The 60,948-nt window shown below is 40.3% G+C and overlaps 1 protein-coding gene and 1 long non-coding RNA gene across 5 annotated transcripts; one reads left to right on the top strand and one right to left on the bottom strand.

Annotated features, from left to right (window-relative positions):
* The first annotated feature begins 8,029 nt into the window (after positions 1–8,029).
* Positions 8,030–35,444, top strand: LOC134532183 (transcription factor HES-4-like). Of its 4 annotated transcripts, none has more exons than XM_063368587.1 (5): positions 8,030–8,174; positions 17,962–18,057; positions 26,247–26,381; positions 28,247–28,567; positions 31,833–35,444. In XM_063368587.1, exons 1-5 carry the CDS (start codon positions 8,097–8,099, stop codon positions 32,157–32,159), a joined length of 957 nt encoding a protein of 318 aa, XP_063224657.1. In that variant the 5' UTR covers positions 8,030–8,096; the 3' UTR covers positions 32,160–35,444. The 4 variants fall into 4 exon arrangements, with proteins under 4 accessions (XP_063224657.1, XP_063224659.1, XP_063224658.1 ...); XM_063368589.1 differs by having other exon boundaries at positions 31,836–35,444; XM_063368588.1 differs by having other exon boundaries at positions 8,043–8,174; positions 26,250–26,381.
* Positions 35,445–42,190: 6,746 nt separating this feature from the next.
* LOC134532185 (uncharacterized) lies at positions 42,191–59,467 on the bottom strand. Its single transcript, XR_010075131.1, has 3 exons — positions 59,202–59,467; positions 47,267–47,604; positions 42,191–42,394 (listed from the first exon to the last, which is right to left on the bottom strand). It is a non-coding gene; the product is annotated as an uncharacterized LOC134532185 (long non-coding RNA).
* Positions 59,468–60,948: the final 1,481 nt, after the last annotated feature.

The raw sequence follows: 60,948 nt of genomic DNA on the forward strand, positions 1-60,948 counted from the left end.
ATTCTTGAAATGGCGAAGGCAGACACAGACTTCGAACAGAACTACACATGATATGAATACGCATGTTGTTATCCGCCTGCATTTCATTGCTTGGCGCACACATTATGAGAAATGGCGAAGGCATGAATGGGCTGCTCGCATTTAGGATTGCAGAATACAAAATTAGTTTGTAGCCATTTCTTAACGAGAATGTTTTGTAAACAAATGACGCCATCTTGGTTGCAACAGTTTTTAGCCCATTGCTATTTCCTGTCTTTTAAATATGATATTTGAGCTTCGTTAAAGCATAGTATATAGTTAAGAGCAATTCCTGAAGTTAAAAGTGATGGCTGTCACACATATTCTCCCTGTAAAGTAATTGGCAATTGCATTTAATTATTTTTTTTTGCAAATAACTACTAATGTAATAATTCTGTCAATATACACTATATTGTGGTTTTACCTCTGCATTAAAGAAAGCAATATTTCAATGTTAAATTTTAAAAAGGTTAATACCGGTTTCTCCCTAAAAGCTGCTTGCAAGCTCGAGGCATTCAGAGGCGCGATGGCGAGAAGGGCGACAGTTGCCTGCAGTTCGCATGCCGAGTCACCTCTGCACGCAAGACACAGAACTGGTGGTTGTCTTTCCATCGTCCGTACATGTGGGATGTTCAGGGTCAATCCTCTATTTTCTTTGGAGTTTCATTTCAATGGTCACCAATACTTGTAATTTGAATTTAAATGGGTGATTTTCATTTTATGATATTTAAATTTAAACGGTAAGTGGGTTACAATAATTCATTATCGCCATCGAACTGCTGAAAGTCCCAGGGAGGCTAATAGTGAAAGGGATGGGAAAATCAATTTTTGACATGGCCGCATATATATATATATATATATATATATATATATATATATATATATAAATTGAAGCAAATGAACCAGTTGATAAACAAGCCTCTACAGACCTCTACAGACCTCAGAAGAAATATCGCTGCGCCTCGGAATGAAGTCAGCGACGGGCTCTGCAGCTCGTAAGGGCGACGAGGCGTCTGCAGCGCGGGCGGATGTCACCCTTATGCACATGATCAAGGCATGTTTCACTGTAGACACAGTGTCTTCATAGCAAATCGTAAATGGCAATTTGTTAGTATTAATTAAATTTAAAATAAAACAAAACTATAATAGTGATTATATAAACATACTATTACTGTCAGTAAAGATTTTACTTAATAGAGTTGTTGTATTTTCCAATGATATAAGCAGCTGTTTGCCGTAAGACAGGCTGTAGCAAGACAGCGCTTCTCAGCGGCGCACGAGGGCAGATGACTATTGCGGGCATCGACACAGTCTGTGCCCGACGACCGTGTGTAGCCTCGCTGCCCGCAGGGACAGGAGCTTGTCTAGCTCCCCACTCACCGCGAGGTTTGTTGCCTCGTGTCTGTGTCTGTGAGGTGGGTTGTGACAGCAATTTTCGGTATCTGTTCCAACCTGATACTGATACAGCATTGTACCATGTTACAAGTCTCTGATACTTCTGTATCAGACGGTCCCAGGAGGCAACAAAGCTCCGCGTACGCAGACCGTGCGACCGGAAGGAGAATCTGATACATTATTTATCACGCCTGGTAATTCTCTACCTCTGATACTCTCATGCCCGCCTGATACAACCAGTATCAATCAGTTCAACATTCACTGCAGTTCGTCCTGGCCGTGTATCACCATGTTGCGGGCTGTCATGCTTTGTAGTTAGTATCTTTATAGTGAAATAAGGAATGGATAAGTGCACGAAAAAGACTTCATTTGTGTGAAATTTTTTCACGGAAAATAATGAGTTTGCTAATTGTAATTTGTGTAAACAAAAACTGAGTTATAAATCATCGACTAATCTGAAGAAACATTTGAAAAAACATTGATATAGTATGCTCACTAATGTACCTATCTGTTTTTTTATTTTTTATTTTTGATAAAATCGTGAATTTTTAATGTATAAAAACACTAGTTACTAATTGTTTTCGAAAAAAAAATCCATATGTTGATTACATCTGTTATTAGTGTCAACTGAGAATTTATTTGCATTTTCATAGCTGTTAGGTGCACAAATATAAATATTATATATTGTATTAATGTACTTTTTAATATTAAAATTTCATTAGTTTTATTATTGAACGAGACGGTGCACGCACTGCGCACTGAGCGTACTTTGAAGTAGGACAATAAACAAAACGACTTGTAACCAGGGCTGCCACTCTGATATTCATGAAAAACCTAGATAACCTACAAAAAAAACCCAGACACATGGGTAAAAAACCCAGATGCGTCTAAAATGCTATCGTTGAAAATGTTTGCGTACTAATTCAAAAATATAAACATAACTGGTTTTAATATAAAACAATTAATTACCTTACAAGACTGAAAATGGTTAAATACAACCAATACAAGAAAATTACACTGCAGCAAAATGGCTGTATAAGTAAATATTGGACCAGCACATATCATAAAAAAACCTACAAATATATACATGACAAAACAAACACCATCACTGCATTCTTTAAACCGGTAATTGTTTTTATAAAACTGCATCATGTACGTTAGTCTTTATTCAGAGTCTGATTCTACAAGATTGGTTTGAAGGTTAATTGTTGCATTGGTTTTGTGTTCTGCAAGCCTCTTTGAAGAATGTGTCTAATTTAATATTCGACTTAGCTTCTTGAAAACTAGTTTTGTGTTATATGTATTTTTGTGTGTGAAACACATAGACTTGTTTGCATTTATCAAACAGATATTGCAACAGATACAGTAGCTACTACCTTTATTATTGTTTTAGGTATAAAATAATCAAAATTATAAAAAACCTAGAATTGTTGGAATTCATTATTTAAAAACACAGAAACCCAAACACCATTGGAAAAACCCAGATCTGGGTGGAAAAACCCATGAGTGGCAGCCCTGCTTGTAACAATATCGCTTTGCGCCTCTCCTTCAAGGCTTCAACGCCTTCCCCTGCGCTTCCTCCCCTACATTCTTTCCCTTCTTTATCCCTTATTCGTCGTTCCTGCTCCCTCCCCTTTCACAAGCTCTGCGATCGGGTACTGCGCTCATTGGCCGTGGTGTTGTTCCAGGTGAATTCTGAACTGATACTAAAGTCTCTGATACTTTTCAAGTGTACTCGTTTGCCGTTCCTGATACAGGCGCGTATCAGTGACAAAGTATCAGGTTGATACTTTTCGACCCACCTCTAGTCTGTGATCACCCATGGCAGGAAGCAGAGCACAGACTAGCTGACAGGACGTGTGGCTGTGCATAGGCCCTGAAGGACTGCCTCCCTGCACATAGCCTTCTGTAGCGTCTTCCTACACAGACTACACAGACTACACAGACTACATAACTACTTTCTATATAAAGTTAATTAATCGAATGAATTATTGTCTACTGTAATAAAAATATAGGAAGAATATTGCTTGACAATAAATGTCAATATAATCCTAAATATCTCTTCATCTTATGGACTCTGTTTTGTTGTATGCAGGTATAAAAATACCTTGTAGTCGGGTTACAAAAATGATTAATGAATGTTATGGAACGTGGTTATTTTTTTTTTTTTTGGGAAAGAAGGAAGTCATTCAAAAATTAGACGAATTATAGGTATTTAAAATTTAAAATGTCAGTTAAATAATTTGAATAGTTGTGGCCTCAGCATCTAGCTATATGATAAATAGCATTTTTACACGGTAAGAAGTGAAATGTTTGGATGTTAGAAAATGAGAAAGATCTCATTGATTGCTTTTGAACTGAACAAATTATCCCTGAGTTTGGCCATTAAGAAATTATGACACTTGTGTGTATGTATGTATTTGTATACATCTTGAAGTTGAATATAATATATTCGATTACTTCTTTAGTTTTTTGAACAAAAGGAGCACAAATGCACAGACTGATATTGGCGTGAAATGGAGATTTGAGCTAGCTTCTTCCACACGTATGCGCCATACGCGAAGATTTGAATGGCAGCAAGTAACATCCGTGTGTTTTCCTTTAGAAGTGCTGCATGCGGTAAGCGTATGTTAGTCCAGATTAAAATAGAATTACAGAATTATATATTAAATATTACTGACGAATATTCATTAAGATTATCTTTGCTGTGTTTTTTTATAAAAATGCAACTAGTAAATACATAATTTATTATTATATGAGTGGCTCCGGGGCCAGTACTAATAACATTTGTTAATTTCAGGGCAAGTTCAGATCTGGGTGCGGGTTGCTCGCTGAATATAGTGACATCACGCACACAGACATTGCCGACACTGAAGCCAGGACACAGCTCTGACGCCCCAAGTTGAAGTGGTTATATAATTGTCCTCTACCTCGCGTTTGCCGCCCAGTGCTCTCCTGGGGGAGGGTGGCAGTTGTGTCGTTGTTGCAGGGAGACCACATGACCTTGTGTTCGCGTGCCGCCCCCCCCCCCCCCCTCCAGAGCGGTGACGCCTCGCTGACTCACACTGCACTCCAGTTCTCCAGGACACTGCCTGCTGACAGACTCGAACACTTCTGGAGTCGTTGGGCGGCACACACATAGATCTGCTGCGCGTGGATGATTGGACAACAGTGTCACTGACACGCCCTGATGACCCTGAGCCAGTTATAAACAAGGAGAAGAAGTGGTTAACACGTAACCCGCTAAATTTGACATTGTGACATTTTTATCGACCAATGAACGCTCAAAAAGACTTCGATATGTAGCCTACGTATAGGCAAGTCCAGTATTTGAATTGTAGCATATCATGAATCTGCTAATACGATATGCTCACAAAAGAATGTACCAGTTATAGATTTTAATAGTATTACCTAATTGTAAGCATTGTAGAGTTTTGGTTCAAGGTCACAAGAGTAACGATAACGGTTTTAGATAAGCGCATGCGCGAGAACTGCTTTGTTGTTTTCTCGCTTGCAGCGCCAGCCTACACAAAATGGCGATTAGCAGAGGGCGAACCTGTAAACTTTATTTGCCGCTCCCAGAGTTGAGGCACAGAATTCAAGAGGCTATTGCTTTCATTACTCATGACGTGTTAACCCAACTGTGGGAAGAATTGGACTTCAGGTTGGACGTGTGGTGTATAACTAAAGTGGCAAATATTGAACATTTGAACATTTGTAAGAAAAACTAGGTCATTTTACCATTAATTTAATTTATGAGTTGTTGTAAATAGTCTAAATTAAACTATTATTATATACCATTGAACCGTATCCGGCCTCTTACTTGTTGCTAGATTCTGTTGCTTCCACTGCTTCTTACACTTGGTGTTCGCAATGCTCCTTTGTTTATTTGATGAGAAGAAGACGGGTTGTTGAGTGGTCGACCACTCGCTGAGGAACATGGCTGCATCCTGACCCACCCATGAGCATAGCGGCGTGCTCTCTGTCAGAAGTGACGAGCTAGAGACAGGAGCCCGTCCTAGCACATCGGTGTTTCTTGCCCCTTTACTCCACCCCCTTCACTATTCGGTTCAAAGTCATCATCGTGATTACACGTACTTGCAAAGTTTGAACCCGATACGACAATTAGAAGTAAGTTCAAATCGACTTACAATATTTTTTTGCATAGTTACAAGTGAAGCTAATAAAAGCGTGTTAAACATGGAACAAACACACGTGGTTGTTTGGGGTACTAAGCTCCCAAGAGCGTACGAGAGAAGAGTTTCAAGCGCTTTTTGGAAGTCGATGCAGAACGTTCTTTAGAGGTCCGTTGTGGACGAACGGTAACAAGTATGAAAACACGGATTGAACCGTCGTATCAGATTTGGTGGGATATAACATTTCGTACTCGTGACTTATCATATCTACGTAGGTAATACCTTAGTTATAGGCAAATTCTTATAGACAGGATAAATATTCTAATTTTTGCACGAACGTTTCAAAATTTTCTATGATTAACTTACGGTCTCCCTAACGAATTTAACGGAATTTATAATTTCTGTCACATTGCAATTTTTGTATAACTATAAATTCCATCGGTTATATAGATTTTGTGTTTTTCATACATTTTTAATTTTTTCCCTAGCTTATGCGACACCTAAAAACATCACATTTATAATTTTTTAGGCATTTGGAAGTGCGTATTGGCCTTTTTCCTTGACAAATATGACGACATATGTAGGACAAATTTGTAAATAAATAATTTTTATTTTAATAAAAAATGCAAAACACGCAAAAAATGTATTTTTCCAATGAATAAGCACCACAGACCCACGTGGGAGCTTGGGAACTAACTACCCGTCCCCCCCTCCATCGCAACGAGCGAAGGCGAGTTTAATAAACACACATGAAGATTTGAATATCAAATTCAAGTTTAATATTTGGCTTGGGATCCAATAGAGATCATGACACGTGTAACTGAATTATCTCTACTACTTCTGAAAGAATATATTACTTAAAGTAATAAAAAAAATAATTTCATTCGTAAGCCAATAAGTTAATCGAAAAAAATAATAAAATAACTGGAGAAATATTATAAATGCGTTAGGTAAAGTATAAATTCAATCAAATTAAATAAATTAATTAAATATTCAGTATGAAATATTAATATAAACAGATGTATAAAATTACTGATTTAATTTAGTAAAATATTCGAGATAATTTTTCATTAATTATGAAAATTAGTAAATATATTAATGGTTTAATATAATATATTTTATTATTTATTAAATAATAATGGTAGTAATTTATAGTGCAAATAAATTATACGTATGGGTACATAACCGTCACACTCATAAAAACGGCCAGGAGACTGCTAAACCTTCCAGAGACACTCCTTGCCAACAGTAACTTAAACTTACAAGCAACCTGACATCATTATACATAAGAAAACACAAACTCACTTATATAAATACAATTGTAAATTTAAAAAATAATAATTTCTTTCACTAATATTCACAAAACTAAACGTTTTTAATTATATGGACCAGTATTCAATACCAACAACTAAAGTATAAGATTTAAAAGCACGTATGTAATTTTTATTTGTATGTAGTCTCTTTTGACGTGTTTCCGACAGCAATATGTCTTTAATCTCTAGCTGGGCGTCACTTCGGCTGAGGATTCACACGCTCAAGACTCGTGAACTATGGATGCTACAGAGTTGAAGTAAATATATCTTAGCAGAGCAGACTTTGCTGGTGGTCGTTACGTGTGACTCACCCGGCCAACATTTGCAGTGATGACGTGATGAGCGTTGGTAGGAAGCTTCGAATTGAAGTCAGTGATAGCTGTCACTCCGAGAGTAATAGACCGATTAGTATGATTTACACTTTAAGTGTCTCGTGAGTGAGCGCTGAGTGGTGCTTGTTGAGTGGAATAACTATAACGTTACGAACTTTGTTTTCGGGAGCTATAAATCGCAAAATGCTCTATGCGAAAACAGGTTATGTTCGAGGAAAGAAAGAAAACAAGCGAAATCGCCCGAGCAGAAGCAATTAAAAATGCAGAGAAGTGTGGTAGGTGTCGAATGAGGCAAAAAGCAGCCGAGAGAAACGAGTCCCTGGAAGAAGGCGCGAAGCCTCGGCCGTCTGCCTCGCGACAAGCAGGCAGTTGTCTGCTGATGGCCGTGGGTGTGCTCTCTGATGACTCTGGTGCTGACGTGGAGTCAGTGTAGCCGGCGGTGAGCGATTGGCCGAGTGTGTCGCGGTTAGGCGTGGCCGCCCGACCGTCAGGTATGCCGTTAATCGAATTCACGTAAAGAAAAAAAAAGTTGTCTGTAAAGTCGGTTTACGGACGATAATTTTTTACGTGATAACGTCATCATTAGAAAACATTGATGAAAAATTGCATACTTTTTTAATTTTCAAACATGATTTACAATTTTTTTTTGCAAATTTAATTTTAAATAATTTGTTTAAAATATAATCACGAACAATTAGAGTTGAAAAGCCTGCTTGGTATGACGGAAGTGGTGGTTGGCCGGCACGAGCGCGCCCGGCCGGAGGGGGGGGGGGAGGGGGGGGGAGGGGGGGGGGAGGGGGTGGAGAGGGGGAAGCGGTGGAGGGGGCGGCGCGCCAGTCGCAGCCTGTCCGCCGGGGAGGCAGCACGGGCCGCAGCAGGCATGAGCGCGTCTGGCGCCGACCATGACGGCTCGCCTGGCCCCTAGCAGGCACGCGCCCAAGAGGAAGGCCTCCGCCCCCGCGCGCCCCGACGGCCGCCGGGTGAGTCGCGGCTCGCTCAACACCTACAATCATTATATTCGTGTCTCGGACAATTTTCATTTCAAAATATCAAAATATCAAAATGTTCATTAGCACAGTTAGAAACATAACACGGCAGCAGCTTAACGAATAAACAAATTTTAAAAAGAAAAAAACTTTTAAATTAAAGACAATGCCTTTTTTCAGACGTTTTCGATAGTCCCTCCGTCGCAATTCCAAAGCTTGGCGAGGTTCTGACGGACGGACGGATGGATGGAACTTTTCGGGCCATCTGATTGGCTGCATGTCACGTGATTGACGCTCGGACGGATAACAAAAAAAAAAAAATGTTGCACTATCCTAAAAGAGAAGTGGTTTTTGGGGGGGGGGGGGGGGGGGGTCGTTCCAGTTTTGACCAAAATTATTAACTTAAACTGCACACAACTGCTTATCTGCATGAAAGATTGTGTGAGCAATATTATAATTGTATTTGTATAAAATAACGATAAAATACCTTAATAGTAAACCAATAGGTACTGTTAATGTAACTTTGTTTTATCGTTATAAATCTTTTGTAAATCCAAACCTCTAGTGCTACATATGTTCCAGTAAACGTAATAAATGTTTGTAGCTAGATAATAATATACATATTTTTACTATGAACTAATAAAGCTCTTTTGAAGTGTCACTAGAGATGTCGGCAAGTGGATTCTAGTGTATTTACTCTCACGATAGTCTACACATGACCAGTGCCAACTGTCAACACAATTAGGGCAGCAGGTGTCCCGGTCGTACCGCCTCCTTGACGGCACGAACATTGGCAAGAACTCTAAAGTGTGGAGAACATCTGGAATGAACTGCAAATTATTTTTCTCCAAGTCAATAAGACCCAAAAACACTAAATTGTTTGCTCTGACTTGTTGCCGGGAAACGATAAGCTTATAATACAAGTCACGTGGTTTTGCACAGAGCCTAATTATAATGAGCTCCGAAAAACGTGGCCATCTAATATGTGTTCGTAATTTGTTTTTGATATGCTGGGGCAGGGAGCCCGTGGGGGTGGGGGGGGGGGGGGGAGTTAGCATGTACCCTGTGTTCCTTGTCACGCTGCCTTGACTCAGCACACAGTCCGTGTCAAGGGGCTTGTTCCAGGCAGATGGCATGAAGCTGTCGACTGGAGAAGCGACAGTCCTGTGCGCTGTGGCGTAGCCAGGAGTTTGTGAAGGAGGGGAAACTGTCTAACCATCATCACTCACGATTATAATTGGATTTAAAGAAAATGGTGGTCACAGTTATTATATTTTATGGAATAGAAGATTTTTTGAAACCCGTCGTTTACACATAGACATTTAATAATTCACTTTTCTTCAGAAAAAAAAAAATCAAAATTTTTTGTTTTTGTTTTTATTTAAAAGTTTTTATACCTTGGTCGTAAGACAATTGATAGTTTCATTAAAACAAATCTAAATATACAGGATGAGTCTGAACTCGTGTCTGAACTTCATACCGAGAACATACACGACTTGCGGTACAAGTCCTTCCCAAGGCTGGTATTTGTCTTAGAACCACATTGTGGTAGAATAATAGAAAATAAACTCTTTAAGATGGAACACAGAACGTCTGCATTATGTTTAATTGAATGAAGTTCTACAACCACTACAAATTTTGTCGCTGTTGCAAAATTATTTCATTGTAATAATTGGTGGTAACACCTACTTTTGTGACGTGTTACTACCCCCAATTATTTTATGGAATAATTTTGCCTCAACTACCAAATTTGTAACGGTTATAAAACTTCATTTAATTAAACATAATCCAGAAGCTTAGTGTTTAAACTTAAATGCTTTGTCTATCATTTATAATTAAATTGTGGTTCTGTCCCAACTACAAAGATGTTGATAAATCCGTAGCCGACGTTTATCGACAGAAATCAGGCTCATTCTGTACACATTTTAATTTCTGTAACACATGAATCTAACATTTCAGTTTTGTATGAAAGACACGAGAGGTGTGCAAACCGCCATCAGCTCGAGAAGTCACTAAGCCGAGAGCCAGTCACCCCCAGGCATAACCAAGGGCGTATCTACGTGTCTTGGGGAGGCGCATGCAGTAATAAACAATTACAAAAGGAAGAACATAATTTATTTTAAAAAATTGATTAATTAGTTTGTAAGGATTAGTTAGTATAGCTCTGTTATATATATATATATATATATATATATATATATATATATATATATATATATATATATTATTTTTCTGACTTTGAAAATATAAGGGGAGTGTATACCTCCTTGTGCCTCCCTGGATACGTCGTTGCACTCTATGCTACAAGCTCACGTGCTGGTTCCCCCTCCCTAGTTTCTCGTGCAACTGTATGCTTTCAAGTGGCGACTACACTAGTTTACTGTTCATAAATGTTTACAAGCTTCAACTTTGGGCACAGTAGCAACCTGAGACTTTATTATTTCACTAGCTGGAGTGCCTTAGCTTTCTGAATCACCCTGCAGCGCAGTGAAAACAACTATTAACTGAGACCTGTTATAACAGTGCTCTATATCAAACAAACAAAAAAATGAAAACAAAATTTTCAACGAAACTTAGTAACTTTATCTACGAAATTATAAACACGACTCACAATCAAAGCTGCTTGCTTTATAGTGTACGTTAGCCTGGCCAAAAACCTAATAATTTAACTGTATAGTTGTAATTATATTTTAGTCATTTTAAAATAAAAGTATTCGAGAAACAGGTCTAAATATAAGCCCTTTATTAAAGTAAAACACTTTTTTTCATTCTGAGTTGCGATGACTCATCCTCCTGGTGAGGTGACGGTACCAGCAGCTGTCCCGGGGACCTGGGGCGTGGTCTCACGAAGACAGACCAGCAGGTTGTACTCCATCGTGCTACCCCAGGAGGGGTAGTCCCTCTGTGGAGGCAGCGCCAGTGTGCTGGTACTCGTCCATGCACACTGTGCAGCGAGGAACACGTTCCGTTTCCTTTACGAGCACGACGTTCTGCAAGTGTATTCGCTCTTACCTGCACTAAAGAACAATATTTCAATACTATACATATTGTTACCAACTATGGAAAAAAAAAAGGTTAGAAATGGCAGGCCAATTAGTAAACTATCTATTTATTTGTTGCACTAATGTTATATGAATGTCTGCCTGCCAGATGATTGGAACTTGACTGATGAGATAGATGCACAAGCCGCTCATCATTGTCCACACACTCGATCACAGCTCTTAGGAGCGCGGTATCCACAGTCGCTCGTGGCGTGGCTGTCGCCACATCTCGCCCCGACTCGCCCGGACTCGCCCTGACTCGCCCTGACTCGCCCCGCGTGTTGTTGGAGACGTTGCTCCTTACGCACTGGGAGATAGGGTGGCCAGGCTTACGTCAAACCGAGGACAGTTGATAGGCCAATTAATTATGGTTGTGAATCAAAAAAAAACTATATTAGTTTTTCTTCGTGGTTACGAGTAAATCGCCACACTTGACCAAATTATAGGAAACCGATACTACAATTTTTTTTACTAAATCATGAACAACCCTCCTATTGAAAACAACTTGATTAATGTGAGAAGAAAACTGGGTACGTAAGGTACTAGCGCCTACACGATAAATTTAATTAATGCACTTAAGATTTCTGTCCACTACAATTGGTCTTACACGGGTCATTGAAACATCAACACCTTCCACTGGAGCTTGGCTCGACAGTGGCTCGCTCTTCTGTCCGCTTCCTTCACCTTGCCGCAGTACAGTCATCCACTATCACTCGTCGCCAGGCCTTCACTCAGGTGTCGCCTCCCGATAGGCCCGGCCACTGCCCTCTTCACACGGGTGTCGCCAGTATCACTCCCCGAGGGGAGGCCGGCGTCGCTGCTTTTATACCCTGGGCAGACACTCTGGAGTCGACTGGGGCGTTGGAGGTGTCGCGTCACCTTGGGCCGACACGACGCCCGAAAAGTCCAGAGAGCCGGTGTTTATTCGCGCCACTCCACGTGGCAACCTCGGGAAACACCCAGAATACCCAGAATCCCAGGCCGCTAAAAGTGTCATTGGCAATGGCCTGAGGCGGGGTGGTGCGCGGGAGGGGGCAGGGAGGACCCTTGTAATCCGGCCAGACACGCGTGGCATGCCTCACGTCAGTGGACGGCGCGTGACGTCAGAGGCCGTGCGGGGCCGCCAGCCAGCTCCGAGCCTGGCGCGCGTCGCGGTCCTGTCTGCGTTCGCAACAATATAATGAGATTCACCATGCAAATCCTTTTTAGTTCAAATTACCGTATTTTTGTTGCCAAATTAAATAAAGCAACCATTTGAATAAAAACTTCAATAATTAATTAGAAAATTAAGTTTTGATTAAAAAATATATTACTGTCCAGTGATAATAATATTTTTCTCTTCAGGTAATTATAACTGAAGTACTGAAGTGTATCTTCCATTCACTGATACAAGAAAAAATTATAGCGAGTGTGGCAATTTTTTTTTGCCGAAGTAGGGACACCCCTGTTTGGAGGGCGGCTTGGCGCGCGTGCCCAGCAAGTGCGCACACAGCGTCCGCGCCGCGAACAGGGGTGTACAGATCGCGATGGTTCGCGCGTGAAGAAGTATCATTTGCTGAAACACATTCAACTGCACGATGTTTGGCTTCGTGTTGTTCCTATAGCAGTAATACTGCTATAGGAAATGGCGCAAATGATAATGCGGATTCAGATATCTATTTTATTTGTGGATAACGAACATTAATATGACATTCCATGAGATGAAAAGTTTTTGGACATATTCGATTTAGTCAATTATCGTTTACGTTTGAGAATAACTGTAGAAGCATATCTCGTCAAATAATTATTATGCTTAGTTGAATTATTAATTTTTATTGACTTGTACATAAATGAATAAATACAAAATTAATCCAATAGTTATTTTTAAGACATGTCGTGCAATAGGCCAAGTTTAGGAAGTACAACTATCAAGTGTTTTTAGTCGACCCAAAACGAAAAACAAATACTCCAAGTTTTTTAATGACAGGTCTTGGAAAATTGAGTAAAAAAAATCTTGAATAAACTATTATTTTCTTCATAAGAAAAAATGATTTACACTAATCCAATTATAACAATAAATATTTGAATTTTTTGCATAGTTCTTTAATGAATAAATAACTTTGCTTTGGTGTATAAACATAATGTATAAATCTTTATATTTTTATATTCGTTTCCCCCATTTCTATGTGAATCAATAAAGGAATGTTAAGCAGTGGCATACTCAAAGCATATCGTTATACCAGATTAGCGTAGCTTGACCATCCGTGGAGCATACCAAGGCGAAGTGGGAAGTAAAATTATTATATTTGAAAAACCATATTTGTCAGGAATAACACGAAATATTGTTGTTTTTCTGCAAACATGAAATTTTTTATCATTTTGTTCGGTGCTTATGATTTAACTGAGGATAACTGAATTTCGGTACTTGTATCAACATGTATGAAAATATAACTAAAATGTTTTTGAGACCATTTCAAGAAATTACAGAAACTAAATTCCTACCATTCTTTGCACAGTGCATACTAACTGGATTAAACATCCACTTATTTTTGTTATGCACCATTATATTTCGTCTATTTGTAACATTTAGACAAAAATATAAGTAGAAATTATGTAGTTTTATTTAAAGCTTAGGCAGTGTAGCATCTCTTGAAAAAATCATAACAGCACACAATTTACAATTGAAAGTTGCTATGAATTTCTTATGATCGTCTGTGATACAAGGCAGACTTCTTTAAATGTTTTGACATGAAACACCCTACCCTGATTTGGTACTAACAAAAAATATGTTTTCTGAGCCAAATATATTGAGAGAAAAAAGGGGGGTTTTTTGTAAAGTCGGTTAATGGTCGATAATTTTACGTGAGAACGTCATAAGAAAACATTGATGAAAAATTGCATACTTTTTAATTTTCAAATATTATTTTTTTTTTAGTTTTTGCAAATTTTATTTAAATAATTGTCTAAATATAATCACGAACAATTAGTTTAAAAGCCCGCCTTAACCTGTTTGATATTATAGAAGATTTTCTCGCACGGTGGTTGGCCGGTTCTTGCACGTTCGGCTCAGGCTGAACGTGACAATGAGTTAGGCTTTTTCGTGCGTGCAGCCGACGTTCATCGATTTATAAGACGTAATCACGTCAAAAAATTAGGTATAGCACATTTACTTTTGTCTCGTTTCTGTTGTAAAAATTAAAAAAAAAAAACTGTGTTTGCAACAAACATGTGAAATGCTGAACATTGTAATATTCGGAGAGCCCTGCGGTCGTGGCTTGCTGCAGAAGCCTCGTGAGTGGCGCGCCGAGCGGTAACATCCCTCGCGCCAGAGCGAAGTGCAGGGTGTGAGGCCTCCTTCACGCTGGCCTGGACACCCCTGTTCCCGCGCGAGTCCCCTCCCCACCCCTCCGCGCCCCCTGCCTCTTGAGGGGGGGGGGGGGGGTGACGGGCGCGGGCGAGGGAGGGGCGGAACTGTCTGCTGGAGGGGGGATCTGGACCATGCACACTGGACCGCGTTTGGGAAACTGCAGTATTTATGAAAATTAAAAAAAAAAAACTCGGTAGCGTTTTAAATTCGTAACTTTAATTGAGAATTATTATTATTGTTGTAAATTGGCTCGATGTAGTGACTAAACTGTATGCAATTTTATGTTTATATCATAAAACAACCTACATTAAATGAGACCCAAGTCCCTTACATCCTTTTTATTAAATAATACAAGTTTTCAAAATAGTCAAAAATTTGCACAGAATATTTTGTATACGTACTTAGATAATTTTGCTGTGATATTTGCAAATAAAGTATAGAAGGTAAAATAACAAAAATCGATTCCCAGGTTACACAATTTTAGATTCCAATGCGAAAATGTTAGTGTCCTTTCAGTATTTGATCAGATTATAGCAATGTGTTTATTTCTACTCATATATAAGGCAACTATGAAGGCTGTTTTTATGTTGGCACATTATGTATTGTGTGTGAATAAACGAATTCATTCTTCTCTACTGATATACAAACTGTCATGCTCACTTTTATATCCATGGGCACGACAGAAGCTATGGCATAAATTAAACATCGTGAAAGACGGGCTTAATCGCAACCTAAAGTATCCCTTATAGTCGATACATTACAGAATTTATTTTTTATCAGTCATCAGATTTGTGTGCTTTGAAGTGAAACAGTTTATGTTACTGTTACTGTCTCGCGGTCGCCCGTAATAATTTCGAACGATGTGGTGTCACGGACAAAGTGTGCAGTCGTTTATTACGAATGGATTTCGATAACGCTGAATTTATTATTAATGATTTGCTATGAGTAAAAAGGTGAAGTATTCTCAGAAGTACATACGTGAGTGGGAAAACGAAGAGTTGTTTAAGGGTTGGTTACAGTCTAGCAAGAAAGGATGCGGTTTTGCATATTGCAAGTCACGTAACTGTGATATTAGCATTGCTTCTGGAGGTAAAGGTACATTAATTATACATGTAGAGTCTGATAAACATGTGCAATGTGGGAATGAACTTGTTGGTCAAAAAACGTTAACTTCATTTACATCTCAAGCAACCAATTTAAGTAGGCCTAATCAAGCCAAAGAAGCTGAAATTCGTCTTTCTGCATTTGTAGCAGAACACAAAATTTCATTGAATATAATTAGTCACTTGACACCCCTTATTAGATCAGTTTGCCCTGATTCTGAAATTAAAAAAAAAAAAATCATGTGTGGCCGAACTAAAGCAACTGCCATTGTTAAACATGTTTTAGGGCAGGAAAGTAAGGAATTACTTTGCAATTTATTGAGGGCAAATAAATTCTCGGTGATTGTTGATGAATCAACTGACACAAGTTCTACCAAACATTTATGTGCAGTCGTACGAGTGCATTCTGGAGAAGGGGTTGTACTGGACGCATTTTACGATCTCATTCCTGTGAGTGAAGCAAATGCTGTTAACTTGCATAACAGCTTGGTACAGTCATTTGAGAAGGAAAATATTCCTTACAAAGAAAACCTAATCGGTTTCGCTGCTGATAACGCTAGTGTAATGATGGGTAAAAGTAATTCATTATCTATTCTTTTGAAAAACGACATGCCCGACCTTTTTATAATGAGGTGTATTTGCCACTCCATTGTGTTCATCATATGCTTGTGCGAAGCTTCCAAGGGAACCGGGAGATTTGGTCCGTGATATTTTTAATTATTTTCATTCAAGTTCTAAACGTATTGAATCCTTCAAAGAATTTCAAAGTTTTGTGAATGTAAAGCCACATAAGCTGTTGCATCCAAGTCAGACAATATGGTTATCCCTTGAGTTAGTTGTATCTCGGGTTTTGGAGCAGTATGATGCCCTCATACTTTTTTTCACCCAGGCTGCCTTTGAAGATAAGTTATTAGCATCAGATGCCATTCTTCAAAAATTAAAATCACCCTTCAACAAATTGTATTTTGAGTTTCTTCAGTTTGTTTTGCATATGTTAAATATCCTGAACAAGCAAATGCAGAGTGAGCAACCACAAATTCAAAATTTGAGGCCGAGTGTAGTTTCTGTATTAAAAACTATCCTCGAGTGCTATGTTGAACCAGAAATTGTAAGATCCATAGATGTAGATAAAGTGATTATAAAGATCCTAGAGTTTTTCTGCCATTGGAAAATGTCTATTTTGGGGCAAAATTTAATATTTCTTTGTCAAAAAAAAAACTTTCGGAGCAGCATGTGAAACTTCTCAAATTGCGTTGCCTAGATTTCTACATTGAATCTGTGAAACAGATTACAGATCGTTTTCCTTTCAATGATCTTATTTTCACTGTGCTTGAAGTGCTAGATCCTACTGAAATATCAACTTGTCAATCTATTGCACCACTGGCTTCCCTGTTTCCAAGATAAATAACTTAAAAGAAAATGAGATCTAACAACTCGATACAGAATGGCGATTGCTACGTAATACGGAAATTGGTGGTAGTAGTGGCAGTAAAGACAGTAAAGGATTTCTGGGATAGTGTCCGTAAAAAATCATACGCAGACTCCAACCAGGTATTTCCTCTACTAGCCAAATTTATTTGGAGTCTTTTGAGTCTACCCCATTCGAGTGCTACAGCGGAACGTGTGTTTTCTTTTCAGCAGTGAATTTGATGAAAACGAAAACCAGGAACAGGCTACTTCAAAGACAGTATGCGGTCTGTTACACACCAAGAGACTATAAATCCGAATCCTTTTCTTTGATGTAACTAGTACAATAATTAAGAGAGTTCAAAACAAAATGTATGACAGTGATGATGATGATGATGATGATGATGATGATAATAATATTGATGACTGACGTTTTGGTAATTTGAAGAAGGAGCAGGCTACAAGCAACTTTTTGTTTTCATCTATTTTATATGCTCAGTGAAAATATTTTTTTTTTTTTGTGGTTTGTGTATCTTAATATGTAATGTGTATGAAACAAGTTTTTTTTTTTACTAAATTAAAAGTAAATGTGTGTAAAAAAGGTTTACTAAATTAATTGTAAAGGAAAGCTATATGTTTAGGATATCTACTTCTTTCTACTGTTTTTTCGCGGTTCAATCTCCTGCTGTGGTGAGTGGTAGCTGGTAGACCTGGCAACACTGGTAAAGAGATGGCGGTACCGGCAGCATGCAGGTCGTGCAGGCCTGGGAACACGCCTGCACTAGGTGTGGTGGTGGTCTCCAGCCAGGAGATGGTACCAGCAGCATGCAGGTTGTCGTGGACTGGATGAAGGCTGACTTGGCGGTTGTTGCGGGTTGTTGCAGGCCAACAAGCCGCTGATGGAGAAGCGACGCCGCGCGAGGATCAACCAGTCGCTGGCCGTGCTCAAGACCCTCATCCTGGACTCTGCGCGGCTGGAGGTGAGTGTCCCTCGCGTCTTCTTGCATGTCTTCCTCTTGATATTGCCTTGTTCTTCTTGTGGTGCTGGCCGTGCTCAAGACCCTCATCCTGGACTCTGCGCGGCTGGAGGTGAGTGTCCCTCGCGTCTTCTTGCATGTCTTCCTCTTGATATTGCCTTGTTCTTCTTGTGGTGCTGGCCGTGCTCAAGACCCTCATCCTGGACTCTGCGCGGCTGGAGGTGAGTGTCCCTCGCGTCTTCTTGCATGTCTTCCTCTTGATATTGCCTTGTTCTTCTTGTGGTGCTGGCCGTGCTCAAGACCCTCATCCTGGACTCTGCGCGGCTGGAGGTGAGTGTCCCTCGCGTCTTCTTGCATGTCTTCCTCTTGATATTGCCTTGTTCTTCTTGTGGTGCTGGCCGTGCTCAAGACCCTCATCCTGGACTCTGCGCGGCTGGAGGTGAGTGTCCCTCGCGTCTTCTTGCATGTCTTCCTCTTGATATTGCCTTGTTCTTCTTGTGGTGCTGGCCGTGCTCAAGACCCTCATCCTGGACTCTGCGCGGCTGGAGGTGAGTGTCCCTCGCGTCTTCTTGCATGTCTTCCTCTTGATATTGCCTTGTTCTTCTTGTGGTGCTGGCCGTGCTCAAGACCCTCATCCTGGACTCTGCGCGGCTGGAGGTGAGTGTCCCTCGCGTCTTCTTGCATGTATTCCTCTTGATATTGCCTTGTTCTTCTTGTGGTGCTGGCCGTGCTCAAGACCCTCATCCTGGACTCTGCGCGGCTGGAGGTGAGTGTCCCTCGCGTCTTCTTGCATGTCTTCCTCTTGATATTGCCTTGTTCTTCTTGTGGTGCTGGCCGTGCTCAAGACCCTCATCCTGGACTCTGCGCGGCTGGAGGTGAGTGTCCCTCGCGTCTTCTTGCATGTCTTCCTCTTGATATTGCCTTGTTCTTCTTGTGGTGCTGGCCGTGCTCAAGACCCTCATCCTGGACTCTGCGCGGCTGGAGGTGAGTGTCCCTCGCGTCTTCTTGCATGTCTTCCTCTTGATATTGCCTTGTTCTTCTTGTGGTGCTGGCCGTGCTCAAGACCCTCATCCTGGACTCTGCGCGGCTGGAGGTGAGTGTCCCTCGCGTCTTCTTGCATGTCTTCCTCTTGATATTGCCTTGTTCTTCTTGTGGTGCTGGCCGTGCTCAAGACCCTCATCCTGGACTCTGCGCGGCTGGAGGTGAGTGTCCCTCGCGTCTTCTTGCATGTATTCCTCTTGATATTGCCTTGTTCTTCTTGTGGTGCGTATTCCCGAGGTGGCCTTTGTCTAACGTATTGTGTTAAATTAATATTTCCAATTGAAAATATAATTTATAGTACACGGCTTTAATTTTCATAAACCTAAATTTAGCTATAATTGTTTGTAGTGACGCAAATACTAATGCAGCCACACATATGTCGCAGCATGTAGTCCTGGTAGTGTTGCATGTTAGGGTTTGTGCACTCTGGAATGATGCCGTGTGCACTCAGACCTCTGTTGCATTGGTTATTGTAATCAATGTACCCGGGTGTCGTTTGTAAGTCGTGAGTTTAATGCGAAATACTGATTATTATGGAACCGTTAAGATTAAAGTAGCTATATTTTTGTGAAGACTATTTAACAAGTGAATACCACATACAAAAAAAATCTTTTCTTGAAAATCTGTTGTATTTCAAATTTTCCTTACAATTATTTGAATGTTGCTCATTTGTTTTTCAATGTCGTATTTAATTATTATTTTTATTTGCTTCTGTCCTCGAGATGATGTAGGCATCTTGATGACCTGAGAGCAATAAGACCATTCAGTTAAGATTTTTTGTTGTCTGTTTAGATCGCATATCTTAGGGCACGGGGGGATAACCAGGGGCCAATGAAAATTTTGTTAAAACCTGCGTATTTTACGGGTCCATAACCATACGTAGAGATACAAAGAGAGTGTAAAAATGTTTTGGGCCAAGATAGCTTGCAATTCACTGTAAAGCATTTTAATTTTAAGGTTGGTAGTGCAGATCGAGCCTATTTTACTTGTCGCATCAGAGCCAATAAGAAAAGGAGTGTTTCAGAATCGGACACAGTGTATCGAGCAGTCTGAGCTTCCCTGATGGGTCGCCATCTCTAAGGATACACAGCGACTTTAGTAAGTCGTGAAATAGTTTCGCGTCCAGTTAAAACTGAAAATATTAGATTTTTTGTAGTGAAGCGTCTTTGCTGAGGGGGCCAAACATGTCGAGCGTTACGAACCGGAAGAGGAGGAGAGTTCAGCGGCGACGCCACTCCCACGCATGCGCTAGCGGTCGAGTTGAACGGCAATACGGGGGTAATTACGTAGCGTAGCATGCTATATGTTAGTTGTAGCGGCCTGGGAGAGAGTTGGCAGGTAGATGCTACGGAACTATCGTAACGCTGCTTGTGTTTGACTACGGCTTACTATTGACGCTACCATATTTATTTAATTTAAAGTATTTAAAATTTATTTATTCGTGTGGAAAATAGTAAAGGATTTGTGCAATAAACATTTAAGTATCATTCATTTTTATAAAAATAGTGTGATTGAACATGTAAAAAAGACGTATAGACTTAGGAGGTTATCTCTATACGGGTAATTTATTTTTGGTAGCCTGTGTGAACACTGTTATTTGAAATGTTTAAAGGACTTATGAACTTGTGAGGTAGAATATATACGTTCTTTAAATGATTTATGCAATTGGGAATTTTGTTTTAATGTAGTTTTTTGGACATACGCTATTGCATAGAATTTATAGGTGTACTTTATTTCGATTGGATTGTCCTTTGGTTCTTACATTTTATTCAGCTGGATATCGTGATTTAACAACATGTCTAAAAATAATAAAAAGGCAGAAGCATGTTAGAGGGATTATCAAAGGCAACGAGGGAATGAACCGCCAAAAGAGGCGCCTATAAGTGCCAGTGAACGGGTGCGAGGGTACAGAACGCGGAGAAAGGATTTTTTTTTTAAATTGAGATCATACCCGCATCCTTACTATTATCAAATGTTAACTTTTGTGCAATAAATAATTGATCTCTATATCTAATAAGCTGAAGTTTCATTTCTGTCGCACGTGAAATCCACGCACAGGATTTTTTTTCTTTTTATGATTACCTAGCTAATGTTTAACACGTGAAATTATCATGAGGCGAATCATGAACATAAAATGGCACACATAACTCACTCTCATTGTGCCAGCCAAGCATGGAGAAGCAGCCTATCCGATCATAGCCAATCACTGAAGATATCGTTAAAACTTTGACACAAATATGTCAAAGTCTTAAAAAAAAAAAAAGTCAAATTTTACCATTTTATTTCAGCTGTTCGTTTAACGATACAATTGTCAACAGCGGTTATGGCATCTCTACAGGAAAATGCTTATGTAATTCTGATAAAAAAATAAATAAATAGGTGATTTGGGCCGTATACCTTTTTCTACTGGTCAAGCTGGGTACAGTTATCAGAATCCTTTTCGATGTTGACATCCAGCACCTGAGAAAATACAAAATTAATTAATATAATCGAGATAAAAGAAAATTAATAAATACCACACAGGTCTTAACAGATTGTACAGTTTCAACACGAATGTTTAAATGAAAAGAGTGACTATAAAAAGGCGCGGACGAAGACACGGAGTCATGTCACAACGAACCGCCTGTACCTGCTCGCCGAGAGAACGCGGGCGGGGGAGGGGAGGCGCCTGTCCCCCGAGGCGGCGTGCCGGCGAGTGATCGATATCTCGCTCGGGAGGAGGTCGACCTGGGAGGGGCGCTCGCCGCCCACCGAGCAGTCATTAGCGGCTGGCGGCTCCCCGGCCGAGCCCAGGCCGAGCCCGGCCGAGCCCGCCCGAGCCCGCCCGAGCCCAGCTGCGCCGCGCTGGCCCGCCGTCTAATTGGACACCTTCTGCGGAACCTCAGCCGACTTCTAGATCAACTCTGCTCTGATTACTAGTGACGATGTTTTACTTCAAGGTAGTTAGCAAAACTGCTACTTTTTTGGTCTTGTGGTATGGCCAGAAAAAATAGTTTTAACTTGGCCGTGTTAATTTCGGGCGAATTCAAGTGCGAAACGAGATTATTTTGAGCATCAGAACCAGTGACGAAATAAACGTTGTAAACATAAACAAAACTTACTTAACCATAGAAAAAAAAATTCACGATGAATCAATATGACCATCGTAACACCCATGACTGAAACAGTAGGGTGGATAGAATTACCATAATTCATGCAGAATGTGCACTATTGAAATATTTTATAGCCGAGGACACCCCAACTCCAACAGTTCGTTTGCATGAAAATCACAAAATATTTGTTTCCATCCAGAGTATCGCTATACTGTTTGCTGTAATAAGAGATTTGCTTACGAATTATTCAGGTATCGCGTATTTTAGTTTCGTTTTAAGCAAATTTCACCGTGTTTACCTTAGTTTCAAAGTTACTTATATAAAAATGTTTTAAACAGTTCTTTAAAACATGTTAACTTAAAATAATAATAATTTCTAACGTTTAATACATAATCTTTACTACTTTTTTTTTCCTTTCAATTTCGTGATGTTCTAGGTTTCGCTTTATAAACTCCTCTAGCAGCGTTTAGGAATCGTATTTCTCGTGAAAGCTTAGACATAATTTTATTCCCATTCATATGTTCACACTACTGCAGTGAAACTGGCATAGCCTTACGTCTGAGCCGTCCTTGTCGGAGTGGCCGCCATGAAGTATTTGACACCTGGGCATTCATTCAACGACACTTTAGACTGCCAACACTTGTATGTTATTGCGACGTGTTTGTCTCGACGCCCTGAAGTATAGTCTCAACCAATAACAGACCAGAGCAACAGGATGGTAGTGTCACCTTGTTGACAGTCAACATGGAGACAGCGAGGGTCGAGGACGTCAAGTGCGGCCTGAAGGTCATTGCAGGTCTGTGGAGGAGCAGAAAACACGCTGGTGAGGGTATCCAGGGACACAAGTGTGGACATGACTGCTACAGTGTTTCTGGGCTATCTACAGCGTGTAATGAAAAAAAAATTCAGACGAAGTCATCATATAGAAACAAATTTGTGATTTTTAGTGTGGTACATTTTTCGCGGATCTATATCGATACAAGCTGAGTTTTAAAACAGTGTAGCACCGTGCGTAGCTGAGTTTCTCTAGGTGTCTACTGTCGGCATACGAAGCATAGTCATTCAGTCTTGAAGCAAACGCATCGTGGATGGCTTGGCCATGGCTTCTTTTACAGACGTCTGCCAATCACAAGGAATAAACCGCTGGCGTGGGCTTACTTTATTCCCCATTGCATTATAATGGGCATTCGGAATTTTTTTCGCTCAAAATACATGGTGTTAGACATATTTGATGTGCAGCGTGTGCGGGGCTGGATGGCAGGTTAATAGCCGCGCGGTGGTGACGCGCGGCCAATCAGAGGGCGCTATCAGGCGGGCGCCTGATTAGCCGGCCCCGATGACGTCACAAAGCCGCGCCGCCCGACTAATGAATCTGCCCGTCGCACCCGGCGACGTGACAGTCCCGGCCACTGTGGCCAGGCATGGGCACACTCGGGTACACTCGCCTCTGCATGCGGGTACTCTCGGGTGTCATTGCTGTCTTCTTTAATACCAATATCATATACACTGATCTGTTCAATCGCATGACAACGTGACCACATAAACGTTTTTTAGTTTAGATGCGATAATATTGGCTTTACTGCTAATTGAATTACACACTAGCGCATTGCCACACCCGGCCGGGTGTAATTAAATAAGTAATTCCTCTTTTTATAAACCAAAATAATAACAATTAAAAGATACTGAAGTAATATGAGAATTAGGTGCAATTATCCGCAAAACCTTCAACGCACAAGACCTAAGAACCTCTGCAACCCGTTACATTCTTAGGCCTGGGAAACTGGACTAAGGGAGCACTCTTCACAGGACCCATCAGCAATTCACCCCTGGAGATTACATAACCCTGAACCTCTGATGCGTTTGGGCAAGAACCACTTTGTCAGGGTTCACAATCATACCTGCGGCACACCACAACTCAAACATCTGCCTCACATGATCTAGGTACTCCTCCCAGGAATCACTGTATATGACGACGTCATCCACATCGTTGAACACAAAGTTGTACTTTAGATCACCGAGTAAATGTTCCAAAACACGAGAGGGAGCCTGCGAACCAAAATATGCACCAAGGGGCACTCAGTTGACAGGAGTGTTTTCAGAAATACTTCTGACTTAGAGTCGACTGGGACGAACTCGTGCTCGGGTTGGGCAATGACACCTCCTTGAGCTCGGACCACAGAAACTGCACCGCCTTCCAACTCAGCTCCTGCAGAATCACCGCGTCCTCGGAAGGCCAGCGTTGTTCAAGAAGTGAAGTAAATCGGCCTTGGAAACCATATGCGCCATCGTGGAACACGAAACAAAAAACAAAAAGTAAACTTTACAGAAGTAAACTTAGGTATGCGCACAGCTGAACAAGCCAAGCCTATGGAAGCTAGAAAAAGAAATTTTCCAGGACAGGCCAAAACTGAATTTAGAATACAGTTACATGTTAAAGTCCGTAAGTGAACTGACATGACTCGCGCCCACAAACAGCTGACGATCCCTCTAAGCTGTCCGGACGAGTGAAGGAACCCCGCGGTGCTGGATGCAAGGGGGTGCACGTGAGCGCGCGCGCCGATGCGCCGATGATGCAGAGCTGTGTCTCTTCGATGGACAGGAACGACCGCCCGTCGGCTCTATGCGTGAATACGAATATATTTGTTTATACAGGTATACATATGAATACAACTAGATTCGTTTTTTCGTGTCAATATACGTATTCGCATGCGCATTGGTTATCTCTTATCAGCGAATACGCTAATTTACGACCTTCATTAATATGTACAGACTGTTTTCTCGAGCTCTATACCAAAATTTTGGGAACTTCCCAACATACTGGAGTAAACCTTATGGTACACACTCTCCCGGGTCACCTTATTCCTAAATTATGCCTTTAAGTAAATATTTCAATGAACTAAATCATTATGCTGTTATCTTTTAGGATAAAAAATTAAACACAAATGTGACATAACAATATGTAGCATAAACAAAAATAATTGCATATAAAATTTTAATTTATTAGTCTTCAAACATATTTAAACATGTGATAGTTAAATAAAATATTGTACTTTTAAACAGAAAAAATAGCATTCAAATATGACAATATTCTGTACCTAGTATTATACAATTGTTATAACATGTTTTTCATTGGTTGAAGATTTATTAATTTAGAACATTTGTATCCTGAATTGTGAGCATTGATCAGAAGACTTAGATGCTTCGCAGTGCAATGGTGCGCATAATTTTATCAAGATCAGACAAAAAAAAGCATTATTTCTATGCCCAGTGTGAAACTGTGACCAGCATTTCTAAGGACATTCAAAAATCACGAATCCGAATCCAAGTCCTCAATCCTCTGATCCCGGACCTGCTATATCTAACTACTCCTGTGAACTAAGGTTTCTTCCTAGTAATTGGTGGCCGTCTGCAAGAGAAGCCATTGCCTTATTTGGCCGGGGTGTTCAGGACGTGTTTGCTCCCACACTGAATGGGTGCGATTCGTGTACCAACAGTAGTCATGTACTTGAAACTCAACCAATCACTAAACACAGACGAAGCTTGGGTGTTTCAACATGCAGTTTTGCCCTTGCACATTCACTAGTTTCCTGTCCGAGCAGAGCGAAGAAACCGAGAAAGGAGGAGAGATATGAATTGACAGACGCCATCTAGGTTTCAACGGTGATTAGGCCCTAATATTTGTTATCATTTAATTATCAACATTGGTTTTCATTTAAGCATAGTATAGGTAGATATAATTAAATGGTATGCCTGATTTTAGTAGTGACCAATGGCTACAAAAGTTTTTTTCCTTCTGAAATCATTGTTTACAATTTAAATCAAGTTTGGAATGACCACGACAGTAATAATCCTGTCAACATACATTTTTCATGGTCTTATAAATAATAATATCACTGCCTTAAAAAAGCGAAATTTACAATGAAACATTTTAATGGCATAAAAGCTGTTAAAACCAACTTGGCATATTTTCCGTGAGTGTGATGCCAGGGCAGGCTGGTAGTTGCTACTAGTAGCTGCAGTGTCACCCGGCGGTAGCAGCGGCGCGGCTCTGTGTTGCAGCAGAACACGAAGCACTCCAAGTTGGAGAAGGCAGACATCCTGGAGCTGACAGTGCGCTACCTGCAGCGGCAGCGAGCTCTGGGCTCGGCCGTGCTCAGCAAGTACCGCGCGGGTTTCCAGGAGTGCACGCGCGAGGTGAGGGCCTCTGTCACTCTGTCACTCTGTCACTCTGTCACTCTGTCACTCTGTCACTCTGTCATGCTGCACCACCGATCATACCAGTCCCATTATAGTTACTGAAGTTCAGGTAACTATCATTGGACTCTCACTATTAACATTTTTAAGGACTTTCTTCATCTGCCATGTTGCATTTATTTGTTTTTTGCTTATTCCATATCATTGTGAGGAAATATTAAAGAGAATGGGTTTTTGTTTATGCAACACCCAGCTGGAAAGACATGGGAAATGAACATTTAGCTAGTGCTGCACAAATATTGCAATAAAGCAATGCAAATGACATGGAAATACAATAACTTAATGTGGAGGGTGGAGCCGACCCTGTATCAGTGGTTATTGTGTTATAGAATAATTGTGGGTGTTACGAGATTTATTTGGATCATTTTGATCGAACTTGCAATTAGTTTTCACGGTTTTGAAACAGCGTTAACTATTTCAGATAAAGAGTACACACGCTAGCTTCATGCTCTTTCTCCTGGTAGCGCTGAGCGCACTGGTCGCCTGCTACTTTCAATACTGCCTGTCCTCTTGTCCTCCAGAGACTTCGTTAGATAGCAGAGCCTCCGACCCAGTTATATGCATTAGGACATCTGAAACTAGATGATACTTCTCACAAGCCCAATCATACATCAACACATAACTCATTAAGTAACTAGGCCGAAATGTCCCGGCTATCAACGTGCCCTGTAACATTATGCCCCACTGAATTCTACTTTGTGACAAACACTTTCAACACATTGAAACAATACAAAATTGTCTCCTATGTTCATATAAGACATCAATAGTTGGTTAGTCATCAAACAGAAATTAAATCTGAAAATTGAGGTGGATAGTATTCGGTTTAGATACTTTAATTATGGAAGGTTTTCTATTCCATTAAACGAAAAACTTATTGAATACGAATTCTTGTTGTGACTAGCCGAATAATATGCAGCAAAACTGCCATAAGCCTGCTTGCTGACCCCGCTATGACCTGCTGACTCAAGCACAACCCAAGATATTCGTGTCAAACCTGCAACAGTTATTCAAGCTCTTACACCAAGTTTTAATTCACAATTGAGGTTGTCAAGGCAATTTGAAGCTCGGATATGCAAGTCTAGGCAATGATAAAAAAAATCAAAGATTCAACAAAGCTTAATATGAAAATAAGGATGGCAGGCTTTCGTGGCCATTGTCGTAAGTGGTTTGGATTGTGGGTTCTATTCCCATTAGTTGACCTTGCAGTCACCATATTAAGGGTAGCAGTTACCTACTGAAATTCTTGAAAATTCTCCTGCATGTCAATACTCTTGCTTAAGAGGGGAGTGTTTCTTGATTCTGAAATCTGTGGGCCAATAACAGCCTTTCTTTCTTCTGGTTGGCTGGTTGGTTTGATCAATTGGAGCTCGGCATCTTCTCTTATGATTGTCTGGGCGGTGTGGCCAATCAGAGGCAATATATCATTTGTTGGATGCAGAGCTTGGTTTTGAGGGTTTATGAAAATTGGTTCCCATATTCTGCTTAATTTGTATCCATCGTCACTATTTATGTTTGATGTATGTTTTAATATTTCTACTGATTCTCGAATGTATATTGTCTTGTATTTGGGAATGTTCACCATGGTGTTTAATTGGTCAAATTCAATTATGAGGCTGTTTTCCATGGCTGCTATTGGCGCTTTTAGGTTTTGAAGTTTATAGTAGTGAGTATGTTCTTCAGTCCTAACATAAGCCTCGATTGCTTACATTAAAAGGATGTCAGACCTAGTGGCCAGAATGTTTGGAAACATATATAAATCCCAAATGTTCCAAGCTAGAGAGTGTAGCTGGCCGGGAATGCCGCAGGTGAGTCGCTTCCTGGAGTCGGCGGACCTGCTGTCCCCCGCGGCCGGGGGTCCCCCGGTGGCGCTGGACCCGCGCATCAAGCAGCGCCTGCTGCGCCACCTGGACAGCTGCGTGGCCGAGCTGGACCTGGACTTCGGCCTGGCCGCCAGGGACTCCGCCCCGCCTGCAGCTCCTGACTCCCCTGTCCCCGCCGAGGCAGACGGCAGCGCCAGACCCGACAGCTCCACCAGCGGCGGCGACGAGAACAACAACAGCGGCCTGACGGGCAAGATGTCTCCCCGCGCCAGCCCCGAGCCCAGCCCGCTGCTGTCCGTGGTGCAGGTGAGTGCCGCGTTGCACCATTCTCAGTTGCCTTGTTGTCATCACAACAATGGTGCAGGTGAGTGCCGCGTTGGACCATTCTCAGTTGCCTTGTTGTCATCACAACAATGGTGCAGGTGAGTGCCGCGTTGGACCATTCTCAGTTGCCTTGTTGTCATCACAACAATGGTGCAGGTGAGTGCCGCCCGCGTTGGACCATTCTCAGTTGCCTTGTTGTCATCACAACAATGATGTAGGTGAGTGCCGCGTTGGACCATTCTCAGTTGCCTTGTTGTCATCACAACAATGGTGCAGGTGAGTGCCGCGTTGGACCATTCTCAGTTGCCTTGTTGTCATCACAACAATGATGTAGGTGAGTGCCGCGTTGGACCATTCTCAGTTGCCTTGTTGTCATCACAACAATGATGTAGGTGAAAGGAATCTGGGGAACAACAACACGTTGGCTTAGTCAATTTTCATTATTGTTTTCAACACAAAGTATGCAAAGAAACATTAAATCACTCTTTGAGAATAGCTACCTCCTAGGCTTCGAGTCGATACAAAATTTCCTCGAATACAAGAAGCAATAACACAGAATAAACTAATATGTGACCTCAAAAGTGCGCTAACATTACGTAAGCATCATTTCTACTTCGGGAGGGAACCGTTACTGAAAACCAAACAAACAATGATGCTGTCCTTAAAACTTGACAATAATATCGCCCTTGTAATTTTTAGTAGGCTTAGGCCCGGACTAGTTATCAAAATACTGCTTCATGACTTAGAAATAATGACAATAGTTTCTCAAGCTTAACACTAAAACTATTTGAGCATTACAATCTTGCAGCTCATCTCTCTAGCAACACATATTACACTGTGCTACCCGAGATATCTATTCTTTGTCAACTTGGCTAGGGCTCTCAGAACAATACAATGGACATCCGCCTTTTCTAGTGAGTTCCTACGCGCTTCGTCGTTCTACTCGACGAGACGAGTCAGCGAGCCTCTACTCGTGTGGACCTTTGCCGGATGGATGTTTGCTGTATGATGGATGTTGCTTGACTGGCTACCCTTGGTTGACTGCCTTCTATTGCTATATATATGGCAAAAAGAACCTCCCGGGATGTTCTATAACTTTCTCCTATAGTTCACTGATATCCATTACCAAATCGCGCATCATAGCTCCCCTACAACACATTCAACACATTTACATTGACGACTACTTCGTTTCCCCTTTTTTTCTAAAATAAAAAGCAACCTTCATTGATCCACAGTCTGCTCCCCACACGCCAGGGACCATGTACACATAATATTCATTGACTTATGGTAATGTTACAGTCATATTCTCACTGGTGAAAACAAAACAGGCATGTGCCCCATTACAGTCTGTTCTGATCTCTCGCTTTACATAACCCACATGAGTATGTCTGTTCGAGCTATATTTATAGGTTCAAATAGCAAAGTTCAAAGCTATGAGTAGGCGGAGCCTTTCAGTTCTGGACCACTTCAAGCTATCTTCCTCCCCTCCCTCTCCCATCTCAAACAACTTCTCTCTTTCTCTTCTCCTCCCTTCCTCATCTCCTTCATCTGCTTCTCTCCTCATTTCTTTCTCCTCTCTTCTCCTCTTTACCACCACACACCTACACATCTGCACCCTTTCCCCCACCCCTACCATCTCTATCTCTCCCCTCTTCCATTTTCTTCTTCATACACCACCACCCCTTCCTATCACCTGTTCTCACCATAGCTCTAAAGTTCACTGTTCAGTGATGGTAGTGGCATCTGCCATCGTGAATTATGTGACTGATGGTCCGAAGGTAGCTATTAGGTATCAGTAGTGTCGGCTGCAATCTTGGATGGTCACTGATTGTTTTAAAGTGACATACTAGGCAGCACCACCATCACTAGAATTTATTTATTTTAAGTTTTATAAAATTCTGAGTGCAGTGTGTTGATTTCAAACCATAATCTCAGATGATGATCTTGAAGTTTAAAAACAAGTATGCTAGCCATTCAACAAAATGCACAATTGAAAAGTAAGAAATTAAATAAGGTATACAGAAAATGTGGTATTTCTCTCAAAATATGTTATGTCCCTGGGAATCCATATTGATATACTGGGGGAGGGCTGTTGACGAACAACCAAACGGATACAATTATGGTGTGCTAAAGTGTATATATGCTACAAATCACTGTATGTCCAGGGAATACTATGTTACAAGTCTGATATACCAACTGGAGTCCCACTATATATCTCCAAATATAATACTTTGCTGTCAGACATATTCTATGATGTTTGCAAATAGGTACACTAAATGTACATATATAGAAGCAAGCTTTGCAACCATCAGAAATGCCTTTCAATATGGTGGACTAAACCTAACAGTTAACTTTGGAACCATTCATGATATAATCCAATATGATGGACGATACTAGCACCATTTAACAATGAACTTGAGAACTATGACGGGAAGGGATGGGATGGTAGGGTTGTGGGTAGGAAGGAGGTGGATAAGATGGAAGGGGAAAGATTTTTGTTGAAGGGGGATATGGAGGTGTAGGGTGGTGAAAGACAGGAGAGAGGATTAAGAGGGGGAGGGGAGAGAAAAATGAAAGGCAAGGAAGAGAAGAGAGGGGAGGTAGTGGGTGATGGTGAAGGGGCCAAGAAGGGAATGGGTTGAATTTGAAGTACGTAGTCTAGAACTGATATACTCCCCCTATTGCTGTCATATTACACCATCTTCAGACCCATTCATAGTTATCTGTTACTGTCTCTCACTTCACTCACCTGAGTCTGCCTGCCCGAGCTCTGTTTGCAAGTTCTGACAGCAAATTCGGTCTGCTGTTTGAGTTGTTATACGAGACTGATCTCAGTCCCGTTCACTGTTATCTTCCATGCTCGTCAGTCAGTGCTCGCAGCACATCACCAAGTGTCTCAACGTGATTTGTTTGCTTTAATATTATTACAACGAAAGATTTTTTTTAGGGTTGTATAATAATGGATTCATGTCATTTGGTCAAAGAATATGTCAACAGTTACGAGGTGTGGAGGAAATAAAATTGCTCAGTAAATAAATCTTGGAGCATTGGCAAAATTTTTATCTAACTTGCGTTAGGTCTATATGTAACTGAGGTAAAGATTTTATAATGCACAGTTTATTAAATATTGTATCTGATTACCTCTTAACATAACTGTTGTATTGTAACTGGTGGCACTTGGCACTTGGCCAGTGAACGGGAGGGTATGCCAATAGAGCTGGAGAGTGACAGAGACGGGGGTGTCCAGCAGGTGATCCCGTCTCGGCTGCCCGACGGCCAGGTGGTGTTCCTGCTGCCCAGCCACTACGTGCAGCTGGCGGCGGCCGCAGCGAGCCTGCAGCACCAGTCGCCCGCCTCTCCCGCCGCCATGTGGGCGGGCCCCGCCCCCACCGCCTCCACCGCCCCCAAGCCGGCCCCGGGGGACCTCCTGCAAGAGGACGAGCCCATAGACTTTACAGTGAGGAAGACTGGCCGCGAGCCGCCGGACACGGACCCAGTGGGGCGGGACAGCTCGATGTCCGCGGAGGCGTGCGACGAGGACAAGGACGAGGGTCCTGTGTGGAGGCCCTGGTAGACGAGCGTGACCACGTGCCCAGGAGTCCTCCGGTCATTTCAACATCGATGTCATGCATTCATTTTCCTTGTTTGACACTTAGTGCTAACTGCCCATTCAGAAACTCACTGAGACGAGAGTCGGCAAGGCGAAAAATAACATGGTGAAACATGATGTGTGGTGGGAGATTTTAGAGTGACGAATGGCATATTTGACGATTGACCTCATGAAGGCCAGCACTTGGTTATTCATGGAGGAGCTCTAGCGCTGATACGTTCTAGTTTGTTCTTCTGGTGCTACACTGCTTCTGTTAGCCATCATGGCTCGTGTTCGCGAGGACTCCTGGTGCACACGCCCTCTAGTCGATGTTCCCGCGGCCAGTGTCGCGGCTCGGGGAGTTGCGGCGAGGCCTCAAGACTTGTGCGCCACTCACAAACACCAGTCATCAAAGTATCGGATGCAAATGTTGTAGAGTCAAGTAGTTGTGTTTTTAAATGTGGTCAGTGTATAATACTAGCGCCTACATCCCTTTGCATGGCAGCGCATAAGTTTCTCTGCTACCGGCACAAATATAACTTATATTGTACAGCTGAGCTGCTGCATGGTCTTCAGAGTGGTGGGTGGAGTCTGCTGTGTTTAAGAGTGCGGTGCGAACATGCAAACAGAAGATATTTTGATACATTTGCGATTCCTGCAAAATTAAATGATGAGTAAGAAACATGCAGAAACATAGTTGGCTAAGCACACTTAATTACTATATATATTTCAGATACCGCTGTTAAACATAACTATTGACACTCCCTACTTCATCCACTTGGTTGAACTGAAAGGTTTGGAACCTTATCAGACACGATTAGTTTGATACCTCATTTGCAGTTGCAACGAATTCCGAATAGATTATTCTTATTTTTTTTTAATGGTTGTTTTAATTGAAAGCAACATTCGTGCAAGGTGCTGACTGTAGAATGTGCGAGTGCCTCTCAATGCTATCTTCGGTACCTCACACCTCAGTGAACTAGCTTGAATCCCTCGCCCATCAGCCACTGTCAACAGGCGTGAAGCATGGCGGCAAGGAGCGAAGCTAGCTGTGATGTTTATGGGCAGTTAAACTCTCTAACCTTCCGAACTACCTGCTGGATGTAGTAGTCACTTGGTAGCAAGATAGTGTTGGATGTGCAGCAGAAGGTAAATAATGTTTTGGGAATGAAATTATTAGAGACTGTGGAATCTCGAGCTGTTATCTAGATACTTTGATTTTGATGGAAACAAAAACATTTGCATCAATTCCAGACCAATGTAATCACATTGCAGATAACCTCTAGGTACTGGATCTTTGAAAAAGAATTGTGACTGAATGAACAATTCATGATTCAGTTCCTTGATATCGCTTGATGACACCTAAGAGTCAGAAAGTGTGACAGCTGTAGTTTTTTGGAAAAAAAAACAACACATATTTGCAAATATATTTTTACCAAAAATCACATTCCCTGCCAATCATTTCTATTTTGGTCGCTAGAAACTTCAGAACCATTCATAATCAGATTGCGGGAGTCGCAAATACGTTAATCGGGTGAAACTGGTGAAATTTTTTCATTTTGATTTTTCTCTGTATCTTAGTTACAATATTATTTTTTTTCGGAACATTTTTCGTTTAAACAATTATGGGACTTGCAGGGAATTTTAGATATATCACGTTCGAGAGATTATAAACACAGCGGAATAGATCATTATTGTACTAGTAGTGGGTAACATATTTGTGTATATCCGAGAATTACATTGCACCTGAGTAGAAATTGTACTGTCAGAATGCAGTAGCCTACGTGTGGAGATAATTCAGATTTAACTTTATATATCCACTATTTATTATTTCCCGGTAGGTAGAAAGTCTTAACTCCTTTACAACATTTTAATTTTTGGCTAATAAATAGTATATTATTTTAATTTATGAAACATATGTGGGACTTTAATTTCCCAAAGAAGATACCTGCAGGTTTTTATATAATTTTTGTTTGATTTATGACTTCCGTTTCAACTAATCTGCAAAACTTACTTGATCGATGACTGACAGACTTAGAGATTGTATACTGCATTCCAGTCGAAATTATGTACTTAAGTAGAGAGGTTTTAGTGCACAACACTGTGACTATTGTTACCATGTATCTGTGGCCATGGAAGCTGATGCTTGGTAGCATGTCGGGGCGGGACTCGGCCAGCCTGCGAGTGTCGTCTCAGTCAGTTCGCTCATGTGTCGCAGCCAAGCATTGTTCTTGTATCTTCGTCGCCACAGTGAAACAAATAAGGACTGGAAAAGCAAGTGACATGCTTGGCTAGACGCACAATTCCTTATGTTATCAAGAATTAGAGTTTTTATGGTGAAAATATTTTATGCTTAATTTGTTGCATGAATGCTAGTTTTTATGCTCCATTATTTTTATTTCAGTTGGACGTTAATTTGTTAAATTTTAGAATACATTTAACAGTTTGATCACAAATCAAAGTAACTACTAGTTGGTTTTATAGTTTACAAAAAAAATCAGTTTTACGCTGGAATAAAATGTATATAATCATAGAGATGACATGAACATGCAAGTATTTAAGTGCAACCAGACATTACATGTGAATTCGTCATTACAATGTGTTACAAAAATACATGCGACTCGGTATTTTCAGTGAAGAAAATAGTTTTTGGTCTACTCAAACCAAATGTTACATAAATATCCCATTTTATAATCTTGTACTATGAACTACATAGTATTTAACTAACAGGCATACAAACATGACATGAATATCAAGCAAAAAAGCGTAATGTTTCTAAATATATTAACGGGTTTTTCCAGTCCTTATAAATGCAAAATGCATGAGCTGCTACTTATACCCAGCCGACTTCTCGCAGTCACAGAACAGGCAAGCACACAGAAGCAAATGTTAAAGCTCTAAAGATTTTTCTTCCATCCAGCCTCAACTTAGAAAAAATTGTCTCTCAATATTGGCTCATAATTTATTAAATAAGGATAGCCAGTTTGGTAGCGTGCGGCAGTTGGCTTCTTGCGTGCTTCTCTGTGCAGTGAGGTCTGCCGGAGCATGTGCTAGTTGTTGTGACCCTGGGTGACCTTGAGTGACACCCCGGGGAGAGCCAATGGCGTGGCTGCCTGAGATGTAAGAGACTGCTAGGGTGAGCAGGGAGAGAAGCCCACATCTTAGTGATATGTCGAGTACCTTGAATCAAGAAACGTAGTGAATTGAGTTGCCTGTGTGTCTAGTAAATGTTGTATATAAGTACAAAGTAAATAAATTAATATAGCAACATTGTTTGTTTTAACTAAACCAAACCTCTCCTGCCACACACGAGTTATACAAGGTAAGGACAAAGGACAAATGTAACCTACCAATCATTTACTGCTTTTGAGGTAAACTTTCAATCCGGATTGAAGTAAAATATCGCAATAGTAAATTTATCATTATATCTCATGACTAAAGCGAATACAAGAAAAGAAAAATGGTACAGATTGTTGAGAAAAGTAAAACAGAATAAGAATTTAGAGCGAAAATTTTCAGTTTTCTTTGCACGTGCTTAGATTGGAAATAAAAAGAAACCAAAGGCAAAATTTTAAATGTTTTAATGGTTGATATTCATGTCTTCCCGAGAATCACTTGGTGAATAATAACAAAGAATAAAATATAAGTGTGTTGGGATGTTAACCAACAAGCTTGGATAGGCTAGGGTACAAGATGGTCGAAGCCACATCACATTTAAACTTTTTATTCATAATGAAATAATATTATTGAGTAATAAAATACTACGGTGCTGTTTAGAACTTGATACAGTTTGCGTCTTCCATCCACAGCACTCGCCAGCAAGCCTCCACTTGCTATACACAAAATTAAATATACACTGGGAATTATGCATTTAACAAGAATTAACCTTGAGTTAAAAAGTGCACACAAGTCTTTATAATTGTGAGAGACGAGTGCATGAAACAGGATCCACTTCTGAAGGAAAAAGGAATCATTCGATCATTAAAAGCTAAGGGCGCCATTACGCCAAAATGTTCTGAATTTTTAAATGGTGATTTAAAACCCATATTAGTTTCCATTAATTGCAATTTCTATAAAGAGCTACGACGTGTCAAGGCTGGTGTATATGTATTAAAAACATTTAATATTCAAGAGTTGCAACTGTGGTTGTTACCCGCCTCGTTTCTTCGTGGTGGCCAGCAAGTGTGTCACTGGTTCTGCAGAAATCGGCACAGCACCAGACTCCAACTCGCTCTGGTACCGACGACTATACGGTACTCGCTCTGGCATCCATTGGGTCATCTCCCGATCGGCGAACCCAACGAAGGCAGTGATTCAGCTGCTCACTCAGTGATCCTCGAACCCAGCGGGTATACTACTCGCTCAGTGGTCTCCACATCGTATTTGGTTCCAGCCATGTTTCTGTTAAGCCAACACGCTCTGGGCGAAAATGACGCAGAAGTTGGAAGAACTCAGGTAGCTGAGGGACGAGAGAATGGGTATTCAAAATGATGAGTTCAGCAGTCATTTGAATTCTTAATATCAGTATGACTTCCAGAGGAGAGGGTTTCCACTGCCAGGATGATTATAGACAGCCCTGCCAGGAGGGCTTCATTTTTGTTGCTAAGGGATGAACTCGATTGGAACAGGTCTGTGGTTTGCTGAAGCCTTCGAAGCCTTGTGCAGAAATCCAAGTGCCATACCACAGAAACAATGTAGGTACCTTAGTAAATTTACAGTAGGGGTATCAGATTATCATTACTTTGGTTGGTCTCCACATTGTCGAAGGAACGGTTGGGATCTCTCCAGGATGATGATGCAGGAAGAATTTTGTGCAAAGTTGCTGCAGTCCCTTTCACTGTAGTCTTTGCGTTTGAGTTTTCCCTGTCCAACTTCCATTGTTCGCGGTATGAGCATCCGGAGAAATTCGCCAGATCATTGCCATTGCATAAACAAGTGGGTTTTTTAGATTTTGGCCTTGAGCACTCTGTTGATTTGTTATTTTCACCACAGCGAACACAGAATATCTGCTCATTACACGTGTGGGAGGAATGTCCCAAAGTCTGGCACCTGTAGCACGATAACTGCTGTGTGCCTTCCAAAAATACAAGGAGCAGAGGAAATGGCTTAGGCAAAACCCCTCTGCTTTCCATGCGAAGTACTTTGGAATTTTTGATGCCAATGGCATTGAAGGCATCGGAGATATCCTCGACGGGATGCAAACTTCGCAGGACGACCCATGTTTGCAGTCTTCGAGGCACGTCTAGGTATGGAAAAATATGCCCCGGGCCTGCAAAAATTCTGCATTTTATGATTTGAAAGGTTGTTACACTCGCCAGGAAAGGATGGGTGAAAATGTCTTAAGAATTAACAGAAGCGGCACAGGTGATAGATGTTTATTGGACACTAAGGCATAGCATAAAACATGGTCTGTTTTCCTGTTATTTCTGTGAATACACTAAAAATATCATCATAGTATGGCATACAAAATATATCATCAAATGACCTTCAAAGAGATGCAATAAAAAAGGCTTTTTTGCTTTACTGCGGCCATTCACTATAAAAGAACCACGACAAGTAAAATAAATATTAAATTTGAAGACAATATTGTGGTTAAAAAATTAATTAAATTAAAATTAATTAAAAACATTTAAATTAAAAGACAATTCTCAATACAAGCTTACCCATACAAAGTTTTTAAGATTATAAATGAACCTCTCAAGCTATGCCTTTACTGAATAGCATCCCAAGAGTAAAATATAACAAATGTATGCAGAGATTAAAGTTCAGCCCTTTGGTACAACACTTAAAAAGCTTAAGAGAAACAACAGTTCTGAAATATTAATTTCACCGCCAAACGGTGAGTTAAGATTTTAGTTGATTACTCGCCTCGCAAAACACGTGGCGCGAGTAGCGAACGACTGGCCACGGTGTCGACACAAGCACCGGCGGGTCTTGGCTCGCCCCCTCTTCAGCGAGTAGGCCATGTGCTCCATGTCGCTCGCTATGTCGCCTTGGCCCACGACAAGATCCCCGCAGATCCCGACTATGGAAACAAACAGCGCCCAACGGAATATCGGGACGTAAATCCAGTAGAGTCGAACAGCCTTGTCCGTCAAGTAGTCATTGTTGCAGATCAAAGTCATGTTCGGGAAAGTCCAAAAAAGTGACAAGTCATGGTATCACTTGTGTTCGTTGCCAAAAGCCAACCTCACCACCTCGTGTTAGCCACAGTTACGAACAGATAGTTACTAACGAGTCGCTTCTCTAACTTGCCATCAACTCCAACAATTCGGGGAACGAGTTAATTCCACTCCTCAACTCGTAAGGAGTTACTCGTTTATTCGACGAAACAAAAATCCCATTTAGTGTTCCTCTGCATTTAGTTAGAATTTAACTTTGACTCTAAAGGCATCAGCGATAACGTCTAAGTCCATAAACTGTCTCTGAAGCTGCGGGCTCACCAACACTTGTCCATCAGGCAGCGTGCGAGGCAGAAGCCCCGGTGCTAGTCGATTCTTCTAGCTCGGAGCCGGAGTTCCCTACTCCTCTCGTGGGTCTAGGTCCGGTGGTAGAACCTCCGCATGCTGGTGGCTTCCACGTGTAAGAAGGAGCAGAATAGCAGCGGTCTGAACTGCCGGTGCAGTTGGAAGCGATCCAGGGAGCTGCTGTTCGTTTGCAGGCGGCTCATGGCGGCTGGGTTCCGCCGTGTGTTCCCGAAGACTGGAGTCTCTGAGTGCGGGAGGCGGCAGATTGCCTTCGCTGTACACTGCGAAGCGATAAGGCCCTGACGATGCCTTGAGAGAGCATGGTAGAAATGTACTGGGCAACAGCAGTTGATGAACTCAAGGGCGAGAGAAACGATAGAATGGAGTCTGATGGTTGACTCGTTCGTCCGAGAAGGAGGTATGTCAGTGGTAGAAGTTTGGTTTGTAGATTTGTCAGGTGCAGCAGATAATGTCGTGGTTGAGGTATCAGCCATCGTTTTTGAGAGAAATATTGTTTCTTAGGACAGTATATATGTTGTATGGCAACAAAGAATAGCTTCAACTCAGCAGTGGAAGAAAATAAAATTTTGGATTTGTAAAAGCACAGAAAAATTATCAAATTAAATTGACTGCAGATTTTCACAATGAGATAAAGCAGCAGTAGAATAAATTCAGCATAAAAACAGCAACCTATATAAGTAAATTATAAAGTAAGATTTAAAAAAACTTTAAATGATATGTCAGCCGGGTTTGAATGTTCAGCAAGCGAAAATAATCATTACTCATTGATTCTGGAAAGAAGAAAACGACGAGTCGAATGAGAGAAGAATCTCATCGAAGCGGAAAACCCAACAATGACAGCTTCTGGATATCAGATTGGTCGCTCCTCAAAGCATTGTCTTGCGGACAGCTGGTGATGCAATCGGTCTCGAAGTTCGGCAATTACTTGTGGGCATGGGCGTAGATCCCGGGGGGGCCAGGGGGGCCCGGGCCTCCCCTGGAATTAATGGGCCCCTCCTTGGGGGGGGGGCCCACTTCGTGATTTTAAAGTTAATGGTGTACACAACATATATATCAGATTATTATTTACAACGACGACAGACACTTTGACATGCTTTATATTCCTACCTTCGAGTTCCGTAGTTATTTTCCCTTACCCCTTCTGCGAAAGCCATGGTATGGAGTTTTGCAGTGCGAACTTTGAAACACTTAATTCCTAGAAACCGTTCCTTCCAAAGGACGAAGCTAGGGTAGGGTTCCGTTAGCATTTCCTCCCCATTGTTACCCACACTACCTTGTCCTCTGAAACGACAGTATTATAGGTTTCAGGTAGTCTGTTTTTAAAGTGGTTTTGCTCTCGTGTGCCCCAGTCGTCTGCTTTCTTGGCAAACATCAACATGGATAAGTTCGTGACGCGGAAGAAACGGAAAACAGAATCTGATTTTCACCTGGTAAGCTTGATTGTTTTATAAGTAGTGACTATTAGTTAGGTAATATATTTTATTTAAGTGATTGTGTAACGTTATTTTTTCCAGTAAATAACCAACTTAATACTTTAACAGTAATTATAGCAGAATTTAGTTTATTTACGAACTTAAACTTATATACCATTTTCTGGAATTTTTTAGCTCATCTCCATTCTGTAATAAGGCTAGCTGCTCTGTACATTACATGTGAATATACAGGGAAAAAGTTTTTTCCTCGTCAATATGGAATTTAAAATCACTCCCCTTTTATTATCAAACGATAATTTTCACAATTCATGGCCGATAATCACTTTATAACATTTGTTATTTTATAACTGCAACACTGCACGAGTAAACAGAAGTAAGAAAGAGAAAGAAGTATTTAAACGTTACACATTCGTATTTAAGTTAATAAGGAAGCAAACGCGCCTCTTTAATACCTAATCAAGCGGCATATTTTAATTAAATAATTCACTGCCAAAATACTGATTATACTAAATATAAGCCGAGAAATGTATGTGGTTCAATTAGCTGTAGGATAAATTTCATAGTTCTATCTCCGAGATGTTTCATTTGTTTCATTAAGTTATTTTTTTTTCTTTTTTACCTGGTTGATGCCTTTACTAAATAAAATAGTTTTTAAGGGTTTTAATATGATTCGATCGTTCATTTGATGTTGATCTGTTTGTTAGCTTTGGCGCTTTGGGTTTTTAGGGCGCATCAAAAACTGTGAACAAAAAATTTCACGAACAGCATTTGAATCGCAGTAATTATGTGATGTGGCATAAAAAAACCCGACACAGTGCGAGTCGAACTCGCGCACGAAGGGTTCCGTACCATTATCTATAAAAACGGCAAAAAAAAAATCATGTCTGTTGTATGGGAGCCCCACTTAAATATTTATTTTATTCTGTTTTAGTATTTCTTGTTATAGCGGCAACAGAAATACATAATTTGTGAAATTTTATTCTTTTTTCACGTTTGTTGTATGGGAGCCCCCCTTAAATATTTGTTTTATTTTGATTTAATCATTTATTTTTAAAGTGAATATATAACTAAATATTCTGTGAATATTTCAAGCGTCTACATGTTGCCGTTTTCAATATCGAGCAAAAACGAACAAAAAAATCACGTTGGTTGTATGGGAGCACCCTTAAATATTTATTTTACTATGGTTTTAGTATTTGTTGTGTCTAACTATCACGGTTCATGAGATACAGCCTGGTGGCAGACGGACAGACAGACAGACAGACGGACGGACAGCGGAGTCTTAGTAATAGGGTCCCGTTTTACCCTTTGGGTACGGAAGCCTTAAAATGTAACCCCACTCTTTACATCTCAAACTTCGTCAGATTGAGATGATTTTAATAAGATCTGTTACCCTAATATTAAATTTTTACTGATTTTCTTAGCAACTTAATCGGTCTCTACGGTGAAGCTGACATTTTGCTTCAAGATCTGAAATTAGAATAAACACTTTTGGAAAATGATAATGTATGGGTGGGGTGTTATCTATTTGCATTATATTCACGTATATTATTTTTATAGATTTTTTCATGGATATTTTATGTATTTAGTTCAGGAAATTATTCAAACATGTTTGAGAGATCACTTCTTATAGTCATTAATTAATATTTACTGAAACATATTTTGCTCCGCTTTATTGTTAATATCACTTACGTAAAAATAAAGTGTATAACATACGAGCTTATCATCTAGAAGACTTGTTTCGGTTGACCTCTAGCGCAAAATTCTTAAACCACAGAATTCACGGGCCCCCCCTGGAAATCCTACAGATTTGCGCCCATGCTTGTGGGTGTTTATGTTTAGATGATAGCTGCGTCGTGCAGGGGCCGCGAGGAGGGGTCAAGCTTCTGGGTTGGTAGGCAACTGGCAACACCCTGCAGATCACGGTGCACAACTGTCTCGTCGCATCTTCCGCGTAGTCCAGCGAATGCCAGACTACGGCGGCTGGATGACTGCTGGTGCTCTTGGCCGAAGTCATGTGTTAGTCTACGTGAGAGAACATTAAATAAAACAACACATTTTAACAAAAATAATATTTATTAAATTAAATCTACTCTACTACAAAAACCTAGCATACACAATACCTATAATTTAAATTCATTCATTCGATTTCACAAGGTTTACTAAACCAGTCCTTTACATGTCTCTTCATGTATTTTCAGAGCGTCTGTTCGTTTGATTTGATTGCCACATCCATCACACTTGCACGGCACTGGAGCCAGGCTTCTGGAAACTTGCGTCACAGGCATATTTCACGCCACTAAAACAAATTTGCAAAAAAAATATTTATATTTCTTTATAACTGTACCTAGCCTATTTTGTTTTTACCTCCTGTACATTTGTGTATTTTGCCGATAAATTAATGGAATCAATAATATGACCATAGTTGATGTTTACAAATGGGCCTGCGTGCAGCGGGCAGTGGCTGGTACCTGCGGCAGGGCGGGGGGAGGGGTGGAGGGGGCCACGTGCCGGCGGCGTGCGCGCCAGGCTGCGCAGTGGCGCGTGCCGGGAACAAGGCCTAATTAAAACCCGCAGCAGGGGAGGGGGAGGGGGCGGGGGCGCTGGAAATACGCGCTCCCGGGTGGCAGCGCCGCTATAAATACTGCCTGCTGCCTCCTGAGACCGGCTCTCAGGCCCAGCGACATCATCACAGACTTGGAGGTCGTGTGCATGGCTGCCGCTCTGTCCGAACAGGACCATGGCGGTATGCATCCCAGACATGTTCAGGTGTTTGCGGGACCTTATTAGTCTAAAGAAACACCACAGTAGGACGAGTCCCTGAGCACCTCGAGACAATCACGACAGTGGTTCATCCTGGCCGAGGAGTCGAGGCACCATCTTGCCCTCGGATGTCAACCTTCAACATTTGCCACAATTTACACAAATATGACGAAAAATGTGCCCAATTTCGTCTAAATACGCCAAAATTTCCAGTTTATAGGAAAACGATTCCACCAAAAAATCTAAAAAAAATTCTGAAAAATAAAAAATTTCAATTTTTGAGGTAAAAAACAGAAGTTCAAAAATTTGAAATAAATTATTCAAAATATTTTTGACGTTAAAAGAACGAAAGATCCCCAAAGAGGCTTAAATTACCCATTGACAAGCATCCAAAAAGCCTCTGTAGGGGATCTTTGACCTTGACTTGACCTCGACCGCCATCTTTGATGTCGTCTTGAAAATCCGTAATTATAACACTAGAAAATTGAAAAAATCTGAAGTTCAAAAAAAATCATTTAATAAATTTTAATAAAAAAACGCACTTAAGTAATTGAGCTTTAAGTCCTCGCTTATATTCCCGGTGAGAGTAAACATGTAATTTATAAATAAAAAAAAATTAATTAAATTAAAATTAATAAAAATATCGCCTTCGTCACAACCGCCATCTTGGATTCTAGAACTTTCCGTTATTTTGAATAGTGATGTAATGGCCGCCATCTAAAAAATCCGTAATTTTTATCCAAAAAACCGAAGGAAAAAAAAACAACTTAATAATTATTTAAAAAAAAATGCATTTAATAAAGTTTTATATAATAAAACCACCAACGTTATGAAGTCCTCATTTCTGGCCCGGTGAGGACTTTAGATTACAAATGGCAACAGATTTTTGTTCCAAGAAGCCACCGGCAGACTTAACCCCACCACTAATGTCAAAGAATATACTATGTCAGCCATGGAGGTAATTACCTCCATGATGTCAGCCAGTGTGACGTCATGGCGGCCATCTTGACACTACTAGATTTTATGTATCAATTTGTTAGTTTATTTAAGTGAAAAATTGCGAGAGTTATCATTCCACGAAATTGTGATATATATTATATCACAATCAAATACTATATTTTATGTATCAGTTTGTTAGTTTATTTTTGAAAAGTTTTGTGGAAATGATAACGCTCGCAATTTTTCACAAATAAACTAACAAACTGATACATAAAATATAGTAGTGTAAAATCTCGTTCGAGTTCGTTGATGGGCAATATCCTACCAAATTGGTAGAAAAAGGGAAGGTTTTTTGAGAAACAGAAAAATCACTGTAACTAAAATAATATGGAAGATATCACATCACTTTGAACGTATTATAACTCGTAGGAGTAACACAAAAATATTATGTCTGAATGAGTCTTTGATTCGACCAAACATAACTGCAATGGGTTAAAAAAAAACATGGATTGGAGGACAAACAAAAATCATTACTCCCTTCATAGGAACAACAATGCATTTGTGTAAATGTTGTATTAATCATATGATTTTTATCTTAAACTTCTGTCTGAAACATTTTTTGATTAGACGAACAATTCCTGCAAGGGGTAGAAAAATGGTGGGGAAAAAAAAATTCACAACTCCCTTGGTAGATACACTATCAAATCCGTTCAAATCTTTTGTAAAGCTTATAATTTTATCTAAAACTTTTGTTTGAAATTTTTTTTGATAATACAAACCATTGTTGTGAGGGGTTGAAAAAATAAAGGGGTAGAAGTTAAACAAAATATATATTATTTACCATGTACACTGTTAAATCCTTTCTGTTTTATTGTAATACCTTGAATCATTATCTACAACTTTTGTCTGAAATAATTTTTTATATGACCTACCATTACTGCAAGTGGTAGAATACACAAGGGGTGGAGGTAAAAAAAAAATCATAACTCTCTTCGTAGGCACAACATCTAATTCATTCCGATAATGTAATTTTTATAATTTCTATCTAAAACTATGTCTGAAAATATTTTTCATTATATGAAACATTATTGCAATGGGTTGAAATAAGAGGGTTTTAAAGTAAAAATAAGTCATTTATATATTTTTAAATATATATAATATCATATCTGTTATAATTTTTTGTATGAATCCTAAACTTCAACTAAAACTTTTGCTGAAACAATTTTTATGAAACAAATTATTACCGTAAAAACATGGGCTGAAATTTTAAAAAATTTAAACTTTCTTAGAATAAAATTTGTTAGAATTTATTTCACTATCATAATATTATCTTAAACCTTGGTGCAAAGCAAATATTTATACGTCCACGTAATTAGTGCAAAAGATGAAAAATAGTGTTCTAAGGTCAAAAAATTAATGATTACCTTTGTTGGCATGTGCAATTATTTCTAATATATTCAATGCTCGATGCATTGTGCTAAAAACATTCCTAATACATTCGCTGCATGAAAAATGAGAAAATGTTTAATCGATCATTTTGTAGTATTGGAGAACATAAATATGTTATGTACTTATGTTATGTACATATGTTCCAGAAGTTTATAGAAGTTTCCATAATATTTTCAGAATAAATAGGTCATGCGAAATCTACCTACGCCTGTAGGCTGTGCAGAAAGGGATTTTTTTTGTATCCCAGACCTTAGACTGTTTAATATATAGTAAATCAATTTAATTAACTCGTTCTGTCTGGTATCAAACTGCGGACAAGGATCTTTCTACTAATTCAGATAATTAATTGCTGATTATTTTTATGGATTTTTGGCATTTTTTCCGATTTTCTAGGTCAATACATATAAATTTCCAAGATGGCGGCCATTATGTTATCATCGGCTTACTGGAGGCTGGTCGATGAGGAACTTAAGCCATTGTTAGGATTTTCAACATGATTTATTAAATAAGTAGTTTTTACATAGAACAAACATTTTTGCATCAGTCAAGGATCTAAGCGATCACTGTGATTGATTGACTCAATTATTATTTTAACAAATGATTCTTTAACGATTATTAGAATTTTTTCTAATATCTAGCTAAAAACATAATTTCAATATGGCAGCCAAGACGGTCGACAAGATGGCAGGCGTGTTGGGAATAAATAATTACAGCACTCTAGCAGGTAAGAATTAAACTTATATGGCGGCAGCGCCCTCTAAGAGACGAATCCAAGATGGCGGTCTCCAGCCTTGAAATTTGTGGTGGGAGGCCAGTCTGCCGGAGGCCAGTCTGCCGGAGGCCAGTCTGCCGGAGGCCAGTCTGCCGGAGGCCAGTCTGCCGGAGGCCAGTCTGCCGGAGGCCAGTCTGCCGGAGGCCAGTCTGCCGGAGGCCAGTCTGCCGGAGGCCAGTCTGCCGGAGGCCAGTCTGCCGGAGGCCAGTCTGCCGGAGGCCAGTCTGCCGGAGGCTTCCACGGAGGAAGGATCTGTCGCTTTTTTAATCTAATGACCCCGCCGTGTCCAAACTGAATACTTTTTTTATCAATGTTACTATCAAAATTTAATTAAGTTAATTGTTTTATAATTTTAAAATTTTCCCGGTTTTCTATCCCAAATCATGCGATTTTCAATATAACGGAAATATTTCAAAATGGCTGAGAAAGAGTTTTATCAAAAGTTTATTATGACGGTTTTTTATAACATTTTAATATTTTTCCCGATTTTCTAGCTTAAAATTATGTAATTTCAAGGTTGTGGCTGTACCGAAAAGTGCAACGTTGATGTCATATACATCCAAGATGGCGGCCGTACGAAAAGTGCAACTTATAGAATTCAAATAGCGGCTATGGGTTAAGTTAATGTTAATCCAAGATTCCCGCAGTGACGTTTGAATTCAATATAGTGACCGTAACGAAAAAGTGCAACGGTGAAATCCTCATACAATATGGCCGCTATGATGTCACAATCCAAGATGGCTGTCGACGATCAGCAATCCGGACCCTGGACCCTGCCTCAGGAGGAACCAAGCTATACTATACTGTAGATACGTACAAAAAATAATTATTTAATATGAGGCAAAAACAAGGGCTGGTATTTAAAATAACTGTATCGTGGCCAGGGGCAAAAGAAAAACTACTCCAAATAGCATATAAAATTACAATGAAATATTGTGGTTCTGAAATATTTGTTAAATAGAAATTACTTAAAGACATCAAACGCTAAAGCCGTAACAAATCCAAGCTCGCCCATAAAATAATGAACATTTAAAAATAAGCGCTCAGCAAAAATAAATAAATAATAAAATATAAAATATATAATAATAAACAATAATTGTTAGAAATTGAAAAATATCACCAACATAAATATTTAATAAATATTAATGTTCATACAAATCTTGCAGAATTTAAAATTCTCTACTTGCAACAATATAAACAAAAAGGTTTGCCAGAGAAATAGTTGAGAAGTAGGAAATATGCGGCGACCTTCATAAAGCCACTCGCCTCGCGAGCGAGTAGCCAGCTGCAGTTCAAGTCATCCAGCAGCCAGCGGACAGTTAATACAGGACAGCCCCGCCTTGCCTCGTAGCAGCCCCGAACACAGACAGACCGTCATCCATACAAGTGACTCGCCGAGCGAGTATCCGCCACCCACGTGCACCAACTGCTTCCTTCGACGAGAACACGAGCCGCACTGTGCTCCACTGATCCAGAGTCAGTGCCCCGTGGGGCAGTGGCCAGCATTGCGGGCGGCCGCTGCCAGGGGCCAGCACAGACGTCACAAGTAGCCGGCGACACGGGTCTACCGGCAGCAACATGCGCCCCTGTAAACCACCAGAATTAAAACAAAGTATATTAAAGATAAATTATATATTCAAGAACAATTATAGTAGAGATAAAGAAGTGGCAATAGAAAGCATCTAGTACACCCTCAACAGATATCAGATCTAGTCTGTGACAACTCAAGAAATATCAACTATAATGGGATAATCTGGCCCTAATCTGGAGGAATGGCCATTGCCTATTTTAAAAATTGGAAACTTATTTCGTGTTCAGATTCGCAGTGGAACTGTCCATATTTCTTGGGCAGAGTATGTAGAGGAGCTCCTGGGACAGGGGTCAATGACCGGCCGCCACATGACGTCACTTGACCTTGACCCCGACCCGCTCAGCTACAGGAGTCGCTGCAGTGAGCTGGCGGGTTTCGTCGGAGTGCTCCCCTCCTCTGCAGCGGGTGGGTCGCGCGCCACGGGCTGCGCGCCTCGCCAGGCCTGCTAGGTGGCGTGGTCTCCATGGCAACCGTCTGGACCGACTGCCCCCCCCCCTTGCCACGGCTCTTTTCCCACGCCTTTCATTCGTTCCCTTGTCCTCTCGCGCGATGACGCCTCGACCTCTTCGGCCATGTTCGGCCAGCTCCGGCCAGCTCCGGCCAGCTCCCACCCTCACCCTGTGGACACAACCACTTTGATCATATTTTAATTAGTACAACTATCGATACTGTGCGATTTTCTTCAATATTCAATCAAGACAGAGTACCAATTACGATGGTGTCCCCTCGGTACTGTACTGACATAAACAGCCCCGGTGCTCTGTATTCCTAGGGACCTGCGGAGAACCACACGGCTCTGTGTGTATTCGAGAAGACGTAATTTGTTGATTGGCTGCAAAGTATGTGAGACGAGTGGGTAGCTCGTGATTGGGTGACCGCTCCCCCTTCTTGTTTATCACCGGTCCAGGGTCGTGTCAATAATTTAAGAAATGCAGATGTAGACCATATGTGCTTCAAGTCTACTTTTCTGCCGGACTAACCCGCATTAAAAGGAAATAGATCTTACTAAGACGAAATCATGACAAAGAATAGGCAACATCAAAAATAGCCTAATATTTGCTTGGCTCAAAATGAACAGTTAGTATGTAGGTCTCTACTACAATAGTGAAGCAGCAAACACATGGTTCAAGTGAGCAGCCAATGCTAGAGCACTGACGCTGAGTGCAGGCCGTACACAACAGGTAACCCCTCAAACTACCGTGTGATTGTGCTGCAAGTGAAGAGATGCAGTCTGCACCACTGCCGCCCTCCGACTCAGGGTGGGACGCAGCGAGGCGCCTCAGGGGTGTGATCCTTCTTCGCCTGGACCATGTGTTGGCGCCATTGTAACTCACACGTTTGTACAGCTGGGCAATGTAGCGATACAAAAAGTTACACACTACAATTGTATTTTTTAAAAATAAATATCTGGAATTAGTCGGAAACAGAATGCCGACCTGGCGGCGGAGGCAGAGGTACGGCGTGATGTTGGCAGGCCTGGCGGGGCGGAGCCAGCTCGTAGCGGCTGGACTGCACTTGCGTGACACACACCCGAGACAGGCTCGTACTCGTAAACTGGCGCCATTTGACGGCAGCTCCGCGCGCCGACTGAGCGCCGCGCTGTCACGTGGGGGGAAACTACCAGCTGTGGGTGTCTGTGTTTCGAGACCGGCCGAGCTCCTCTCGGACACATGTCTTCTGACGGCGAATCACAGCCGGCCAGTGCCCAGCATGCTCGTCCTGACTGGCCCGGCCGAGCAAGGCAGACGGCCGCTAATCACGAGGAATTATTACATCTCACGATTTATTGCGAGAAAATTAGACAGTGATAGGTTTCCATACACTTCATCCATATTCCCATCATTTCTTATTGGCTCTGATCGCAGAAGAATTAGCAGCCAATTAGGAAACACAGTAATACAGACCAGTTGACATTCGCGCTCTCAGTGTGGAAATATCCCGCCTAACCACGAACAGAGCCACTATTATTTAGCAGATTCAACTTACTCCAGGATAGACTGTACATAACCAAGCCTTTTTAGAATCACATCCTTTAGCGGTTTGCATGTGTATGGCGTATGGGTAACTACCTGTTTCTTGTTCGTAACTGGCTCAAGTCGTCAAGTCCTCAACGTGAAGCTTCTGGTCTACTCTGCTGGCCAGTGAATCCGCGGAATAACCGTGGCTCTAACCGTGACAGGCATGGCAGGCTGTCCTTGCACAACACATATTCACGATACATAAAGTCTTAGCTAATAATAACAAAGATTACAAACTATCGACTCAGATGGCGTGTGGCAGGTCCTTGTGCCGCTGTTGCGCTGTGCCGGGACTGGAAGGAAGGGCGGCGGGAGAGGGGCTGGAGGGGAGGGGACGCGTGCCAGGCCGCGGCGTGCCACCCCCCACCCCCCCCCCCCTCCCCCACCACCAGACAGCTCGGCACGCGCCAAAGAGGTCGGGCCGCCGCCAGCGAGCAACAACTCCACGGAGTGCGTCATTCGCAAGTCTTCGATGCAACCATGGAGTTAGGAATCGTCAAGAGATGACACACTATGACGTAATTGAAGTCACTTTTTAACCACGCTATCACCATGTTGTTCCGCCCAAAACATTATCGAAATAGTGGTTGATAACGTCAGGTGATGGTTAGTAAGTATAAATTAGAATCTCCGTCATTAAAAAGTCACTTTTATTTTTTTAAAAAAATGTGTGCGTGGAGTTTACGCACGACTAAATGAAACTTCTTGCTTATAAGTTATAGAGATACATTACTAATATTTTTTAATAGAAGAGATAATAATTGAGAATAGTAAGTACACGGGTATTATCTCAAATGAAATAACTCTTTTCCATGCTAATAAATAATTTGTATATTCTTTGAATTAAAAAACCACACTAAAATTTTTTCCTCATACATTTAAAACAAACTTTGATTTTAAATAATTCTTAAACTTGAAGCTTGCCGATAATTAGGAAGTTTATGCAGCTTAACTTAATGTCCAAATGGACGTGTGTAGTCTGAGGTAGATATCTGACATGTGAAAGTAACATCATGGAATACGAATAGGACCTAGCTCAATGCTACTTTGTTGAGCAACAGTCACCCATAGCTACACTCCGATGGAGCAATATTCACGCCTCCTTGTTGAACTTAACATATTTACACACTCGTGGGCTCGTAACTGTAATATGGTCTATGATTTCAATGATCAAATAATAATTCGTGACATATACCCATGTCAAACTAAAGCAAGAAAAGTTTTATACCAACAGAAATATTTAGTTACATAGCTAAAACAATACTGATTAACACAAGTAATTAAATTAATAATATATACCTACATGAAATCACAATATTTTCTTTCTAATACAGCCCGTGGCACGGTGCACAACAATAAGCTGAAACCCGGCTGTGTTGCCCTCTGCCCAAGTGGGGGTGGCGTCAGGCGGGTCCCGCCTATCCCTGCAGCATGGCGGGGTTCAGTCGCCACGTGGAGCCCGCTCAAGGCTGCTCCAGCGATCTCCGCCCTCCAACGGCCGCGCAGTGGGGTAAGAGCGCATGCCGTGGAAGCACGCCGGGCCCATAACCCAGACGTCCGTGGATCGAAACTACTCTCTGCTACCCGCTGACGCACCAGCAACACGGTTCCCATGCAAGTTGGCCCAAATACCAGACAAATATCCTTCCAAACTTCAGGGGTACAACACAAAATGACGTTAACTAACAGTCAAAATATAAAATTACTGAACACAAATAAATGTAGCAAACTGCAGAGTAAAACGGCGACAAATGTAACAGTCTGAAAGTGGCGTGCCTCGCTTCTGTATTGCCGCTGGTTCTGCGGCCGGGAGGTTGTGCCCTGCTGCAGGCGTGACGTGGTCGATATCCCCCTCCCCCGCCTGCCGGGAGGTCCCTGATGAGAGCCCCCACCATTCGCCCCCACAGCGGGGAGGGGTGGCCCTAACAAAGCGCGCCCCGGGTCTGGCCGGGCGAGGCACGCGACACGCTGCCTTCCCCTCCCCTGCCCCCACTCCTCTGCATCACAACCCACGCGCCACGGGCGCCGCCGGACACAGCGCTGGGCGCCATGCCATCCTTTATATTATACATTTAGCTTCAGTTAGTTTTTAAAGTCAACTTTAACATGCTGTTCGTGAAACAGTCCGAACACCTCCCAGAGTGTCACGTCCAGGCAGCAGAGGGGAGTGGCTGTCCGTCATCCTCTGGGCCTTAGAACATTTATACTATTCGCGGAAACAACGTTCACACATCGTGGTTTCAGGAACCATGAGCTTTGGTTGTTGGTAATTGTACAACTTAAAAACCAGATATGGTACTTGCAATTTTTTGGGGAAAAAAAAACAAACTTTGTTTTGAAGAATACCTAGGACCTTGCTTTCAACGCCCACACATGAAACAGCGTTTTGAAAATTAGAAAACAATTCGCTAAACGGTAATGTTAAACCTTAAGAGCTAAATGGAATCCCTGAATACTCGCTATATATTAGGAACACAAATGAATAATTAATTGAGAGTTTATTTTCTTTTTGAAGTTATACTCCTTTAGGCGCGTTATTAAGTATGAGGATGAATTTTTACGAAGCACGCGTACCATGCAAACAATAATTGACAGAATGAAAAAGGTTACATGTATATAAAAATTATATTTTTGTGCTTTCAAATCATATACTTTAGTGATTTATATGGAATACTGGTCCATATAATTAAAAACATTTATTTATTGTGAATATTAGTGAAAGAAATTATTTTTATAAACTTTTTCAAGTGTATTTATATAAATGAAATTATTTTCCCGTAAGTAAAATGATGTCAGGTTACACGTAGGCCTAAGCATGCCAAGGAAATGGTATATGAATAGGTGGCCACGTATAGGGCCGTTTTTTCTATAGTTTCTTTTCTTCCCGTGGTACCAAGCACATCGCTAGTTGGGTTCATACTGGAGACAAATAATAATTATTTTAGTTTATTTTTAAATGTTTACAGAAAGAATTAGCTTATTGTCAGAAGCCTAAATAATTTATATTTTCAAATTAAAAATAAGTTTTTACTTAAAGTAAAAGTAATTTTGTATTTACGTATTTGATACGTGAAGTTACAGGAGGTCGTATGAGGTTTGAATTCTGAGATGGTTATTGTTATTTTCCATGTTAGATTGGTTGATAAATTAAAACACGTTATATGGTTTGGTTTTCTTGATTGAGAGACGGCAGAAATATCTGCCCGATAAGCATATGGAGAATAAAGTGCACCATGTGGTTGTACATCGCAGCCCAATGACCGGTTCCCACGAGCTAGGACGACGCTGAAAAATCTAGTGATGTTTTGTTTGTTATTTAGTATAGTAAGACTGTTTCCCAATTATAATTAGTCTGTATACTTTTTAAGTATGTATCTACGTAGTACGTATTTATCGCATGTAGCCTAGTGTTTTAATTACACTAGTGTTTGGATTTCCTTGGGTTGTAACCATACAAGATATGGCATTAAATTAAATTAACATTTTTATTGCAATGTTGACTTAAATCCTTTACATAGTACGAATGAGTATATACGGGATTAGGAATAGGGGACGTCACCGTCATGTATTACTCTACAACAGAAATGTAAACAAACAAGCCAACATCTTGACTATCATCATACCACCAATTTGATATAAGCAACCGAAAGAAATACCATGTTTTTACTAAAAAAATATATATTAATAATAGTGTATAAATATAATTTTAAATAAATTTTCTAGAACAATTTTCGAAATTAAACTTTCATCGAAAACATTTACAACGAAATGTAAACAGCAATTAGAACAAAGAAAATCGTCCCCTATCCCCTGTTCTAAAGTTAAACTGTTTACATATAGTGATTTGGGGTTTCGAAGTCCCGATGTTAGTGTAGTGTAGTAATTTGAAATCAATTTGGTCACTGAATTCAATCTTCTTTGGGGCCCCTGAACTATGCATGCTATAATGTGTGAGTTCATTTTTTCTGTTTTTGTATCACATTTGAGCTGATTTTTCTTTATGCATCAACCTATGTGCTACACAAGCACAAGCACAAGCAAGTGTGACCTCCATTTTGACGAGATCAGGTTCATGAATCTGACAGGCTGCTGCTGGCTTGAGGAGCAATGCCAACAGTCAGGGCTGCACATGGAGGTGTGGTACCATTGAGAGAAGATTCTGCTGGCCAACTATAGTCTCACTAGCAGAACCCGGCAGACGTCCTGCCCGTGTTCAGTTATTTACTTCTATATATCTAAAAATTGATAGTTTGTATGCGGTCTAGAATCTATAAAGCATTAAAAATTTTTGGAAATATAAAATATTACTAATTTTGGTAAGATACCATTTTTGATATTTGTCACTATTTGTTGTTATTGAGGATTAAGGACAGTCAAAATAACAATATACCAATTTTTATGGCGATCGGTTGAACGGAATAGAAGTTTATCCGCTGCAGCACAATCTAGTCGCGAGCTATAACAAAATGGATGGCGTGAAAGTATTGTCTCAAATTCTATACATACAGAATTAATTAACATGTAAGACTTCCAAAGACAGTGTTACGTGCGTGCTAGGAGGCAAGGCCAGCGGCCCGCTTGCCTCGCCTGCCCTGCCGGATCACAAGGGTCTGGCTACCCCTCCCCCTCCGCCCCGCGCTCCTCTCACCCTCCACCAAGGACTATTGTCACTGCGCGTTTCCCGAGGCCGCCGCGTGGAATGGCGCGAAAAACTTCGCCTTTCTGGACTTTTCGGGCGTCGGGTCGGCCCGGGATGACGCAACTCGTCACAGCCGTTATCGTCCCTCGGAGAAGGACGCCGCGGGGATATAAGTGGCGACACCAGCCTCCTCCTGAGTTCCGCGAGTTCCGCGAGTTCCGCGAGTTCCGAGAGTGAAGGGAGGTGCGGCATCGGAAGAGGGTGAGACACACACCCCCCTCGAGAGTGGCGCGAGACAGTGAGTGGACAGGCGCGAGGTAGGCCTACTGTCGAGCCTAGCTCCAGTGAGGAGTGCGGACTGTGGAACCTGACAGACATTCAGTGACTTTGAATGTACAAACATTTATTAGTAATGTAAATATTAGTAATTAACACTAATAAAACTTAATTGGGCTATCCCATACGAACCCTGTTCAACCCACATTATTCGTAACAATAATTTAGATGGGTGTGATACAAATTTATTTAAGACAGATAAAATATCTGTACATAGCTTAGTTAGATATGATTTAATGTCATTTACCTACGAATATCTGAATGACAATAAAGATCGCAGGCTTACACGGCCATTGTCTACATTTTCTTGACTTCTGGGTGTAGTTTGACTTGGGCTGCCGAAGCGTCGCAAGACAATTACCTTTCGTTGCCTAAACCCAGAAGCCAAGAAAACGTAAATCGAATATTAATTAATCATTGCTACAGTTAACGACGTTGCCCGGACTAGCAAGTTGAGAGCACCATATTACAGTAGATTTGTAGCAAACCGTACGTATTCGGTACTGAGTAACTGGTGCGCCATCTAGTTACGAGTAAGTTAGTAACGTAACGTTACACACGAATGCATTTAGTTACTCGCATTTTTCGTAGTATGGGATTTATCGTTAGAATGTTGTTTAAATTTTATTGTCAATAAATAATTTTCGACACCTATTTGTTGCTTTTTCATTAAAATCGAAGCATAACGGATTGCGATGTTATTGTGATATAACAGAGGTGCCCCCCCCCCAAACACTATGACTCACCCCCCATAACCTAATGATGGCCCCCCCTCCCCGAATTTTTTTATGCCATTATCTCAATGATTTACTAAATTATTTTATAATATTATACTTTTTTAGTATTTTATTTTATCACATTTTGCATTAATTAAAGCTTATTTTCTAATAATAATTTTGGTCATATCAGGTAATATTTCCATTCTGAACCGACAGATGCCAAACTGCTTTTGTTGAGGAAAGTGCGGGGTTGCCAATTTGATTTACAAGATCCCTTTCAATTATCAAAGCACCAGAAACGTATTTTCACATTAGAAGCTATAACTATGTAAATAATATATACGTTTTTCTCGACTTTTAACCCCCCCCCCCCCCCCCTTGTGGGCACCCCTGGATATAACATAAGCTCACGGTTAAAATTTTCAAAATAGTGTATCCATTGCAAATTTAGTAGATCCCGTCAATAGTTCACTTGTAGTTCTACACTTTACCTATTAAATCAAATTAAATTTAAAATGACTTAAAAACACAAATCTGGTTCAAAATACGGAAAAGTGAAAAAATGCACCTGACGCAGTTTGGTAGCCTATGTAAAGTAAAGTATGTTTTCTGCAAATTACGAATGTTGCGACGCCGCGACGTTATAGTGTACGCGTACCCGTACGCAATACGTCTCGAATTGTTTCTCTAACATAAAATAGCATGTTGCGAGGTATCAGAAATAACGAGTACTAATTTTTATAGTTCAGTAACGAATACATCAAGGTGAGTACCCTATTTTTATAGTTACTTTAACACATTTATATTACAGTGTGGTGGACATAGAAATATTATACACAATTACTGATTGTATACCTAATATAAAATTACTGCTTGTATGTATATGACCTATCATGTTCTGTTTACCCATGACGATCGGTTGAACGATATAGAGGTTTTTTTTTCTACATTATACTTAGCCTACAGCTTGACGCCAATTAGCCAAAGGGACATTGTGCTTCAGTGCAATCATCATTTGCAATTCGTAGGTAATCAATAATCAGCATGTAAATTTTACACCCATGCCTTACCCGGGACTCGAACCCAGGACCCCTCGCAACGTAAGCGGGTGTACATCCGACTACGCTACGGAGGTCGGCCGAAATAGAAGTTTAAGCATGGCAGAGCCATCTAGCGGCAGGTTACAAAACAAAATGAAAAGCTTAAATGTTTTCTCCATGAATTAATAAAACGATTTGTGACATCTAGTGGCTGATGTGGAACTCCAAATTGTTTCAGAATTGTAGGAATACTGTGGTTAATATAATATTAAAACTGGTTTGATGGTAACTGAGATGTAAAAAGAAAGTAAAACTGGTTAAAAAAAAACTGAAATTTAGTAATTCCGAAGGAGAAAAGAATGTTCCGTGACTCGAGGCAGCTGCTGCGCTGATGGGAAAGGTGCGGAAGAATCGCGCGGCTGAGGCGGCAGCGCTCCTGGCGGGGAATCGCGCAAGCGCGTCCCCTATTGCCCTGTGATCCACGGTGGCTCGCCTGCAACAGCCTCGGGCCGAAACAAACAATATGTAAGCAGGTATTCAATACCTGCGCGGCATCCAGAATGTCCTAATTGCGAGATAAAAACACGTTTAAATATATATATATATATATATATATATATATATATATAAATAAATATGTGAATTATATATAAAATGTGAATTACCATTATGTGGCTAGTTTTGACTAGTTCCGTACATTGACAAAATTTCAGAACATTAGGGACCACATATTGTTACAAGTGGGGAAACAGATTGTAAAAGGATAGCCAATGTTGCAAATCACTTAGTAACTAATCTTCAATCCTCTCACGACCCTTTAGAGTTTGTCCAAAATGCTTTTTCCAAAAAATTTCCTAAAATTCAATTTTCCCTTGTAACTCCTCATGAAATAAGTTTAATCATAAAAAACATGAAATCAAAAACTTCTCATGGTTATGATGAGCTTAGTAGTAAAATAATCAAGCAGTGTTCTGATCAATTATCTAAGCCTCTCAGTTTAATTTGCAATATCTGTTTAATTACAGGTACTTTCCCTGATAGGATGAAATACGCTGTAATTATTCCATTACATAAGAAAGGTGAGAAAACTAATATCGAAAACTATAGGCCAATTTCGTTATTGACTACATTTTCTAAGATCCTTGAAAAAGTCATCTATAGGAGATTACTTGATCACTTAGACCAATATCAAATATTAACATCATCACAGTTTGGCTTTAGGAAGAAAAAATCTATTGATGAAGCTATATTCAACCTTGTAAATACTATCCAAACAGCATTCATTAGATAATAAACTTCATGTAGTTAGTATATTTTGTGACCTAGCAAAAGCCTTTGACTGTGTCAATCATAGTATACTGATTAAAAAATTGGATTTTTATGGTATTGTTGGTCAGCTTCAAAAACTTCTAATCTCATATTTATACTACAGACAACAAAGTGTAATGTTAGTGGATACCTGTTCCAATAAAAAGTTTGTCTCTCGCTCAGGTTGTATAGAGCATGGTGTGCCTCAAGGTTCGGTATTAGGTCTCTTGCTCTTTCTTTTTTATGTTAATGACTTACCACATATGCTTGATGTAAGAGCTTCTGCTATTCTATTTGCAGATGATACTAGTATCATAATACAAAATCTGTCTCGCACCCAATTAATTGAGGAATCTGAAAATGTACTCAAACTAATGATTTCTTGGTTTAAGTCTAATAAATTAACTTTAAATTTTGATAAAACAAATTTTGTTAACTTCATAACAAGAAACCAAATGTATGAAGATATTAATATTTCTTGTTTAAATAAAAACCTACATCAGTCTCATTATGCGAAATTTCTGGGATTAATAATTGATGAAAAAATAAATTGTAAAAAGAAAATTGAGGTATTATGTAATAAACTAACATCTGCATGTTTTGCTCTTCGCTGTATGGTTGGGAAAGTTGATGTTGAGGTTATGAAATTAATGTACTTCGGGTATTTTCACTCACTAATGCAATATGGTATAATTTCATGGGGAAATAGCTCGGAAGCTATTAAAGTTTTTATAATACAAAAAAAAGCCATAAGGATTATTTGTAATAGCAAGCAAAGAGATTCATGCAAACCACTTTTTAATAGACTATGTATTCTCCCATTGCCAAGTCAATATATCTTTTCAGTTTTAGTGTTTTTAAATAAAAATCTGAATATTTTTAAGCCAAATTCAGCAATACATCCATACGAAACTAAAAAAATGTGATGACTTGCATATAACTCGGGCAAGAACTACTTTACAGCAGAAAGGCATATATACTTAATACTGCTTTGAAGTTATTTAATAATCTTCCATTAACTTTAAAACAACTATGTAAAAGTAGAAGTAAAAATTTTAAATATAAATTAAAAGAATATCTTATCTCAAAAACATTTTATTCTGTTGATGAATTTTTAAATTGTATTGATAATCATAACTTGTGTGTTAACATCTGAATTGTGTGTGTGTGTGTGTATGTATATATATATATATATTTATATATATATATGTGTGTGTGTGTGTATATATATGTATATATATATAATAGTTATGTTATGTGTATATTTGTGTGTTTATGTATAAAATATCTTTGTGTACGGACACCTTAATATTATATGTGTACAATACATGTATGCTCTATCCCTTTAATTGTGATATGTGTATATAATCATGATATTGTTTATAACTTTTATCTTACTATGTTATGGATTTATTTTTTATTTTGTATTGTATTGTATATACTGACATGTTCTACACCATTGAGCATTTGCTCATTCATGGTCGACGGAACGTAACTATAAATAAAAAAATAAATAAAATAAATTAACCTACGTTTTATTTATTTAGTAATATTTTCACTATGAATTGCGTCATAAAGCGTTATTTGTCTGTCCACAAATTAATCACTCTTTCATTAGGTTCACAAACCGTGCACAGTCTTCGCATATGAAGCCCATCGTTCGTCCACTTTGTATAACTTTGGCTTCCCTTGTTGTTACAGGAATTATGTTGTCAAAACAATATTATTAAAAAAAACATAACACTGGTAGTGACCGGCCATGACGTCACAGAGTGAGCTCCTAAAGTGGAGGACGGTACTGAGATCCAAGCTTTGCTTACTATGCACTATACACATAACATCTGTTGTCTATTGAAGTTCAAGTTGACTACACAATTAGGTATTGCAAAAAAAATAATTGATTGCTGTAAATATTAAGATGACTAGAATTTGAAATTATTGCCATGAGTACTTGTTAATTTTCATAAAAAAATTAACTGTTCAATGATTTTATAATATTAAAACTTAGAGATTTTTAATTAAATTTTTATTAAGATGTCTTTAAACATTAACGATACGTCAATTTAATTCGTAGCTGTGTTCTGTATGAAGTTCAGCGAAGGAACTGCATGCTAGAAATTATGGTAAAACGTATCAGATAGGACTACATGATCGTATTCAAATTACACGCGACCGTAGCGGAGGAAATTTCTTTATGCCCGCTTGGAGAGCTATAAATTGTAATTAGTTTGTAAACATGAAGATCTCATTCTATGCTGTTTCTGTATTCTTTGACCGTTATGATGTTTATTATTTACTTTATGAATTGTGTGGAGTTAAAGGAAAAATGTCTATTCCTAGAAGATTTTGCGTAGCAAAGGGTTGTGATTCCACTTCCAGGACACATCGTTTTTTCCGTTTTCCCAAGGACAGATCATTGACTGAAAAATGGAGGTTAGATCTAGGTTGTGACGTCTACTCGATTGATTAATTGCTGCTGCAAATGGGCGAAAAACCCGGTGGCAAGCATTCGCCTAGAAGTAGGAAGGAAAATACTAGGAAGGTTTTCAAAGAGAGGAGGAGAACAGAAAGGGGAAAGAATGCGATGGTCGTGAGGACGGTAGGGGAATGGAATAGCAGGCTTGTTTTTTTTTTTTTACTTATTAAAAATCATAAACAGGTCACCGTGGACTTTAAATAATTACTTATATCAATATTAACATTCCAAACTGTTACAAAAATTCATTTTCATCTAGTTTCAATAATCGTTAAATATATTATATCAGCTGTTATGTGTCGTGCTGCGCCGCCCCTAATAATCGTTAAATATATTATATCAGCTGTTATGTGTCGTGCTGCGCCGCCCCTAATAATCGTTAAATATATTATATCAGCTGTTATGTGTCGTGCTGCGCCGCCCCTAGCTACTTGGCGCCCTAGGTGGTTGCCTAGTTCGCCTATTTGGACGCGCCGGCCCTGCAGCTATAATAAAATAATAATCATTATTCTCCTGAACTATGTCACACTCCTCCTTCAGTATATTCCAGTCCCCTCTCGTTCTCACAACCATAGAATTCCTTCGCCTTTTCGTACTCTCAAAGAATTTATTAGAATCCTCTCGCCTACTTCTAGGCAACTCCATCATAACCCATCTCCCCAGCTCTCCCACCCTCTCTCCGCACTCAGCACTTGGTCTGTCCTGCCTTCTGCCCTTTAGGCTCTCCCTTCATCAGCTTTGTTGGGCTATTAAAACTTTCATTTTTCATCAATGTCAATTCTCCACCACCTTACCTTCACCCA

Source organism: Bacillus rossius, chromosome 5, assembly GCF_032445375.1.
Source record: "Bacillus rossius redtenbacheri isolate Brsri chromosome 5, Brsri_v3, whole genome shotgun sequence".
Taxonomy (NCBI): domain Eukaryota; kingdom Metazoa; phylum Arthropoda; class Insecta; order Phasmatodea; family Bacillidae; genus Bacillus; species Bacillus rossius.

Bases quoted from the DNA above. Each gene is read 5' to 3' on its own strand.
- LOC134532183 (XM_063368587.1), top strand. From the start codon at position 8,097: ATGACGGCTCGCCTGGCCCCTAGCAGGCACGCGCCCAAGAGGAAGGCC. The intron at 26,382-28,246 runs GTGAGGGCCTCT...GGAATGCCGCAG, and splicing joins TCCAGGAGTGCACGCGCGAG to GTGAGTCGCTTCCTGGAGTC. The intron at 28,568-31,832 runs GTGAGTGCCGCG...GGGGGTGTCCAG, and splicing joins CGCTGCTGTCCGTGGTGCAG to CAGGTGATCCCGTCTCGGCT.